The following is a 72,089-nucleotide window of genomic DNA, read 5'->3' on the forward strand; positions in this document are numbered from 1 at the left end:
GCTGCATGAACAAGCTTGATGTGTTTCCCATTCATGTGGCTATTATGGCTCCATAGGCCATGCTACCTCTTCCACTTTTGTTGTATCTTTGGTTGGGGAAATAAGCATAAAACAGTGGGCCCATAAAATAACAAGCTCTCTGAACCATTCCAATAAAAAAGAGCACACATTTTGGCATGAATCATTTGAAATATGTTCATGCTTGACACAAAGTCAGCATAGAAATTAGCCACCTGAAAAAAAACTCTGTTTGCTATCTGCATTACAGACCTCCGTTCAGCTACAGTCAACAGCTGACCTAATCATCCTAAATATTCATCCACTTTTTGTTTGTGACCTTTTAATCCAGGATGCACATCTCTGAGCAGTACAAAGAGAAATGGTTCCAGTGAAAGATGTACAACTCTTCAAAAGAGAAACACAAAACAAGTTTGAGTAAGGTCAGAAAATCACAACTGTGTGTAAAAGAATTTTGTATTTTTTTCTTACTTCCTAGTGAAAAATAATGTTTAAATCCTCTTACGTCCACCACTACTGATCTACAGGGTGGGCAATTTATATGGATACACCGTAATAACATGGGAATGGTTGGTGATATTAAAGTCCTGTTTGTAGCACATTAGTATATGTGAGGGGGCAAACTCCTCAAGATGGGTGGTGACCATGGTGGCCATTTAGAAGTCGGCCATCTTGGATACAACTTTTGTTTTTTCAATAGGAAGAGGGCCATGTGACACATCAAACCTATTGGTAATGTCACAAGAAAAACAACGGTGTGCTTGGTTTCAACGTAACTTTATTCTTTCATGAGTTATTTACAAGTTTCTGACCACTTATAAAATGTGTTCAATGTGCTGCCCATTGTGTTGGATTGTCAATGCAACCCTCTTCTCCCACTCTTCACACACTGATAGCAACACCGCAGGAGAAATGCCAGCACAGGCATCCAGTATCCGTAATTTCAGGTGCTGCACATCTCGTATCTTCACACCATAGACAATTGCCTTCAGATGACCCCAAAGATAAAAGTCTAAGGGGGTCAGATCGGGAGACCTTGGAGGCCATTCAACTGGCCCACAACGACCAATCCACTTTCCAGGAAACTGTTCATCTAGGAATGCTCGGACCTGGCACCCATAATGTGGTGGTGCACCATCTTGCTGGAAAAACTCAGGGAATGTGCCAGCTTCAATGCATAAAGAGGGAAACACATCATCATGTAGCAATTTCAAATATCCAGTGGCCTTGAGGTTTCCATTGATGAAGAATGGACCCACTATCGTTGTACCCCATATACCACACCAAACCATCACTTTTGTTGTTCCAACAGTCTTGGAGGGATCCATCCAATGTGGGTTAGTGTCAGACCAGTAGCGGTGGTTTTGTTTGTTAACTTCACCATTCACATAAAAGTTTGCCTCATCACTGAACAAAATCTTCTGCGTGAACTGAGGGTCCTGTTCCAATTTTTGTTTTGCCCATTCTGCAAATTCTGTGCGCCGATCTGGGTCATCCTCGTTGAGATGCTGCAGTAGCTGGAGTTTGTAAGGGTGCCATTTGTGAGTAGCTAATATCCGCCGAAGAGATGTTCAACTAATGCCACTCTCCAGTGACATGCGGCGAGTGCTAAGCTGTGGGCTCTTGCTGAATGAAGCTAGGACAGCCACTGATGTTTCTTCATTAGTGACAGTTTTCTTGCGTCCACATTTTGGCAAATCCAACACTGAACCAGTTTCACGAAACTTAGCAAGCAGTTTGCTAACTGTAGCATGGGAGATGGGTGGTCTCGTAGGGTGTCTTCCATTGAAATCTGCTGCAATGACCCGGTTACTGCGTTCACCAGATATCAACACAATTTCGATCCGCTCCTCACGTGTTAACCTCTTCGACATGTCAATGGCTGTGAACAAAGAGAAACTTGTAAATAACTCATGAAAGAATAAAGTTACGCTGAAACCAAGCACACCATTGTTTTTCTTGTGACATTACCAATAAGTTTGATGTGTCACATGGCCCTCTTCCTATTGAAAAAACAAAAGATGGCTGACTTCTAAATGGCCACCATGGTCACCACCCATCTTGAGGAGTTTGCCCCCTCACATATACTAATGTGCCACAAACAGGACTTTAATATCACCAACCATTCCCATGTTATTACGGTGTATCCATATAAATGGCCCACCCTGTAGATCCTCATTTTTCCTCTCTTTTTCTTGACCTTTGTTAAATTCAGGTGACAAATAGGACCCAACAGGTACTGATGACAGAGTGGAAAATTGTTGAGCTCTTATATTATCTCAGAGAAAATGTTCAGGAGCCAGTCTGGAGCTGGTCATGGATTCAGACTTCAGGTAGTTGGAATCAAACTGGATTTAGCCTCACAAATTAGCTCTTACGTTTGTTGTTTGCTAGTTGTTACCAAAGTGTCCAATAGATGTACTGGCTGAAGAGCTGATGAGCAAACTAACTATGTGCTAGCTGCTACAAGAATAAAAATGAGTGACAAGCATAGACCATACTGAGTAAAAGCTGCTAACTGTAGCAATGCATTACTGATGTAACTATGATCAGTAATCAGCTTGTAGCTTGTAACATTATGATGAGCCTTTTACTGAACCATGACGCTGTAGTTGTCCTTGTTTTCTGAATATATGTTGCCACATTTGTTACTGTAATCAATTTAAATATCCTTAAAGACTTTATGTAGACACCTCTTACACCCAACTCAATTCAACTGAGTTCTATTTATATAGCACCAAATCACAACTACAGTTGCCTCAAGGTGCTTTAATATTGTAAGGTAAAGACCCCACATTAATACAAAGAAAAGCCCAACAATCAGACATCAAACTATGAGCAAGCATTTGGTGACAGTTCGAAGGAAAAACTCCCTTTTTAACATGAAGAAACTTCAGGCAAAACCAGCCTCAGGAAGGGGTGGCCATCTCCCGTGACCAGTTAAGGCTGAGGGCACACTCAGCAATAAACTAGTTTGAAAGTAAGTAGCAGGTATGCAGGAATTTAACAGCATTTAAAGATTATCCTAATCGTAGCCGCTGCTTGATAGCAACCCCAGATATTTAAATTATTGTGTCATTGTTTCATGTAAATTTTTCATAAGGGGTCACAGTGCCATTTTAATTCCCAATTCCCAGCAGCTTGTCAGAAATGTTTTTGATTGTCTGCCATCAAGTTATTTTTAGCAGAATCCATGGAGGTGCTGTTTAATACAGCTCCGGCAACAACACAGTTTTTTGTAAAGCAGTTTTTGTCTTTGTTGAGCACGCATTAAATTGTGAATACAACTCAACAGGATTTGCACACAAATTAGATACATTTTTCTACACTGATACATAAATGTATCGAGGTAAACAAGCCTTAATAGACCCATGGGACACGCCTGTTTTTTGTCCACTGAAATGTGTAACACAGCTTATGTTATGACAATCTGAGCAGTCAAAGTAAGTAGGCCCAGATGTCATTGACTGTCACCGGATCAGGCAGGGCCAGATATAGTTTACTATACTGAACACATGTTCCAGTCATCATCCAATCATATGTGTATATACATCTAAATATAATAGTGTGAGTAATAAAAAAGTCATGGTGTCATTTTAATTCTCAGCAGTGAACCCTCTGTGCTAACGCCACCGGCTACACAGTAAACTTAACTCACTTCCCCAGCCTCCTCCTGCATTAGCATTTAGATTTAAGTGAAATCAGAATGTTTTTCCTGTATGTGTTCTTGCTCAGTCAGGTGTTGTGTACCTAGGGCTCTGCTGGGGGGTGGAGGGTTGTGAGCTTTGAGACTGTCTGTGTCACCTTATCTCACAGAGATTTGTTTCTGGGGCATTGGTGCAGAACCAAGCCACCAAATTCAAATCTTCGTTATCGTTGCAGTAAAACCACGATGTGAGAGTCCTGACTGAAAGGCAGTAATCTGATTGGCATGTGAGGCGACCCTGTCACATATAGAAAATTATATGAAAATATGCGATCAGTGATATAAGTGTGCACACACAAAGAGCACACATATTGTAGGCTTAGGTCACATGGAAATTGGTCTTTTTCTCATACAGGCAGTGTCAGACTGAACTGGAAACACTGCTGATTCTTTTAGTATCTTATTTAGCAAAACAGAGTTGAAGACTTAGTAGCTTGTAACAACCCCAGTCCTTCTACTTGATGTGTAAGCACAGACCGGTAGACATGTAACATGAACTGAGCACTTATCTTTGGATTGATGCCTTAACATTTTACTTTTGGGCAACCACCATGGATTTTTTGTTTGTTTGTTTTGTGTTGTCTGTTTTTAAGTCCAAAATGAAGATGCAGCTAACACTAGCAAACTTGATTTGCGAGCTACATCCATCAACTGTTCAAATGCTTAGTAACAGACTAATAAAAAAGTACAATTTAACTCACCAAAATATTAGCAAAGAGTTGCTGGACAGTCTGTTCCACACTAAAAGGCATATTATTTTTCAGAAAAATCCATTACAATGCTTTGAATAGGAAGAAGAGAACCCGTGCATGTAGCTGCTAGCTAAAGCTGCTAGTGCTAGCACATTTATGACCAATTTTAAGTCTTGACAAAATCCACATAGGTTAGTTTTGGTTTTTTTTGTTTTTTTTTTTAAAAAATCAGTTTGTGTTTCTTCTACTAAACTTAAAATATGTCAATAATAAAGCTAACCTTGGGTCTTTATGGAATTCTGTGTGGTGTTGATTTAGCAATAGCACTAAATGAGATTTTCTTAACTAGGCAGCCATTTATTCAAAGAAGGTATATGTTTATAAATCTGATTATTGTACTGCTGACTTACTTTTTACAACCAATTACGTAAAAGAAAAGCAGGCAACAGCCAAAACTTGATACAAGCATACTGGTGGGACACTAACAATGTGACAGTTTATTTCACTCATAAGGCTCAGTGGCATGAAGATTGACAGTGATGAAGTCTAATCAATCATGTGCAAGCTTCACACAGTTGAAGGATGCTCCATGGGGAATGATAAGAAAGAAATTATAGTTCTAAGATCAGCTGCATGTTTATTGCAGGGCCAGGACAACTTAAAGATATGCTCATGCCTAACATGAAATTCCTAGTAAATTAGTCAGTGACAAATCATTTTAAAACCAAATTTTTTTGTATGAAACTTCCTAAGTGTATGCATGTGAAGATGTTGGGCATCAAATATTGCCATTTTTTCTAGATGTAGCTGGCATCACAATATGCACAAGATGTCTTTTGGCACTGATACTATCTTTTGGTATATGGGTAGATGCTGAAAGACAGACTGCGATCTAAAGAGCTATAAAGAAAATAATAAATCCCTCAAATCACCAGTGCTAATGAAAGGGAGTAACAGTGAAAAGAAAAATGGAAAGACTATAGCTAAAATGGTCATAAAAGATCCTTGCTCATGGTAGGGTTTGTAGATTTGGACAAGAAAATATAAGGCCTTTGTTTTACAGAGTTAAATACATTAAAAACACACGTGTATCGGTTTAGGCCTTCTTCAGGGTTTCGACACACATATCCACCAGAGCAATTAGAGCTTCGCTCGTCACAGTTGTGCAACACTAAGGCTACGTTCACACTGCAGGTCTTAATGCTCAATTCCGATTTTTTGATCAAATCCGATTTTTTTGTCTGCTTGTTCACACTACAAATAAAATGTGACAGCAAAAGCGCTCTAGTGTGAACTCTCAAAGCGGCCGCATGCACAAAAGAAGACGTCACACAACGCGCTCTGTTTAGACCCAAACCAAACAGTATTGTTTGACTGATGGCCCTTAATATAAAAACTTGTTTCGGACTTTACGTTTCCTAATTTTGCTGTAAGTTATAAAGTTATTTTGTTATTTACATATGGCCTAATAATTATCCTTATTGCTGTTTTAGAGAGGAGCGGTGCTTCAAAGGATAGTTGCAGATTTCTGTCAGAATCTGCAGATTATACAGTACAAATAAAATGTTCATGTTTCTCCAACGTTGTCTTCCAAACAGTTTCACTGTAGGGCCAGGAAGCGTTCACGATGTCTTCTCTGGCGCTGATAATTGGCGTCTGTCTTGTGTCAGTGACGTAAAAGACGGATTTAATGCGACATGACCATTCAAACAGCAGTTTGAGCTGTTCATACTGTCATACCATGATCGGATATGGGTCGCACAGAGTCAAAAAATTCGGATTTCATGCGCTTTCGCCTGCAGTGTGAACGTAGCCTAAGTGCATGTGCCATTTTCTTCCTAGCCTCTAGGGGCAATGGTGTCACCCAAGAAGTAGAAAGCCCTCTCACAGGCAATTTTAAACAACTTTTCAAACCAACGAAAGCGTACATGCAGGAAATTAGTCAAATAAAATATACATACATAGATACATTTAAGCCACAGCAACATCAATTATACAGAATTTTCATGAATGAAAAACCATAGTCAAAGAATGCAAGTTCGAAGTCTTTAACAAGGTCATGTTTTCTACTTCTTGCCTGATTAGATATTAATTGAAGCCACCGATTACTGTTGGCTGATGGATGGTTGAGAAAACATTTTATTTTCAATACTTTAAAACTTTAGTTTGAGTCTCAGTTGAGCCTTGATAAGTTTAATCACTGCAACGAAGAACAATTGTTGCTGCTCATTTTTTGTCCAAACAGTTGAAAAAGAAGGCAATCAAATCTGAAGTGCAGATTGCCATGGTTGATAAAGGTGTTTTGTCCCTTGTTAGCCCTGACCCAGTTACTCTTTCTAAGGAAAAGTCTGCTTCTGAGCGCCAATGGTTGAATTGAGATGCACTGCTTACAGCGTAGGAAGAATGAACTTACACAGGAAGCTCTGCTTTACTCTAATCCCAGAGCAAGAAACCATAACTTCAGTGGACATCCAAATTGGCTACTCTACCTACTACTCTACCTTTGAGATTACACAGCCGCACTGATTTCTCCCAGCCAATCAGTATTCATATTGATTTGTGAAGATACACATGCAGGAGATCCTGCATGAATTCCTAAGCAGTCTAAGGTGCAGCTGGTGGTGCTGGTATATCAAAACATAGCTAACCTTCTGCCAATGGCACGTACTGATAAGCCATCATGGAAGATTTGAACTACCTGTGTAACCTCTGTAGAGTCCAGGTATCGCCTCGTGCTACCAGTAGCACACCAATCACACCAAAGCAACTAAAACTTATTAACCCCCTTAACTGACCACATCGATATCCCAGAAATGTAACTGACTTGATGATTTACTCAAAGAAAAAAGAGTTTCTTTACATTTTTTGATTGGTGTAGAAGAGCAGACTGAAGAACACTGATTTGATTCCTTTTTACTGTCACTTTAGTTGCTGCATGGTTACATTTAGTCAGACATCTTTGGTACGTTAGGAAGTTTAGGAAAGGGAATGTGGTTTAAATTAAACATGCACCTTACCAGTTTTGCACACTGGAAAACTGCACTTAACGCTGCACATTCTGTTTAAATTTGACATAAATAAGTCCTTTACAAGCATCCACATGTGATCATTTCGGAGTGACACTATAGCCGTGACCCAGAGGTGTGAGACACCAGCAGCTTTGACAAAACGGCAGCATTTTACGCTCTGTCTTACAGGTGGTTCTTGCCTGAGGCTCACAATGGCAGCGGCTTTTTCCAGGATTCAAAGGATTGCTCGCTATAATCTTTTAGTGAGTGAGGGCATTTCACAGAACTTCATCATCCACTGAAAACATTTCTCCTTCACGTTTTTTTCCCTGTGTTTCGACATTCATACACAGAATTCTTCAACAGGGATGACCCACTCCACACACTCCCCAATCACCCAGTGTAAACACAGATGAAGCTTTGTAGTGTAAACATCATTGAACCTTTATAAGAAATAGATTTCTAGGTTCTTCATCCTTCAGTCCATGGGAGGATTTCCACTTTGAAGAAAGTTACTTTGGGCTTTTATATTTAAAAAAAAGAAGAAGAAGAAAGCACAGTGTGACGTAAAATTATGGTCATTCTAAAGGCTGATGCTACTGCTTCTTAGATACATGATAGTAGAATAGAATAGAATAGAATAATCCTTTAATTGTCCCACAAGGGGAAATTTGGTTGTATCAGCAGCAAAAACACACATATACAAACAGAGCAGGACACAGAACAGAAGCACAATTTTTAAATATTTACATCATGGACAATAGTTACCAGAGCAGAGTACTGTACAGTTGTTTAAATTAGCGTACACATAGTGTGCAAACGGAGCAGGATACTGAAAGATGTTTAAATAGTTAAGAATATTTAGAATAATTAGAAAAGTGCAGATTGTTTATTGTACCTGTGCATTAAAAAGTAGACATGTAACTTCCAATAAGTTGTATATATAAGCTGAGAAAAGTAATGTGAAAGTTATAACAGTAGAAGTTGTTACAGCACTGATGTTGACATCTGTGTTTGTTGGGAGCAGTTCTGATTGTACAGTCTGACAGCTGCAGGGAGGAAGGACCGGCGGAAACGCTCCTTCATGCATCTAGGATGCAGCAGTCTGTCACTGAAGCAGCTCTGCAGTTCAGCAACATTTACATGCATGGGGTGGGAGACTCTGTCCATCAGAGATGTTATTTTGGCCAGAGTCCTTCTGTCTCCTACCACCTGCACTGGGTCCAGGGTGCATCCCAGAACAGAGCTGGCCTTCCTGATGAGTTTATCCAACCTCTTCCTCTCAGCTGCCGATAAACCGCTGCTCCAACATACCACACTGTAAAAAATGACAGATGCCACCACAGAGTCATAGAAGGTCTTTAAAAGCGCTCCCTGTACTCCAAATGACCTCAGCCTCCTCAGCAGGTAGAGTCTGCTCTGACCCTTCCTGTAAAGAGCATCAGTGTTGTGGCTCCAGTCCAGTTTATTATTCAGGTGAACACCCAGGTACCTATAAGAGTCCACTATCTCAATGTCCACTCCCTGGATGTTCACCGGTGTCAGTGTGGTGGGTCTGCGTCTCCGGAAGTCCACCACCAACTCCTTGGTTTTTCCGGCGTTGATCAGCAGGTGGTTCTGCTGACACCAGTCCACAAAGTCCAGAGTCCACTGTCTGTACTCCGAGTCGTCCTCACCAGTGATGAGGCCGACTATGGCAGAGTCGTCAGAGAACTTCTGTAGGTGGCAGCGTGGGGAGTTGATGGAGAAGTCTGCAGTGTAGAGGGTGAAGAGGAACGGTGCCAGCACAGTTCCCTGTGGGGGCCCCGTACTGCAGACCAGCATGTCAGAGACACAGCCCTGTGACCTCACATACTGTGGACGTTCTGTGAGGTAGTCCAGTATCCACTGGGACATGTGGTGGTCCACTCCCGATAGCTCCAGCTTGTCCCTCAGAAGTCGTGGCTGGATGGTGTTGAAAGCACTGGAGAAATCAAAGAACATGATCCTCACAGTGCTTCCAGGCTTTTCCAGGTGAGTCAGAGCTCGGTGCAGGAGGTAGATGATAGTCACCATATATATCCTGTAGGGAACTGTATTATTGTTTTCTGTTGTAATCAGTAAGAGATTTGTATCATCTTGATGAGGATGAGCAACAAAGGGGATTTATGCACACAGCCATGAGAATGCATTATTATGCCCATCATGTTGCATTCGGTGACTCAGATTTTTCCGGTGTCCGGGGTGCAGTTTTCCCTTAGTGTCAGTGTGGGTGTGATAAATGAGGGTCATTTGGACTTTAATTGAAGGTCAGCTGCGGCTGAGCCTTTAGTTGTAAAAACCACTTTGAGAGTTTTGTGTCATATTTCGAAAAGAAAAAAAAAAGTTTGTACCTTTTTCTGGCCTTGACCCAGGTTTAAACACTGACACCTGAATCCTGGTTCTAAAAGAAATGCGTTAACCTGAAGGTAACCACCGCTCCCACCGAGAGAAACTGCCACTGTGATTAGAAGCATTTACTATCCAGCCTTCTCTTGTGGTCGGGTGTGTAGGTCGCTCGTGTTAATCAGAGGATCAATCATGCTAATGAAGCCTTGTGCTCCTTCTTAGCAACCCAGTGTGTGCAGACGCATTTCCGCACGCTGTGGACCGCGTGTGAATTTTTGCGTTTTATAATAACATCTTCCTGGGTGCTTGGCTGCACTGTAGGTGGACAGCTCATTGTCAGCTCTTCAGCCTCAACATATCCCTCGCACGTGCACACACACACACGCACGCGCGCTGCATGCAACCACACATAGATTGCCCCATCATTAGAGTCTGGAGAACAGACACAGACATGAGAGGGGGGTGGAGTGGAGATGGATAGACAGAAAAAGAAAGAGGGGAAAAAAGAAGATGGATTCAGGAGGGAGGACATTCGGGTGCATCATTAGCACAGGAGATGGAGATATCCAGGAATAGGGAAATATAATGGAGATAAGACAGTTCATTTGAGATTTTAAATGTACAAAAATATGCAAAAACACAGTAATGAGACAAGGCTTTTAACTGTGCGCACCCTGTCATGCCTGCACAAAGCTGTATGCTCCCAGATCTGGCCTAATTATACTTTGCTTGAAATTGTCATACAAAGGGCAACATACATTTGGCCCAAACTAATTAATCAGAAGTTTTATATTGTGATTAAAAATAAATGTCGTAATATTTTGTGAACGTGTTGCAGATCCTTTCTGCTCACATTTCAGGTCAATTCTTTTTTTCTCAGAACAGATACAGAGATGAACAAAAATCCAAACGCAAGTTAATTATAATAAGCAGAGACAATTCGCTAGACAGACTCTCCAGATTATTCAAAAACTCCCACGTAGATGTTTTATTTACAAGTGGGTTTCAGAAAAGTTGTGAGGTTCTGTAAAACTAAAAAAAATTGAGGAATCAACAAATAATTCAACACTGTACTTAATGAAAACAAAGAAAACATGTCAAAAATTATTACGTGTATTGTTGTTGTTGTTGTTTTGTTTGTTTTAGTCAGTATGGGTTTTTTTCGCAGTGCCAATAACACATTTTCCTACTGGAGGTTTCTTCATGTCAAAAGGGAGTTTTTCCTTCACACTGTCGTCAAGCGTTTGCTCACAGCGGGATGGTCTCTGCCTTTCAATTTGAAGGGTCTTGAGATGACTGTTGCTGTGACTTGATGCTATGTAAATAAAACTGAATTTTAATTAAACCCCGGCATCCGTGATGCCATGTGCACTCTTACACATACCACAGGTAACTTGTGAATCCATGAAGGTCCCATTAATGCTGAAAGCAATATTGGAGTAAAGTATGCTGTTTTTAAATGTTCCATTTTTAAAGGAAAAAAACACAGCTCAAGGAGGCCCCTTACTTACAAGGACCTATAAGTGTTTTATTATCTATTACCAGACCCTGAATAAGCATTACCCATTTTTCCCTCCACTTAATAAATGTTTAAAGAGTCTTAAAAGAAGAGGTCCAACACACTGGTAAACTTAATCATTTTTATTTTGGAATGTGCTGCCTGCATTGATTTCCAGTCGATCTACATTCCTACATTCACCTATGGTCCTGAGCTCTGAGTGGTGAGCAAAAGAATGAGCATAAGCAGCAGAAATGAGCTTTCTCCAAAGGGTGGCCACAGGGGTTTCGCTTACAGTTGCCACTCATCTGCATCAAAAGCAGCTTGCTGAAAATGGTTTGGGCATCTGACTGGGGTACCTCCTGAGTGAGGACCTAGACATGTCCTACTGGGAGAAAGCCCGGGGACCGCTGAAGAGATTATATCTCTCAGCTGGCCTGGGAACACTAAGGTGTTCTCACGGATAAGCTGGAGGATGTGCCTGGGGAGAGGGCGGTTTGGGCTTCGCTGCTTCGCTGCTGCACCTGTGACTTGGCACAAGATAAATGGTGGGGATGGATGAATGGATGAAAACATTTGATTAGCTATAACATTTAATATGCTGTTTTGTATGATTGTGAGTGACATTTTAACGAGATTAACAAGATAGATTGGAATTTCTGTCTCCTTTAATGAGTCAATGCTCACCAAAATGTGGATCATGGAAAAGTGATACTACTTTGTAAGAGGAACTCTTAGATTTTAAAGATGTAGCAGTATCCATTTATCTTTGCTTATTCTGCCGGACCTGAAATAGCAAAAGTGCCTGGAGTTTGATTATCATTAATTTAGTTTAATTTCCTCTGCCATGACTGAAATATTCATATCCGCACATGAATTATTGGGTTTGAATACCCTACAAGAGCAAGCATCGCCAGAAAAAGCCTGTATGATTTACTTGAAATTTTAAGCAGGGCTCAATATTTCAACAGTGCATTCCAGGAAACCGCATGGAAGTTGTATTGACTTCTATCACTTGTGTTTCACTTTAGCTCTCAGAGTATATTGAGTTTATCGAAACATCAGCCAGTCTCCAAGGTACAAAATTGGTGTATGAAAAATAGACGAGGCTAAAAATATTGGCTTAGGGAGAGATTGATGAGAGGGATGAGGGGATGACAAAGCTGCACAGAAGGAACATTTGATCTTAGTCCTTTAATTCACAGTGGACAAGACTGTCCCGTTACATTTCTGTAGTACATGTCTTGCAGTAACAGTGACCCATATGAGACATTCTTAGTTCTTATGAGCCTTCTATGACCCGGGGGTTCACTAAGAGTCCACTAAACATGGGGTAACCAAGCTGGCACGATCACTAACAGGTTAATTTACTGTTGATCATTATTAGCCATGCAAGCTGTTATCCTGATTTTTTTTAAATGGTGAAATTGAGCAGTTTGAAGACAACATTAGAGAGTCAAAGCTTAAATGGTTTGGAGAGGAGGGCTAGTGGATATACTGGACTGAGGATGTTAAAAATGGAGCTGCCAGCCCAGAGGATGGATTGATGGATGACATGAAGAGAATTCTGGGATAGGGTGAGATGGAGGCAGATGATATGCTGTGGTGACCCCGAAGGGGAGCTGCCAAAAGAGGAAGAAAGACCAGATGAATATATTTCAGTATGAACTGAAAATGATTGGTTACTGAAAATTACATTCATTGTAATTTGTCAAAGTAGATTCTGTGGCTCTTTGAGCCTCCAAGGAACAGGCTTATTTTAGCTGATGCTTTGGATACATGATCTGATTGGAACCCGATGAGTTTGGAGGCTGGGTCAGCATCTTAGATTGCGTTCTTCTAGCTGTACCTGAGAAGCAGTACAGCGGAGTGCAATATATCACTAGAGAGGAGTTACCTACTGCTGCAGCGCTGTCGCAATGTTTAATTATTTAATTTATTATGTCTTTAACTTTCCCACCTGCCTCCATATGAGGAGTTTTGTTGGTTGCTGTTCTTCCCCACAGGCTGATCGTAGGAGACGTTATGAGAATGTGTCGATTTTGTGGCAAAAATACCACACAACCCAGTTCTAGGTCTTGGTCAGGGGGCTTCTGAAAACTCATCATGTGGTATCTTTAATCACCTGATTAAAGATACCACATGATCTTTGTGCACAAAGGTGCACAAAGATTTTAGCACTTAGCTGTTTCCCTAAAGAAGAAATGCCACTGTGCGCCATACTAGCTTATGTATAAACTGAAGTTTATCACCACTTGTTAAGCTGTCTTTCAGTAAGATGTCAGATGTTACACGTTTAAAATTAATTTAAGAGTTCTCCCAAAACACGCTCATCTCAGTGTGTGCAGTGAATACATAGTAGAAAAGCAGTGGGAGAAAATTTGGACAGAAAACAGACTGGGAATGGAAATATGAGTCTGAAATACAAAATAACTTCTTTTTTTTTTTAAATAATGGAAGAAAGGAGGGAGCAGAGGTAATGACAGAAGCAACGAGTAGTCTCACAGACTTTTCTTTTTAAAGTCTTTTTTTTTTAAAGAGCTGAGGTGGTTAAATATATATTTATACATGTGTGAGTGTGCATGCGTGACTGTGTGTGTGAGAGACCTCGTCTGCACATGTAGCTGTGTGTGTGTAAGAAAGCTGTCAACTACTCCAGACGAGAGAGTTCCAGCAGTGTGTCAACCTAATGGGCAGAAACTGGGGCATAGTGAATAATTCAGCAGCTTTTTAGGGGGAGAGGAGACGCTTCCAATATCTTCCCTTAGGAGAAACGGAAGGACCCTGGTCTCATAATACAGTCACACACACACACACACACACACACACACACACACACACACAACACGGTATGTGAGCAAGACAAGTATGCCATCAATTCAGTCTCTGCCAACAGGTTGTGCTAAACTATGCATCTAAGCGGCTAGCTTAAACTCACTGAGACTCTGCGTGTTACTTAAAGGAAATGAGCAAAACTGTGGAGAAATTGTCTGTTGGTCTACTCGCTTACAGAAATATCAGAATCACTGTTGTGTGCCTTGGGAGATGCAGCATTGCATCAACCACCATCCACAGTTGTCAGGAGTAAAAGTAAAGCCATGTAACAAACAACTACAACCCCACATGGAGTTAAAGTGCATTTACATGGAGATATCTTAAAAAACAACAAGAGAGCAAGTGGAAGAAAACGGATACGTGGATGGATTTCTTGAACGGCTGTTGGTGGCTTTGTGATGCCACAGACTGTGAGAGCACGGCATAACCAACTTCAAAACAAAAAGAGAAGCAAAGATGGCACATTTGCTGCTTTTCTCTTCATATCCATTTAACCGCACAACCAACTGTAGCTACTGCATGACTACTAGTGCTCGAGGCAGCTTGCTGAGTCATTTAAAAGTGGATAGCTTTTTAAATAATGTTACAGACAGGCGTGCCAAGGCCGTCAGAGAACAAGCATTGGCAACTCTACACACAAAACTTTTGGACTAAAACACACAAATTTATACAAAGCTGGGAGTTATGTAGTGCTTAATCCCCTTAAACTGTCTGTGGGAGAAAATTTTTGATCTCAGCAGTGGATTTGCTCACAAACATTTCTGCATAAAAATCAACAAAATTGAAAAACTGTTTGCAAACCTTTTGCTTTTCACTGATGCTTTTCCCAACTGCTGCAATTCACAGGAAAGTTGTCTTCGGAAATGGCCAAAATCGGTATGTTGTAATGTTGTGCGTACTCGCCTGTTATGGAAACGAATTCTCTCAGAATTGTTCTTAAGGAAATGTTTGATGTTGTAAGATTGCTGGGTGTATATTCCCACTAAGAAATCAATCCATCCATTTTCTTAACCACTTGTCCAACCTAGGGTTGCAGGGACGCCAATCCCTGTCGTCACAAGGCGAAGGGAGGCAACACCCTGGGGTCTCATGAATTACAGGCAAAGGGACCTAAACGGACAGTCGCAGGCAGGCGAGATTAAAGGAAAAGTGAACCTTCATTCATGTCCATGAAAGGAAGACTCAAACCAAATCCACAGTAGGGAAGACAGCACCATTTTTACACAAAGGGGTACACAAGGGAAGGTGGAGAGCTAAAACCAATCGAGATGACAAAGGAGGAAGTAAAATGAGACATAAAATACAGGATTACTGAAATAGAAGAGGACATTATTAACTAGAACACCAGACACAGAAGAACTTGACACGGGAGGGTAGACTAGAGAAAGTCATAACTCAAACAGACTTAAACTGAATGGACAGGTTCTACTATACCACTTCTTCCACTCTGCTTGAGCACCCACAACACTTTACACTACAAGCCTCATTCACACAAGCACTTGTTTCTTTGCCTAAGTGCTTTCTTTCCAGCATTAACACGCCAGTGAACACGCTGGGAGAAACGCTGGGAGAAACTCAGGGTTCACTGTTTTGCCAAAAGATACTTTGGTGCGCAGACTGAAATACCACCAACCCCTTCTATGCCACAGCCACCCCAAGTTGAGACTAACTCAAAACCTAACAGGAACACAGAGTAAGGATCTCTAGTGAATCAGCAGAAATAAATGCTTCAACTATAGAAAAGAAGAAGAAGAAGAAGAAAAACAGAATCTAAAAAGCCTAAAACTTAATGCCCTGGGTTCAAGATCCAGAACCATGACATGGACAACCCAAAAATCCATCAGAGCATCAGGGCTGCCACATAGAAACAGACAAACAGGCAGCTTTTCATGTGCACACCTGCAAACAATTTCAAATAACCATTAGCCAGACTGTGAGAAGAAGCTGGGAAACTCCACACAGAGTGCTCCAGCCAAACAGGTGAGACCTGGTACTAAACATTTGTGCCGTGGTGTGATAGTACAACTACTGTACCATCGTTTAAGACTTGAGAGTGACAAACTTTGATCAGATCAACTAGCCAGATGTTGCTAAACAAATGCACTTAATCAAGTGCATTTGTTTAGCAACATCTGGCTGCTCATTAGCCACTTAATTCCTATGGAAGCAGTAAGGTTGGTTTTCACACCCTGCTTTTGCACTTTGGTTTCATTTTTGTTAAATAAGGTTGTATTGATGTAATTTTAAGACCCACTAAGGTTTTTATTGATAATGTTTATTAATTCCTGATAACACTTAATTATATTTCACCCAGTAGTAAATTGTTGTACTGACCTCCTGTGAACTCAATTTTAAAATATTGTTGCTCACCTATAAATACTTACATGGGCTCGCTCGACGTTATCTAGCAGATCGTTTATGTTCCCATGCCTCATGCCACTGACTTAGGTCTGCTGATCAGAACCTTCTAGTACAGGCTGGCTAACAGTCTTCAAATCCCTTAAACTTAAAACATGCTGCTTTTCATTAGCTTTGTCATCTTCAGAATAGCTTTAGCTAACTGAGTCATTCTCCATATTGCATCTCTGTCATTAATATCTTTTTGATCATTATTTATATTACATTTTTTACTCTAATTTTATCTGTAAAATTATTATTTTTATCCTTTTTTCTTTCCTTCAATCAAGTGTATTGTTTTTTGATGATTTTACTCGTGCAGCACGAGTCCAGTTTGTTAAAAAACTGCTGTGTTGAAATGCGCTAACCTGACTTGGCAAGCAAAAGGATTTGAGCAAGTTTGACAACGGCCATAGATCAGTCAGGGTGTCCATGCTGACGTCCTACGTCACATGGACGGTGGAGTGTCCGCGTTGCTTACCTGGGGAACACCTGGCACAAGGATTATTGGAAGAAGACAGTGTTTGGGCATTGCCTTCTTGAGTTGGATACAGGACTCTAGGTTTCCCAACAGAACCCATGTGGATGTTACTTTGCCACATACCACCTGCCTAAGCATTGCTGCAGACCCTGTACACCCTTTAATGGAAACAGTACTCCCTGATGGCTGTGGTCTCTTTCAGCAGGATAATGTGCCCTGCCACAGAGAAAAATGGTTCAGGAATGGTTTTGTGAGCACAACAAAGAGTTTGAAATGTTGACTCGGCCTCCAAATCTCGATCTAGTTAATGGAGGATCTGTGGGATGTGCTGGCCAAGCAAGTCTATCCATAGAGCCGGCACCTCATAACTTAAAGGATCTTGTCAGGGGGCTGGGTCTGCGACCCAGCTTTTTTTTTATTTTGTAATTTTGATTTCTTAGATTAAATTGAAATATGTTCAGTTCTTGTGGTGTTATTCTTAGTTAGGGTTTAGTTCAAATTTAGTCTAGTTGTGTTATCTCCTTGTCTATCCTTGTTTTCCTTGTGTTTCTCTCCTCTGTGTCCCTCCCCCTCTCTCGCTCCCTCTCTCTTTGTCAAGCTTGTGTGTCCCAGTTCATGTCTCTCCATATTTCCTGTTTTATTTTGTAAGTCTTGAGTTTCCATGTTCAGTGCGTTTGGTTTTGCTTCCCCTGTGGCGTCTTATTCATTTGGGTTAGCTGTGTCTCACCAGGTGTTTCCATTACCTCATTACCCTTCTGTGTATTTAAGTCTTCCTTTGTTCAGTGTCAGGTTGTCTGTCACGTCAGGTTTCAAGTGTTTCATGATTCTGTTCAGGACATGTTCATGTTTTGTCTCGTAGCTTCTCCTGCTCAGAATCGTGTTCATGTCTCTCTTGGTCATAGTTATTATCATCTAGTTTTTTCCAGTTTAGGTTTTAGTTTTCACCACTGTTCGTTTTGCCTTGTGTTTGGATTCATGTTATCAGCTTTAATAAAAGCTCGCCTTTTCTTTAAACAGCAAGTTCATTTCTCCTGTGTCTACTTTTGGGTGCGTTTCATAAACACACCGGCCATCCCGGCCGTGACAGATCTGCTGTTAACATCTTGGTCCATATACCACAGCACACCTTCAGGGGTCTGTAGGAGTCCATGCCTCCATGGGTCAGTGCTGTTTTGGCAGCAAAATGCAATATTAGGCAGATGGTCATAATGTCTCTCATTATTTTAAAGATGCTCCGTTATGACACCTCAAACTCAACATTTTCACCATCGTCATCTCGGTGATCTAAAGTTGGACATGAAAAGCGATGGATCTAACTCAGACGTCAACCCTAAAATCAGAGCCTGTTTTGTCTTTTTTGACTCCAGTATTAACCATCATTTACAAAAGGAACATCATGTTATATTGAATAATACTGAAAACTTACAATTCAGAACAAATGATCTACTAAGATAATAATTATCACAGACTTCTATACAACTCTACAACAATCCCCTGCCATTACAAAGAACATAGGAGGAAAGAAGCTCACTTTCCTGAGCCAGAAGATGCAGCCATCTTTTATATAAAGTCTGTATGTAATGAGTACACAGAGCTAACATGGTGACAGAAATAAAAATAAAACTAGTCATTTTGCAGCTCGCCACTCGAAAAATCTCCAACATTCAGAAACCATCTGTCCAAAAGTGTTTCTCTTTTTCTTTTTTAAGTCCTAAACTCTCTGCTGCCAAAGAGCCCAGCCTTATGTAACATGTGACATTTACAACGAGGTCCGTTCCCTGTCTACCTATCTGCCACTCTCTCCTGTGTTTTCCTCCCAAACCCCACTCTGCCCCCATCCTCCTCCCCCCTCCAGCTTCTCTTCTCTATCCAGTCTGAAGCACTGACATTTAATTAGTCAGTGAGTGGAGGGTGCCTCGCCACATCAGCCCTGTAGTGTTGCTGACCTTTTCTGACTGGGTCACTCATCTGCCATTAGAGTACCACCCCAACCACCACAATGTGCACACACAAAGACACACACACACACCCTCATTACTCTCTCAGATCTAACATAGAATACTTGAGATGAGCCAGCTGGTGATCTGGCAATTGACAGTAAGGTGGAGTGTTCTTTTCCAAAATTGCATGACGTCAAAGGATATGTTTCATGATTTGAGATGCGGACAGTTGCTATGTGTGTGCGTGTGTGCTCGTGTCCTCTGATCTTCACATCTGTATAGCGATGCAGGTTTGATCATATGTTGTTGTGGGTCTTTCTTGCAGACGATTGCATCACTCTAATCAGCCATCACAAGAGAAGACTAACGACAGTTATCCTTTCATCTTCGGTCAGCGCAAAATGCCCTTTTGCAACACACATGCGCACAGAAGGCTACACGCACGCATACACCTGTGCACCCGGTCAAAGCCAATCAGCAGTTTCCTGTTCTGTCTCCCCCCACATCTCCTCTCCACTCCTGAGTGCTGTGACATATCAGCCAGCAACATCGGCTGCCAGACACCTCCTATCAGAATCGCTTTGGAGGCCTTTTAATCCGCCCTCTAAAGAAGTCTTTCCTGTCAATGAAGGGAAACGTGACCCCAATACCAAAGATGGAGGAGGGAGGGGAGGTCGTGATGGAGAGATCCGGCGTGAGGATCTGGCAGAGTGAGCTACCCAACTGGCCCTGTTTGCAAGTGTTGGGTTGCAGCCCAGACAGATTTTTTTTTTTAATGGCTGGAGATGCTGGAAAGCATCCTCCGCGCACACATAGAAAAGAGGCAAAATACACCTTTATTGTCAAGGGTGAGAGGGTTGTGGTTCACTGGACAGAGGAGTGAAAGTTACAGAAGAAGACATGCAGAAAATCTTCCGAATATAGTGTCAAGAACTGCAAAATTTATCTTAAAAAAAATCACAATATGCATTTAAGATTAAGTTTTAGGAAAGATTTTGTTTATTTCACTGCAGATCGCAAAGGTACACTATACATTAGAATTTCATATATTTACTAGAATTTAATAAACAAAAGCTGCAAAAAAAACAACACAACAACTAACACTTCCAAATCATATAATTATTGTAGAAGAAGAAGCATTATGGAAAAACAAAAAATGAATTTTTGATAGCATGTGGTATAGTTATGTCAAAACAAAGAATGCACAACAAACAGAGCAAAGATTTAAAAATACACGAAAAGCACAGACAGTGGCTGCAGTGGACACTTTCCTCTGGTTTTAATACATAGTTTCACTTCAGTTGTTTGTATCTAATAACTTCCGTCTTCTCTGTGGCTGATGGACAAACAACAGCACAAGCAAAAGTAGCCCACAGACCACTCATACCACGTTTTTGACACTGCCCACATCTGACAACGGATGACAAACATGCAACCAGTGGAGGGTTCACCTGTGCTCTGAGGGCGAGAAAGATTCAGGTAGCGTGTGTTTTAATTGCATTTAAAATGTATTATATATTTTTTGTCTGTTTTTGCGTATTTCTATTGTTTCATTAAACTTCGATGGTATTTGGTGAATTTTGCAATATTTCTCTATTTGCTGATGTTTTATTAAGTTGCAGTGTGTTTGACCTCTTATGGCCACAGTACATCCCTTAGTTCCTTGTCAGATGCACCCATTGCTTAACATTCAGTAGTGATGAGGACACAAAGTGCTTAATTGGAGGCTTGAAAACAGCAGTTCACAAAAACTGGGTACAATTCATGGTTTCTATGTCCATCTTTTATATACAGACTTTGGTCCACAAAAAAGTGAAAGATGAGCTTTTTTTTTCCCAAGGTGAAAATTAAAACCCAGCCAAAAGGTTTATCTGAGTATTTCAGAAACTGCAGATTTACTGGGATTTTCACCATCTCAATGGTTTCCATAGGATGGTGTGAAAAAGAGAAAATAGCCAGTGAGTGATAGTTCTCTTTGAGAAATGATGTCAGAGGTCAGAAAAGAATGGCCAAGCTGGTTCGAGCTGATAGGAGGGCAACAGTAACTCAAATAACCACTCATTACAACCAAAGGTATGCACTGGGTGTCACTCAAATGGGGTCCAGCCCAGAGCTAGTAAGATGTAGCTACTGAAGTGGTTGGCGAGCAAATACATTTTTTCCAAATACAAATTTAGATGCTAATTTTCTGGAAGTCAGTCAACATTTTGCTGTCAAAATATTGATAAAAGCAGAGTTTAATTGAACAAATAAGGAAAAGGGGACTTTTTCTGATTGGACTGATTACCCGTTTTCAGTCATGAAAAACAATATCACCGGTTTTCCTGTTAGAGTTGTTTGTGGAAACATTGCCAGACATATGACCCTTTGTGACGTGACAGCCCTGAAGAGAATGAGGTGCTAAGAACTATCATTAAGGCCCCATCATGTCATCATGTCGCTGGCATGGTGTTTGTCCATGTGTCATCTCTGTGGCCTGTGGAGCTCCAGCCAGAGCATCACATCTCCTCCTCTGATCCCAGAGTCACTCCATTGTCTAATAACTGGGATCATGGATGGTCCACAGATTTTGTTGTTCTTTTTTTTCCACTCAGTGATTTCAGCAGCTGTCCTAGACAGAGAAGGAGAATTAATCAGATAAATAACCTGGTGCGGTCTATGGAATGAAAAGCTGCGAGCTTGTAGACCTTAGAGGCATGTGTTTGCCCACTACTCTTCATGGTTTCCACACTCTGTAATCAAAGCCATTAAAAACGTTTTTCAAGCCTCGATTTGGAGACAAGAAACCTCGACAACTTGGTCAAGCTGCCAAATAATGAATGTAAACTACTACTGCAAAAAGAATGTCACCGATCCCATAGATATCAGACAGTCTGGAATCCCTGCAGAGTCCAAATCAGATAAATGCAACCAGGCCAAAGCAGCCCTGGACTGCACCACACTCTCTTTCACAACAGATGATACCATTAGGTCAGAGTAGATTGTCTTTCCATCACTCCTCCATTCCTCTCGGTTCAGTCAGTTTTACACCAGGCTGTTAGACATTCGTGCTGGGTCCCTCAGTGCCTCACTTAGCACCTTAGTTCAGGAGAGAGCTTGGCCAGTGAGCAATCTGTCACCACTGTAAATACTCGGTCATCTTGGAAGGATCACTGCTAACTGAGAGAAGAGAGCTACAACATTTATGTCAGTTAAAAAAAAAGGAAAAATATGACCCACAAAAAGAAAAAACAGAGAACACGATGTGCACACCCAGAACTCATTAATGACTAGCATGGTAGAATAAATGAACCCATAATAATTTTCAAGTCAAGAGCAGAGGAGGCACAGATCCATATAGAAAGCATGGAAATAAAATAATAATAACAATAATAATTTTAAACCGTGCAATCCTCACCTTCAGGTGGGAAATTGAAACCAATACTGAAATGCCGTAAACCTGGTGGGGCTGTGGGAAGTAACAAATTTAAAAAAACATTTCCTGGTTTGATGAGTCCTGATTTTCACCTCAACATGTGGATGGTGGGATAAGAATTCGACGTAAACAGCATGAAAGCATGGATCCATCCTTCTATCAACAGCTCAGGCTGCTGTTGGTGGAGTAATTGGTGTGGGAGTTATTTTCTTGGCACACTTTGAGCCCATTAGCACCAGCTGAACATCATTTAAATGCTAAAGCTTACACAAGTATTGTTGCTGACCATGTCCATCCCTTTATGACCACAATGTTCCCATTAGGACTGAGCAATTAATCAAAAATGAATCAAAACTGACATTCAGACTCTCTAATTGACATAATCATGCCCATTTTGGTTATTTTGGTGTTAGTACTCCCCCTACCCTGGTGTGCACTGTCCTCTTTAAAAGAAACTAGCCAGTTTGTGGTCACGTGACTTTGCTCTTTTCAGTTTGTGACATGCAAGCATCATGGAGGAAAGCTCAAACACCAAAGCCGGCCACAGAACTCAAACAGCTTGTGACGAATATAAAATGACGTGTTCGTTGTTTCGACATATTTTGGGGTTCAGTAAAGCCCATATAAAAAAGGGGAGGAAAGCAGAAAACTGCAGGGAAAATAGTTCAGGTAATATCAGAGTATAACATCAAGTCAATTAAACTTATGCACGAGATAAACAGAAAGTTGTTGGAAGCGTCTTCGGGTTTGAATGTGCCATGTTTTGTTGTTTCCACCATTCCACATTAAAGTGAGTGGATCTCTTGTAACTAATATAACATGACAAAATTTAAGAGCTCGACACGTGGTGACAACTGTACTATTTTCATGTCAAGCGAAAAATATATATCATGTGAGTAAATTGTGGGGAAATCTAATCCTTTTTGCCTCATGTAATAACACCGGAGAACACCCTTAAGCTGGAAAATGTTTCCAAACCACATAATTTTACTCCTCAATTCAAAGAATCCCTGTGCGCCCCAGGGATGATCTTCCATTACAGCCCCTGACCTCTAATCTCCAAGAGGTGAGAGGAAAGGGAATTTCCCCCGGGATCAACAAAGTATTACTTAATCATTATTAATCTGGGCCAAAAAAACAGAAAAATAAATGAAACAATTTGGTTGATGGAATTTTAGATCAAAAGAGATTTAGCAAATCTCCCTGTTTACCTTTAGCCATAGATAAAGTGCTTACATTGCCAAAGGCGCCACACTAAGATGTTAAGGTTTTAAAACTCTTCTCAACTGAACCCTGGGAAAGAATGATAAATGAAGGAATTTATTATAATCTGCTGCTGGTTATTTCATTCTTAAGCGTTGTATAGCTCGCTCTCTCTGCTGGCTAGTTTGACACAGTTTTTGCTTCAGACAGAAGGGACCAATGAGTGGAAGTACAGATACTAGACATACATTTAGAATGTTTACTCCCCTTCCATGAAATGTAGATCCTTCTTTGAGAATCTTTATTTAAATGTAATATTCTTTTTTTTTTGCATTCAGAGTGAGATAACATTCCCTCATGTTGCACACATGAAGGGCAGAAACCAAAGCTCAAGTCTCTTATAACTTAAGAAGTAGCCAAGTGACATTGTGCTTTAATCGGACTGCACAAGTTCAGATCTAATGTGACAGCAAACAACAGCCTCACTTGAGAGTCTTTGACAAGACACAGACTGCTTATGAGCTCTATGGCTCCTTAAAGACTCTGGTTAGTAGTAGCATAAATTGTCTACCCAAAGTACAAAGCCATAAAATAGCTAAATCGGTAAATCTAGTGACAAAGTACCTCTGAGAAGCCGAAGTGCTTAAATCAACCCGCTTTTGCTGGTAGTTATTACACCGCATTGATTGTCCACAGTATTTCTGCAGCTCTGTGCTTTTTGGACAGAATCTTTGGCGCAGCTCTTCAGTGCATTAATTTCTGCTTGTTTAGCTCATGTCTGCATACCTTTGCTTTTGCTTTTGTTGCATTTGCAATGGAGCTACCGCGACAAAAGACAATTAATCACCCATTCTGCTATTGCAATTTGGATCTTACACCACAAACCCACTCTGTATGCTGCTACTATAAAACTTTTCCTGAGATAGAAACTTTATGTAACTGTATCGCCCAAAGTGGGAAGAACTGGTATTATAGTCTATTTTAAAAGAATAATTCTATATTTAGATGCATCTCCAGGCATAAAAATGATGCAGTTGTTGCATGCCAGTGTTGGCAGCTCCAATAAATTTCCATGTCCAACTTATTTGTTTGAATCCAGTAAACAAATATAGGATTGACGGCTAAAAGAAAAGAAAATTTAAGATGGAAAAAGAACACAGGATAAGGTTGCATTTGTTGAACCTGATTGGATGAATCTGACTTTTTCCTAAAAAAGGTTGCAACATAATGTCTTCTGATTCATTTATTGTGACATAACATGATTGGTTTAAACTGACCCAACTATAGAGTACTGTGGCAAAGTCTGAAAATGAGAAATGGATGCAGTGGTTTAATAAAACATACATGACTCATACAAACACAGATTGAAATACAATATATATATATATATATATATATATTTATATATATGGCAAAAATAGAGTTTGTACAATTATAATGATCAATAATAATTCTTCTATACAAGCCCGAGCTCTCTAAGGTCCTATTTCTTTAAGCAGTCTTCAGGAACAGTTCTCCAGGCTTCTTGAAAGACATTCAAAGTTCTTCTTCTTTTGTTCTGTTCTTGTCAAGATGATCCCACACTGCTTCAATAGTCTTGAGTTCGGGCTCTGGGGAGGTCAATCCATGCAACACATTCTCATCCCAACGCGCAACATACCAACGACTGTGACAAATCATCGGTATGTTACGCATTCGGAGGCATGAGAGCGGGTTGGAATGAATCTATAAATGTGTTTTCATGTGTCACATGAAAATCAACCTAACAAAGCATTATGTATGTTAAATCTCTTCACTTTCTGTTCCTAAATCACTTTGGAAAACACTACGTCATAGGGTTAAGGTTATGGTTAAGGTTAGGATTAGGGCTGGAATGGACAGCTGGAGCCTCTGCTCTAAGCGTGTCCTACTGCTGCGAGCGGCTTTCTATTGGATTCAACTGACCCGGAGTGTCTTATTAGGATGTGGAAGAGTACCTTTTGCGCTACTATGCAACGCCTAGGGGCATGACAAATCGTCTGTATGTTATGTATTGGGAATAATAATGCTCTGGTCCATGACTGATAGTGTTCCATATTGTGTTTTTCTATTCAGGTTTGCTTTCACTGCATGGGCAGTGCGTTTAGGATCATTGTCATGGTTAAAAATGAAGTTGTTGCTAATCGCATGCTTTTGAGACGACACTCAATGGTGGATCAAAATCTGATGGTACTTTTCTCTGTTTATAAGTGCCTAAAGACACAATTTAAAACTGGTTGTTTGCTAAGTTGTCTGTTATTTGTATATGAAACACTGGTTCATCCTTTGAGTTAGGTGTCTTTTTTATGCTTGAATCATCCATAGATCAGGCTTAAAAAACCAAACATTCCACTGAAAATTTGAATGTTTAAGAAATGAGGAGAATTTCAGTGGAAAAATTTGGCAATATCCAAAACAAAATCTTTGAAACATCTTAAGTAGGCCTGGAAAAATATTGCTCAAAATCACTTTTAAAATTTTACAATGTCTGGCTCCTTGGATGCAAATGATAATTTAATCCAAATTATTTGCTTTTTGCTATTTTACATTGTACTTTTCCCAATAATACCGGAACATTCTGGACGTATTTAATCAAATGTGTATTTTGTTACAGCTGCATTGTTGTTTCATTGATAAACAGGCCTTGAAGGGACATCGATCCTAGTTTTGTAATATCATCCCAGCTTTTATGTAAAAATATTAATAATCTAAAGTGTTATCTTCTCAGGGGCATTACTGGAATATTTTGGACTAGGCCATCTGTCTCGTCAGCTGACATGACCGCTGCTAAGTGAGACTTTAGGGGCATTTACTCCCTCCTCTGATATGACAGCAGCTACAGAGGTCACGACTAAGCCACAGTCTTTCTGTTGTTCATTTGTCTGTTATGTGCGAGTTTGTTGCTCTCATACTTTGCAGTTACTGTTAGCTAACTGCTCTTTTGGCAGTTTGTATTTGTTTGCGTTCATTCAATAATGAGTAGCACTGGTTGCCTTTTAGGAACACCAAAATCCACTGTTGGCATTGTCTGTTGGACATGTAGCATAGCCAACTTCTCCCTCAGTATCAGCACTGGCCTCCATAGCTTTATAGCCACTCTGTTTTCAACTAGGCCTACACATACCAATACATTTTTCATCCATTTCTCAATTATTTTGTTGCATTGGTAATAAATTAAACAAATTTTAGTAAACTAAAATTTAAAGTAAACTTTTTTTAGTTATATAATTTTAATAATTGCATTTTGGAGATCAGTATCTTGCTTGAGGACACTTAGGCATGCACACATAAAACCACCATCCTTCCGATTAGATGACCTGCTGTAACTCCTGAGCTATAGCCACCCTGTGGCATCTATATCATAAGCCTCAAATGTGCTTTCCATACAGATTTGTTTTTTTCCTGCTCAAAAATGGCTGAAAATGGCTCCAGCAAGTGACACCGTGGGTAGCTGGCAAATTTGTGAATTCATTAAAGTTTTCCTGTTTGTAGAAACGCTAAGCCAAAGTTAGTTAAAAGATTACCTTAATGATGAGAGAAAATAATTCTCCTATCCCAATTTTTGCTGTCACACATGCAAAACCAGTGCAGAATTATAAGATTTTTAATCTATCCTAGACTTGTCAACACTCCAGCAGTTTTTCTAACAACAAACCCTGGATCACCAGTTACCTGAAAGCAGTACTGAATGAAAAGAAGAGGATACAGCACGAACTGAATGCAGGATTGAGATGGTGTAAAGATGCATACAGGAAGAAGCTGGAGGCCAAATTCCAAGAATTTGAAGGATGTTATAGCAGTGTACTTATTGCTCTTTTGCCTGTATGTGATGGTGCTTCTGGTGAAAATAAGGTGTGTTTACATATCATTTTAAAGAGCTTGAGTTTTTTAGCACTGATCTGTTACACATAAAGTGATTGTCCAAAGGAGGATGTCCTCCAGAATAAAATATTGACATTGCATTGGTTCATTCAATCGTCTGTTCTCTACCTCTGTGTGATTGTGATGAAGTTGTGGTAAAGTGAGTGGGAACAGATGGAGAGCTCTGCCCTACTAGCACAGCCGAGGGCCCTCAGTGGTCCAGACTTGACCCACGACTCCACTCACCTGGCACTGGATCCCGGCATGGATAACAGACTGTTCCAGGGGATACAGCATGGAGGAGAATTTTGTTTGTGTTTATATGTTACTAACTGGATTTCTTTTGGCATTACAAGAGCAAAAGAAGACAAATGGCCTTTACTTGTGTCTTGGTTTTAGACTCACAGCAGCTATGAAGACAGTCCCTGAACAGTGAGTATAGCACTCAGAGAACTTATAGCACACTTTGCTTCCACTTTGTTTTTAAGTATTTCAAGGGTAACATACTCAGGTTTGCAGACTCTGAGCTCCATCTATGTTGTCAGGAAATCTTTTTTTAAATGTTTTGTCTGTTTATCTAAGTCAAAATATTTTGAGAACTGTGTGGAATTTGCAGGTTCTCCTGCAAGTGTCTTCAGTCCAGCTGAGTCAGGTTGGTTGGCATCAGGGGTCTAGCCTAAGACCCGTACTGGATACAGACACCTGGGGAGTCAAACCTATGAGTCCTGTTCCAAATGGATGTAGTCTTACCACTATGCTATCCAGCTGCACCCAGCTTGGTGCCCTCGGTGCAGTGACTCCCAAGCTTGGCCATTGGCTCCAGCAGATCCCAGGAGCAACACCTGAGATCTCTGTCCAGAAGAGGGCAGTGCTAGGAACAGCTAAGGTACTGCGCAGGACCCTTAAGCTCCCCAGCCACTGGTGGAGGACCCGAGCTTGAAGGAGAGACCGCACGCAGGGTGAGAGGGGACTATATATATGTATATAGCTTACTGCATTTTTCTTTTGAAAATATCATGTTTATTTCATCAACCACATATTATAAATGTTAAAGGAAACGAAGAGCTCATCAAAAATAGCTCAAGGAAGCGTATCATCATCCTCGTTTTTGTGATTCTGCAACAGTCTTCGGTCTCATATAAAACCCAACTCAGCTCGGCAACGCAGTACCTCTCAGGCAAGCTAAAATGGGCGAGGTTATGACACTGTCTGAGTCGTGTGTGGTGGTGCCGTATTGTCGGCTGCTGCTCCCTAGCCTAGGAGAGATAAACAAAGCCCCGATGTGAAAGTTGAGGATTTCTGCAGCTTGCATCCCATTACTAAATCCCTCACCTCTCTGCAACTCCTCCAGTTACAGAACCCGGCGAGAGCAAACAGGAGAGCTTCATTAGGCTTTTCCAGATGTAAAAAGTTAACTAACCTCATGCGGGTACACACCAGCATTTGCCTTATTTTTCCCTCTCCCTTCCTGCTGCTCTCTCCCCTTCGCCCCCTAAGGAGTTCTCTCCGGTGACTCGCTGTTCCACAGGATGCTTCCAAAATGGCGGCTCGGGGAGCGCTGCAATTCCCCAGGCTGCCCAGATGAGATGCAAGGTTCTCTCTTGTGGGCACAAAAAGAAGAAGAAGAAGAGATACACAGGAAGATGTATGTGTGTGTGTGTTCCCCCCCCCCCTCCCCCTTTTATTTCCTTAGCTTTCTCTGATCTGATCTGATGTGAAATCACAAATTGGCCCCTAGCCGCTGCCCCCTGTGTACATAACAGAACTCATTAAAGCGAGGAGGGTTATTAAAAAGTGATGGAGCGAGGGAGGACTCTGACAAGAAAAACTGATTCAGTTTAATAAAAGAAACGGAAACAGAAGAAGAAGGTGAAGCTCCACAAAGAAAAAGGAGGCTAAGCAATGAGGGAGCCGCAACGACAGGTTTACTGTTCACTTTCACACAAGACTTATGCAAATACCCCAGATTCTTCCGAGGCTTCGGACATGCTCAGTTCTTTATTTTCCGACAGATGATAACATGGAATGGGACATCTTTCCCAAAGGTTCAGTTCGTGTGCCCTACATATGGACAGACAATACAGCGTGAAGGCAGCGACTCGGCCGGCAGCAGAGCAAACTGTATGTTGCTTCTTAAATCCCGGCAATCGGCGAAGCCCCTTGAGGTCTAAGCTAAAAATACAGCATGTATTACTGTTCACTTAAGATAAAAGCATCTGTTAAATGACCGTATCATAATGCCTCCACTCCTCTGGGCAGTATTTTTGTGTGTAACAGCAACAGGAGACCTCTGGCATTCTGCTTCATGGACGTTCATTTATAATTCATCAGTTTTGACTGGGAACACACGTGTAATGGGAGCAAAGTATATCTTGGAGGATTACGGGGCAAGGACAAGAGGGGAAGATGAGCGGATGGCGAAAACATAACAAAGAAAGAAAGACTGAAAGAGGTCTGGTGGGGGGAGATTGTTCCAGACTGTTTGCTCTCCAGAGGCTAATGTAGATCCACAAAGAGCGAGGCTGAGAAGGGAACCAAACTTACTTCTTTTCACTTTTTTTCCACCTGGAATGAGTGGCAGGGGTAGAACTATATGTTCAAAAGCAAGAAACTAAATGTAAATGCTTGGGCATACATGTCTCTGCGCATCACCGTGCTGAGAGAGAGGGCCGTCTGCCCCCTTTGTGGATGAAATGGAATGGGAAAAAAAGTGAGAGAGTGTGAGGGAGATAGGAAGGGTGAGTCACTGATTTCTGTTGGCTTTGCTGCTCTCCAGCGAGTTGCCGTGCAGAGCAACCAGCAATAACTGGAGTGACTATAACCTGTGGCCCGCAGCATCCCACCTGTATGCCTCTGCAGAAACTAAACCACCTGCCCCATCCAGCAGCCTCCTGAGGACTCATTTATAAACATAACATCCGCTCAGAAAGAGTGGAAAGTTGTGTGCAGCGTTGCCCAGACAAATGTCAAGCTTTAGAAAAAGTAAGCAGACAAACTGTAGCGTTGCTTTATGCAAACTCTGGTGCACTGAGCTCAAGGCTAGATTTAACTGCTATGGTAAAACCTACAATAATCCATCATTCTTCCTCTGCTCTGTCCAATTTGTACAGCAAAAAAACAGGCCTGAATATTGTTGTGTTGTTCGTTGATTATACCCATCCATTCATGTTTTTAACGTCTCATCCGTCGAGGGCTGCAGGGAGGTTGAAGCTATTCCAGTTGACACTGACCACGGGTCATCAGTCCATCAGTCCAAGGTCTCCATCAATTCAATTCAATTTTATTTATAAAGTGCCAAATCACAACAACGGTCGCCTTGAGCTTTATTCTCTAAGGCAGGGGTGCCCAATCCCAGTCCTCGAGGGCCGGTGTCCTGCAGGTTTTAGATCTCACCCTGGGTCAACACACCTGAATGAAATGATTAGTTCATTACCAGGCCTCTGGAGAACTTCAAGACATGTTGGGCGTTTATCAATATGCGTACTTGTGCGTACTTGCGTTCTCGTGTACTCGTGATACGTCATCAGTCGGAGACCAAGTACTGTTCCAATTCAAAGTACGCATCACACCGAGAACGCGAAAAAGTCCCGGATGTGTTCTCGATCCGCCCGTTTTATCGAGCATGCATCGGTGTAGACTTGGGACAGCTAAATATCCCAGAATGCATTTCGTCCAAAACTCAACAGCAGACTCCCGGCACATCGTTTCCAACCCCCCCCCCACACACACACACACACACACACAAACCGCTCGCGGACTTCTCACTACTCAGGTTAAAGAAACCCCAGCAGCTGTCTATAGTATTGAGTGTCCACTAGAATAGAAATAAAAGCGTTCCAACATCTCACCTGCATGTTTTTATTAAGGTATGTACACGTATGTACATGTACACTATTTTTATTAATAGAGGTTTCACTACTGAGGTTAACAATGATATATAAGTCACTTAGATCACTTCTAAATGTTAATGTTTGGTTTATTTCAGTGTTTTATTTGTTCCTGAGTAAACCGGTTTGGCTGTGATTGAAGTTAAGCTTCATAACATGTTACTTACAGTTAAATTAAGAGGGGACGGCAGTAAAAACTCCGGACCTGTGACATCATCACGTACGCTGGTGTTCCGACTGTACAAATCACGAGTCCGTGCTCGCGTACTTGAGAATTGAGAAACGGCCCACGAGTCCGTGCCCGCGTTCTCGGCGGGTACGTACTCCCGTGCGTTCTCGGCGGGTACGTACTCACCGAGCACGCGAGTACGTACTCGCGTACTTGGGCATTGATAAACGGCCGTTGAGTAGGTCATTTAGCCATTTAAATCAGCTGTGTTGAATCAAGGACACATCTAAAATCTGCAGGACAGCGGCACTCGAGGCCTGGAGTTCGACACCTGTGCTCTAAGGTAACGACCCTAATAGAGAGAAAACTCCAGCAATCAGACGACCCCTATGAGCAAGCACTTGGTGACAGTGGGAAGGAAAAACTCCCTATCTAACAGGAAGAAACTATTAGCAGCCCTAAATAGAAACTTTGTCAAAAAGGAAAATTGTATGCATAACTGGAATGTTCAAATCCAGAACCTTCTTGCTGTGAAACAACAGTGCAATCCACTGCATCGCCATCCCACTCTCTTACACTTACCACTTTATTTTTGTGATTGAAAATACAGATATTCTGGTCACAATATCTGTAGATGTCTTCTTATTTTACTGCTAATATTTTCCTGAGTGCAAAACATATAGTATCAGTAGAAAAGCTGAATATGCTGATGTGTGAGGTGCATTCAAGTTCTGCTTTGGCAAACACCAACTTCATCTTTAAACTGACCCAGCCTTCACACTGAGGCTCGCTGATATTCTCAGGCTGCAGCCCAGTGATGAAACAGCAGTTGAAGGTGGTGCTCAGGTCAGGAGCAAAAGGAGAAGCCTGCTTGTTGCTTCTCTCTACATTCAAAGGGGTTGCGGTCGGGCGTTAAAGTAGGATTCAGGAGGTGGGGAAACCCTAAGATTGGGTGCAGCAGTGCAGCTTGGGGAAAAGGATGTCTTAGACACAAGTCACACAATAATGTGTTTTGTGAACTCCAAGAGATCTTTCTTTGTGCGCAGGCTGTGATCAGCTGACCTGTGCTTTTACTCTAGTATTCACTGCTATCTGTGGATTCAGACGACGGAGTTCAAGTCACAAAAACATTGGATTCCATCAGGTAACGATCCAATATCTGATTTTAAAACTCTCCCACTACATGTCAGATTTAAGTTTCCACTTTATAAAATTTCATTTGGCTAAAGTACTTAGCTTTTTGTAGCAGTCATTTCCTAATCTCTCATTGCACATTAAGAGTTGTTTTTTCTTTACATTTCACATTAACTGGACACATTTTCTGACAAACTGTGCAGAAACAGCTTGTATGTTTGATATTTATCAAGCTGTTTTGAATGCTGCATTTCAAATTACATGCCACTTAAAAATAAAAATAAAAAAGTTACTCTGGTCATATTAAATCCTCTTCTGTAGTGCTAGTGGGACTGCAACTTTATTTACATCTGCACCATGAACTCCCCGAAGGGATGAGGAGAAAGGGATGTGTTTAAGGTGTAAACGTACCGCGGGACATCATTGTTTTCTTATTACTGAGAAAGTGTCTCCATGCCCCCACTGGAAGCAACACCTGGCTGTGGCACATGACATGTTCACTCCTTCACTGTTATGCATTAACCTGCCTATCAGATTAAAGTGCTCATTAAATGAAAATGCCAGAATGCCATTCCACTTGTTCCACTTTCCACTTTATTCCCTGGTTATAGTGCTTGAATTCCTCCTCAGCATCAGACCCGAGGATGAAAACAACCTCTGAGGTAAAACTTACTTGATGCACTCGATCACTTGCACTTAACTTCATCCTTGTCCCGAGAAATCAAAGTCATGATAGACGGTTACCATTTTCAGACAGTGGAAAGAATCCAGCGTGGATATACAAATGACCAGAGCAGGGCTTTAAAGAAACAAGTGGATGTGCACTTGAAGCACTGCACAAGGAAAAACCACAAAATCACTTCTTATGAACTGAAACACATCAGAAGCATGTTTTTTCCTAAAAACAGGGCAAGGCCAAATGTAATATAATAATATTTCAGACAGTTTTAGAGACTTCTACATCATCAGTCTGGCTTTTTTCCCCTGAAAAAACCTAAATGTATTTCACAATACACTTTTAAGTACTGAAATGCATGAAAAATGTCAGATGTAGCAATAGGCTGAATAAACCCTTATAGTTTATAAACATAAGAATTTTCTGGCAATTATTTCATGGTTTAGGCTTTACTGGGTTAAAGTTGGGGTCAGGGTTGGGGTCATCAGCAATGATAGCTCAAATCTCAGAAAGTTAAGAGAGTACATACTGCAATAGTGTCGCTTTTGGTATCGATCTGATACAAATGAATATGGGGGGAAGTCTGCAGATACCAATATCGATACCGATACTTTTATCATATAAAGGCAGCTTAGGGGAGAGAAGTTTGTCATGACTTATGAGATAAATTTCTCATCAATTTGCAAATTCTGAACCCCTTTAATGACATTTTAATTACTTTCTACAATAATTAGTTAGAATAACAAAACACAACTTTCACCTTTTCATGTATTTTGAAACTTCTTGGGGACCTGGAATGTAAATGTGCCTGTCTTTAAAGCACTTTGGGTCAACATCTGCTGTTTAAATGTGCAATAGGCTATACAGTGGGAGTTGCGTTCTAAAAATAACCCGCGATAAGTGAAATCCGCAAAGTAGCCAACTTTATTTTTTACAATTATTATAGATGTTTTAAGGCTGTAAAACCCCTCACTACATGCTTTATACACTTTTCTCAGACAGACATGAACATTTTCGCACTTTTCTCTCTTGTTTAAACACTCTAAAAGTTCGAACTTTGTAGAAAAATAAGTGCAGTATTATAGAATGAAACCAAAGGCACCCGCAGGTGACGATGTTTCATCGACATTGTTGTGTTTGTTGGGGAGAAAAATTACAAACATACAGTACAGCACTTCAGAGTCACACTGCTAGCGATCGAAGATTTATGTAAATTTGACAAGCTCGACGCAACACGAGATTGATTGACAATGGTCTATAGCCAATCAGGACGCAGAACACAATGCGCTGTGAAAAAAAAAAAAAAGCATGCAAAACTGCACAAAAAAATCCGCGAAACAGCGAGGCCGCGAGAGGTGAACCGCAATATAGCGAGGGACCGCTGTAAATAAAACAAGGTGACAGTCAACACAAAAAGCTTCAGACATTTTCATACTGTATATTTTTTTCATGTATTTAACACAATTCAGTGGGCTGCATACTGAACTTAGTGGCTAGAAACAAATCTAAGTATTGATCCTATTGCGCTATAATTAGACCAATCTGCCCACGTATAGGCTACTGCATTATTCTCATATATTATACATAACACATCCTACAAATTTGCCCATGTGAGCTTCGTGACGTCCCACCCAATCCTGTCACATGTCCGTACCAACCCTGCATCACTGCTCCTCAGCAGCCGCCTTGACAAATCACTCCCCATTTTATAAAGAACATATTCTGTAGAGTATGATGAGCTCAGAGCCTAGATTGCAAACTCTAACTATACTCTGCTGGTATAATGAATGTTTTCTAACTTGAGTTCTCTGATTGAAGTTCATTAGTGTGCCCCCACCACCACCAGCACCACCATTCCCTGTCATCCCTGTTTTGCTGAGCTTGGCGTCTCTTTGTTAGGAGTGACAAGCTCACAGCCTAGAACCACATATCAACACTGAACTAATTAGGGAGCTGGCTGACTGGACTGAAATAATTAAGATTTTAACATAGATACTTGTCTTTAACCTGTAAAGTTAGAGTTAGGGTTACTCCTCTTTAACCTTCAGCCTGAACCCTAGGCTATTAGAATATCCAGTGTTTTTTACAAGGCTCAGACTTCTCAGAGGCAGGTAGATGGAGCACCAATGTATTTTTTCTTTAGTTTATCTTTTGTCTAATGTGTGTAGATTGATGTGCACTGCATGCAACAGACACGAATCTCATGCTTAGCTAGCAAGACCTTTATCCAGACCTCTCCCTTTCTGCATAGTTGTGCGTAAGTCTCCACTCAGCATGCATATCTGCTGACAAGTGTAAGCACAATTTATTTTTATAGAATAAACACTCCCTACAGGGAAGCAGGAAAGCCAGAATAATGTTCAAATCATTTTATTTGTAAGCTAATGCATTCTGCACATCCCACATGAATGAACTGTAATGAGATAATTTGAGTATTATTGTGGATTACCGTGTATGCTTTCCCGTCGGGGGTGTTTTACTGGGAGTGTTACTTTGAGATTGTCCTACGTATCCTAATTAAGCCAGACAGTTTGTGCATTTAGAAGACAAAGTGTAGCATCTTGACTGCCATTCTTCCTAATTGTCGCACTTTTTTTTGCATGCAAAAAAGCATGTAAGCACTTTGTTCTTCGCTAACAATGAGTGCATTTTTTTGCGATTTATCCATTTTCTCCACAGTGAACCCTGTTAATATATTTAGGACAATGAAAAATACAATTGAATTATTTATTGCTTTTTTTAAGGCATAAATACAGACGAGCCCCATGAGCAAGCATTTGGCGACAGTGGGAAGGAAAAACTCCCTTTTAACAGGAAGAAACCTCCTACAGAAAAGGCTCTGGCAGGGGCGGCCATCTGCTGCGACTGGCTGTGGGTTGTCCAAAGGAAGATTGACAGTAACTAACGATTACATAGACCGTCCTGTCAAGTAACAGTGGTGAGTGGTTCTAACTGTATGATCCCTTTTTAGTACTTTTTAACAGTGCTACTCACTCTGGTGTCCCTTAGACAGACACTGACAAGGGAGACCCCAAAAACCTGGAAGTGGAAGCCAGCTCTGACCAACAACTGAACCCGATCGCAACTGCTGCTGAACCGTAACGCCGGCAGTCGATGAGCCACGGTCAGGCAGCAGGCAAATAAATACAATTAGTGTAAATTAGCTGTGACAATTAGCAGAAGCTACCTCAGCTCACCTTTGTGTCCTCGCGGAGCCACACAAGTCCCTCGCCGATGATGCTGTACATTCATCTTCAAAGCTCCTAATGACTTTCTCTGCGAGATACATAATACAAAGCCAAGGTCAAGCTGTGTTGCTGACAGGAGTGCGATGAATAGGAATAAACAGGGACAGGTTGGGTTACCTTGCAGCCACAGGAGACACTCGCACGCCCGCTCGTGTCTTTACAGCCACCGTGTCCATCTTTGTCTCGTCTGCTCCAGTTCCTTTGGCTTTGAAGGGCACGCCTGCTTGCGTGTGAGAGATTAGAAGTGTGTGTGTGTGTGCGTTGATGTCTTTGTCCTGGAGGCGTGAGGAGACAGAGGGCAGCGGAGTCATGCGGACTTCAACTCTGGGAGTGTGTGCGTGTGCGTGTGGAGACAGTGAGAGAATAGAGGCACTCGTCTGTATAATGGAGCGAGAGCTCAGCCAGCTTCTAGGAGCTTTCATCTGTCTGCTGCAGCACCAAGACACGCACGCACGCACTATTTCTCTTGGCCCACAGACCTAACCAGACCAGCTGTAATTTGTCATTTGGCTGCGATCTGGCCCGTCAGCGCTGGGTTACTTTCAGCTCGCGGCTCTATGGTAATCCCTCCCTTTGAAGGCCGGCCAATCCAATCCCATGGCTGACATTGCCAAAACGGACTTCACTATTGTGACCTTTATAGCGCACCAGCTAATCTTTCTTCAACGAGCACGGGGGAGAAAGTGAAAAAGGGAGGGAAGCTGGCAATGAGTTCAACAAGCTTACTTGTCCTCCTTAACGCTGCTCTCCCTCCATCCTATAGTCTCAATTTTTTTTTCCTCACAAGAAAATCATCCCCCACAACATACGCTGCCTAGTCAGTTGGTGTTTTGTTTTTTTAAAAATGAAGGAAAAAAGTCATGGTTGACATTTAGCGAAGCCTCATGTTTCTGCCTCTGGCGTGGCGCAGAGGTGGCGTGCGCTGTGTTCTCGTTCCCGCCACCACCTGGCACATTTACAAACAGACTCGTCGGTTAAAGGTTTTTCACACCTAGTTGGTTCAAAGCGCATACCTCTTCAGTTTTGCTGTTAATGTGGCATCTCGGGCGAAATGAGAAGTCAAGAATCAAACAGAGAACTTGCTGAGAGGTAGGATTTGCACTTCTTCTGCAATTCACCTGGAGCAAAACACCCCGGATGTAGACTATGATTAGAAACTTCGTTCAAAGCAAAATCCCGTGAGAAGGTGATTTCTGGCACAATGTACCGAAACAGATGCATGGAGTTTCTTCAAAAAAAAGGCTCGAAAACAGAGGTAAATGTCAAATAAAGTTCTTATAAATCATATCAAGAACAAAATCAATATGTCCCTCTGATCAGTATTGCTGTACGAGCAACAAGGTTTCTGGGATTACTTCCCCGTGGAATTTTTGAGCATCACACACATTTCCTGCACTTTGGTGAATTGGTATCCACTAATTTTCTTTTCTTTTTCTATTCCTTTTCTGTCCTACATTCATAATATAAATTCCTTTATCTATGTAAAGGAAGTCAGGAGGATTAAATGTGAGTGTGTTACATTTTGATAAATTAATTTGTAACATTTTTAAAAGTTCTGGTGTGTTTCGCGAAGAACATCTTAATATCAGTCCTATTTTTCCAACTGTGTAGACTGACTTTTAGACAGTGTACTTCGAACTGAAACACATTAGTTTCTACATTGTGGTGTTTTAATGGGGCACTCGAGTCGATGTACATGTACAAACAGACTGCTTTTATGCAGTAAATACAGTAAATGCTGCTCTAGATCTCAGTTCCTGGTTTCCATGATGTAACTCTTTCTGTCATCTGCCCACCTTCAGTCTGTGTTTGACCTTCTCTTTCATCCCCCCTTGTGCTCTAGTTCTTTCATCTTTCCTCCCTCCTTACCTGTTATTGCAGTAAATTATCTAGAACCATTGGCCAGTTAAAAAACTTGAAACAAATTTGACTTGGGACTCTAGGCTATAAAATTAATCTAACTTGTATTCATAAATGTGATGCTAAAAATTCAGATGAGCTAGTTAATCATTGGATGTAACGTGAACCTCAGGTAATCAGTGACTCTACAGTGAAGCCTCATGAAACAGATTATGAAATGAAATGATTGATTATTATCATTATTATTATGAAAACAGTCAAAAATAGCACACGGTTTCAAAATTGAGGGTTATGAGTGGTTTGAATATTGGCTAACAACTTCTCAACCACAACTCTGTAGAGGTTTCACCATTCCTCGTCACATCTGGGATTTTCCAACCAAGATGGCGACAGCAGAAACCCCTGATTTTTAGCCTTCAAAAGAGGACTTCAGAAACTAGGTATAACCAGTTGCTGTTTATGCCTCTTTCAAACATCATTGGCTACTAATCTCAGCTGATTCTTCTTTAACTCAGCTGTTTTAAATGTGCAAACGTTTGCAATTGATAAGATTACTTACTGGCCAAACCAACTCTCTAACCATGTCTGAACTCGATAAAAAGATGTCTCCACAAGATGTTCACCCATTGGATGCTTTCTGGTGTATGTGTTTTTGCATGTTTTTGAAGCACTGTGGGACTCAAACTAGTCAGTCATAACTCATCACTGCTGAAGCATCCCCAAATACGAGACTAAGGTACCTGGAGGAAATCAAAAAGGGAAAAAAAACCTCTAAATGCAATCCAGTGCATCAGCCAAAAGTAACAAAATAACAACTGGCAACAAAATAACAGCCTATAGTCTTGGGAAAGCACTGACATGTAAAGTCATGCCTATTTGTAGCTGTAGCATCAATAAAGAAGCGCTGAAAGTGCCTCTCTCACTCAGTGCTATTTCATTTTGTTTTTATTTTGGTCCGCCAGCCCCCTGCCATCGCTTCATCTCTTTTTTTTTCCTGCCAGACCAGGCCGAAAGGGGGTGTGGGCTCAACATGAGCTCGCATCAGCGGGCTACCTCCAATCTCCCGCCATTTGCCAGCATGGTACCAATCAACACTTTACTCCCACCCCGCTGAGAAGCAACCGACTCTGAAGGAGACAGAAGGGGACCTGGTGTGATGGAGATATGAAGTGCGTGAAAGAGAAGAAGAAAGAAGAGGGAGGAAAAAAGACAGAAATAGAAGCAGAGAATAAGAGAAAGCAGGAAGGCAGCTTCTTGTTGAGCATCCTAAATTTACCCTAAGTGCTGAGACCCCCCTCCCCGTCATCATCTTCAGCTCTTGCTCTGTCAAAAGATTTGTGCCCTGACACACATGCACTGGGACCTACAGTTAAAACTTCCTGAACATCCACTGAAATAACACTCAAATTTAAACGTTAAGTGCAAATTTCGAGGATGTACCCAGAATGAAATGTTCTCAGGCTATCAATAAGTTTTAAAAAATAACACCTTTGAATATAACAAAACCGGTTAAATTACACCCCTTCAGATATTAATCTTTTTTTCCAATAAGAGTTTCTGTGATTTCATATATTTCTACAGTTTATCATACTGAAGTCTTGCTGGCTAACCCCTCACTTCACAAGAGTACTATTGATCCAAGCTCTGTCGTGATGAAAGCAATCTTTTACACCCTGACCAGCTTTTGTAATTAAGATTCTAATGGCCCTTGCACATCTTTCATTCATATACATCTGAGGTATATCTAGATGTTCTGAGAGGGGTGGCTTCTCATTCTGCAAATAATAAAATTAACTATTGTGAAGATTACATTTAAAGTCATTCAACTACAAATCTGGCCTTTCTGTTTTTGAGGCTGATTATAGACTTCGGTTTTCCTTGTAAAGGATCCTGTGATTATTCCACCCCTTTTTTCTTCTGTGGATGTCCAGCTGGTGATTGCATTTTTTTCTCAGACTGTACCAAACTGTTTGTTTGACCACTTCTAATGTCCCTCCAGTCTCTCTGATGGATTTATTTTAAACATTTTTTGCAGCCTAAGGAAGACCGTTTTCAATGCTTTTAACATTTTTAATGCCCCACTTGTTAAAATACTGTATCTACCTGAACTATGAGGAAATAACAAAACCCCAGACTGGTCCATGAAACAGCTTTTGAGTGTACGTTCAAAATACATTTGAGGTCTTGAAAATAAGGTACCGGTACTGTTAATCCAATAATTTCGTTTGGCCACTCCAATTCCAGTTTAAATTCTGTAATCTAAGACAATATTCATAATATCACTTAAACTTTGATGTGTTTTCTTTTTTCACAAACTGAAAATTACAAAAATTGCGCCAGTTTCCAGAAGTCGTGCATTTGTCTTGGTTGTATGGTGTATAACATCATTGTGAGATCATGAGTGGCCTTTATCTCTTGATGATAACACCAAGATTCTGATTAATAGATAAGCTGCTCTACCTTCATAGCCACAGCCACCTGCACATATCGCCTGGTATTCCCAGGCAGTCTCCTATCCAAGTATTAATCAGGCCCGACCTTGCTTAGCTACCAAGATCAGATGAGATTGGGTGTGATCAGGGTGATAGGGCTTATGGTGGTAAGGCAATAAAAATAGGCTGAATAGTGTCGGTCACCTCTGGAACACTTGAAAATTATTGTCAGTGACCACAGTTCATGATATTTGTAAGAACTTGATTGCTAAAGCCACAGTTACACAGGCTTAGAAAAGTCAGTCTTTACTCATTTACTTAGAAAATGTGTATTTCCCAACCACTTAATGTGCTGTTGTAAGTATGTGCTTATTGTTGCTAGGTGAAATTATTTGCAAAGAGGAATACAGTACTAAAAACAGTGGGGAAAAGAAAACAATAATGCAAACCACTAATGGATGATGTTTCCCTTTTTGCACCTTTTAAAATGTTTTATTACCACTAAAACACAACTTTTACTTTGAAAGTGAATATTTTCTGGATCCAGTTTGAGTCACACCCTTTCATGTTTAACTACTGCTCAGTGGTTAGGTATCAAGTGTCTGCAGATAACCATTGTCCAACCAATCAACGGGCAACTGCAGCAATCAGCTAGGAAACAAAGCAATCACAAGGAGGTTTTTAGCGCAGTACCCCCTTTGTGACCAATTTCACCTAGTAACAAATAGCAACCACCTGCCAACTGGTCGGGGAAACACATTTTTCTCTAACAAGCGGAAGTCTCTAGGCCTGTGTGACTGAGGTTTCACTTGCACATCTGCAAAGGCACCATTAATGTTAAATGATAATTACAAGTTTTGAAGCAACATATAAATCAGTCTCCTGCATTTGGTTCATTCTAAGACAGACAATATCGGAACAGCGAAATCCACCGTTGGGGAAGAATGAAAAAGACCCTTCCCTTCCAATTACACCAATTGGTTTTCTCTTTTCCAAGTACCTGCATAATGTTATTAAAAGAAGAGGTGATGCAACACAGCAGCAATCATGCTTTTGTCCATGTGGCTTAAACTGTGAGTTGCAATTCTAGGTTTCTGTTTTTGGTCAGCAAAATATTTCAACATGCAAAGGATCAAATATCAATCCAAAACAGTTTATAGATGTTAGACAGTAGGCCGTGATAGATTGTACACAATCTGTTGTCATTTGACAGTCTGCAAATGTGCTCTAACAAGGTCTGATCTGTGTTGACAGCCTTCTGCTCTGTGACAGCGTGCAAATGTAGCTGATGACAACAAAACCTTTCTGCGAGAGCATTTACCTGTGCATCAGTTATAAAGATAGTAATGTTGCCATCAGGCTAGAAGAGGAGAGAACATTTATATGAATTAAATAAAATTTATTGATCAGGATTTATATTATGTATTATGTTACATACAGTATCATCTGCAGTCCTTTTTGATTTAAATCACTTTAGCAAATTCTTAGCCAGTGCTTTCCAAAATGTCAGAATATTGCTTCTGTCTCATGTGGGCAGCAATACACCGGACACATGTTTGGCTAGACACTAGCATCACTCTGCTGAAAAAAAATTGCTCTTCTGAGATGTGCTTACCTGTTTCTCAATGTCATCTTTCTGAGTTTTCAAATACAGAGAGTGCCGGCACGTGTCCCTGAAAACATCAGCACAGTTTAGCAAAAAAATAAAAATAAACAGAAAACACAATGTTTTCTAAATTATCCATCCAAAAATTGAACTTCTATCAGGCAGTGCTGCACAACATTCAAATACTATTCATAAAACATTGTATATAGCTTGAAGTAGACCTAGCTATTTAGCAAGTAGCAACCCTTAATTTGAGAATGAAGCTAACGCACAAATGCAGTTTCTGGACTAGCCACTTGAGAAAGTGTGTAACGTTCCACAGGTTGCTATGTTAAAATGCCCATCATTTTTTAAACAACTGCATGGTGTGTGAAATTATTTATAAAGCTTCCATTTGGAGACAGTCGACAGGCGCAGCTGTAACCAACAGCTGTATGCTAGCGCTAACCTCAGCTAATTCAAGACGCGTAGCTGGCCCTGTTGTTTGTGCCTTTTGGAATTTTAATGCAATCACAGGACACAATATGAAGCTATATGTGTAGCTCAGACCATCCAGTAATTTTTTACTTCATTTTTAGTGTTGAAATGCTACTATCTTAGGAGTCTGTTACTTAGCACTTATTAGCATGTACATGTGTCACACCCATAAACTTCGCAGTAACCAAAATGCTAATGCTAATGTCAGTGTTTCAAATTGCAGTTAAGAAATGCGTGGGCCAACCAAAACAGGACCAAAAGGCAAGGTATTCAGTTCTAACAATGCCTTTATTCAAAACAAACGAGTTACTAATAAAGAAGCAATCATGGAAAAGGTTTAAAAGAAAAGAAATTAAGGAGGATTCATGAGAAAGGCTGTGTGTCAGGGACGTAACGAGGAAGTGAAATAGGTAGTGGTGGGAAAATAGACTCGCTGAAGTGGAGTTAAGTGAAAAAGTAGACACATTGGGAAGCGAAAAAGAGAGGCAGCGATATTGGATCAGGCAAATATTGAGCAAGAGCAACAGCAGAGGCAGAGCCGAGGTAGAGATCAACAAAGTGATCCGAGGAAAAGCACAATGACAACAGCAGACATTTTCGGTGTCTGGCCGGCTGCTCCGGCTGCAGCTGTGTGGTTGAGAGCAGCAGCAGCGGCAGTGGAAGGGCCAGAGCAGGAGAGAAGGCCCACAATGCAACATTTGGCCATTTCACAGTGTGCTGCAGCCCACCAAAACAATGTTGAAGCAATCATAGTTAACTGCTCACTAATGGCTCCCTTTCCACTCTCCTTTTTCTAATTGCCTGCAGCGCCATCTGCGCGCACACGTGCACGCCTGAATGCATCCCGCATACGCAACCAGCTGACGAATGACGCGCAGGTCAAGGAGTCGAGGAAATAACATGTTACATTTCATCTGAGCAGAGCACGAGAAATATTCTCAAAATGTGCCCACTGAGCCAAAGAGGGCATTTATACTGGCGGTGAACCTCAAACATGTTTGCATTGATTTTTTTTTTTCCTTCAGAGCCTGGCAGTTAAAGTAACCATATAATCATTTGTTGCGATAAATGGATGCGGCTTAACAGGGAAGAGGAGGGGGAGAGGGGCGGTTTGTGACTTGAACACGATCGCTGACGAGCCCGTTATTGAGGCTGCTGATGGATCTGCCTGTCACGCGCACCATTTTTTTTTGCCTCTCCCCCTCCACCTCTCTCTTTCTCCCGCCTGGCTCGTGGATCCATGAAGGGGGCTTTGCTGACAGGAATAGCTTGTCACCGCTGTCATCTCCGCGGCTCCTGCGCCGTGCATCAGGTTTCTTCCCTGCAGTTCTTTGTTACCACTTAGCAGGAAATCTTTTTTGGCTGCGCAGTGTGGAAACCATCACCGCAGGCAAAAAAAAAAAGGTGAAACGGGTACGGCAGGGGGTGGGGGAAGTGTTTTAAAGTGCAGCAGTTGCCACGGAAACCACCTTTACCCAGGTTCTCCTCATTTGCTCACCTTGCAGGTTTTCGAACATCTCGCTCGCTTAATTGACAGATGCGGAAAGATACACACACACACACACACACACACGCAAAGATGGTCCTGGAAGTGATTAAATCCGCTGCCCACCTGCTTGTTTCCACTCTGGCGACTGATCCGTCTCTGTTTCCTGTTTACTGAGACATCATCTACGCTGCCATCTGTACCATTCCTGTTTGCAGTGAAAACATAATTTTTTTTATCAGAACAGGTAGAGTTCCCCTTTGCATTCCTCAACAAAAAAAAAAAAACCACTGCTATGTTTCTGGTCAGCGACACACACTCTCAGAAACAGGGGTACAATAAAAGTCCAGGTCTCTGCCTATAGGGATTAACTATACCGATTTACCATCTAGGGCTCATTAGCATACCTCAAAGTAACGATGCGTACTTTTCCCAACACTAACAAGTACATAAACGCACCATTTCGTTAAGACTTTTCTGCAGGCAGGCTGTGTTCAACAAATACAAAAGTATTAGGTGAGAAGAAATATTCATGTTACCCTCAGATTTTTGGGGTTTTACTGTTTAAATGTTTAAAAAGCACTTGATGCATTCTTTTTTCTTTCTTTTTTTTTTGCTTTCAGTTATTGGTAGTACACGGGTTAGTGCTGAGACCTGAGGAAATGTGTTCTGGGTTTGTGGTTATTAAGACTAGACAAATGAGAGGCTGTTTCCAAGCAGGCACGTGCAGAGGGGGGGGGGGGGGGGGGGGGGGGGGGGGCGGAAGGGGCTTGAGCACCCGCCCCTTTCCTGATGGGTGCCCAAAGTGCCCTTTTGTTGAGGCAATTTTTTTTTTAATTTTTAATTATAATTTTTTTTAAATATGTGTGTGTGTGCGGTGTCCTGTCTGTGCCCCTCAAAAATCATATTTAACTATTAATCACAGTTTTGCTAAATAAAAGGATCTGGCTTGCATCAGTCACATGATCACCATTAACCAATGATCGCCCTTGACGGCAGAACGCGCTGGTTACGAGCCGGGAACGAGCTCACAAAGAGCACGCGCATTTTTTGCGGTCCGGAACTGTGCAAATATGCTTCCGAATTTTCAATCGCGTGTCGTCGCGTTCTTTCCATTGACTTTACATGTAAACCTGACGCTCTGGCCGCCTCTATCACGTTCGGTGTGAACACACCGTAAGGCTTTGTGAACTACGGGGGTTAAGAAAGATATAGATTCATTAAAAATGTGGCTTTTAGTTATTATAATGTTAAATTATTATATTTTAATTTATAAACATTATTGTACTTTATTCAGAATTAACCTGGTGGTTAACTTTCTTTTCTAGATTTTGGGGGGTAAAATTAAGCATACCAGTGATCCACCTCCACTCTAATGTTCAAGAAATGGTTCAATCCTCTTTAGGCGGGAAAGCGTCATCCGCTTCATTATTTCCTCTTACGTCGACAATTAACGGTTGGTTTGTAGGACTGAGATTTTTCTGCGGTTTTTTTTTAGCTTAAAAGGGCAAAATGGTAAGAAACCTTGTAAAAGCAAACTTTTAGTAGTCAGTTACGGGCGATATGTTTTGTTTTGTTCACTATCACTTGAATATTCGGTTTCGTTAAAACGTTTTTTTTTTTCTACACTCAAACATTAACCACTTAAGCCCCACGCCCCCGGTATCGGGGGCAAAAAGGAGGAGATCACGTTTAATCGGTTATAACGCGGGTTGAGAAATATAAGTCCAGACATGTGTGGTATCCACAGAAACCTCAGAATCTCAGCTAAAATGTCATATAAACCATTTCTACAACCACCAAACACACCGAAAACAAGCCGCGATTAAACGAGCAGTTACGTAAATGCGCAGAAGTCCGCTAAACAAACAAAACCGAACCAGAAATTCTTCAGACTTCATGTAACCGGTTAAAGATAGGCTGGTTAGCTTCCAGAGCTATCACTGACTCCACACACCAAGTTTCACCACGATCAGACCAAAATTCACTGAATTAGCCGCAAAAGAAGACCACAAAAACACACAGCGGCGCAAATGCGCTAAGACAAAAATCGGCTTACCGTCCCGATTTCCTCCGTTATTTTCGCCGGTAGCCGGTAACCACGTGATTGCCGGTAGTTACCATGCCTACCTAGCCACATCAGAGCCGTTTTCCGTCAACAACCTCCATTTTAGACCCACCTACACACACGTGACTGGGCAGACGCCACATGCAATAAATTTGGACACACGTGGGTTTTGGCATTACAATGTCTGATTGGTTGAAGCGACGTGAACGTGGCATCGTTACTTTGAAAACGATTAAAAAGAGGTGTCAATCACGCAAATTGACCAAAAGAAACCAAAGTTACAGCCCCTCGGAGTTTAAAGGGCCAGAGGCCAATGAAGCGCTCTATGCGCACGGCAGTAAAGGGCCATTACCATGTAAATGTGTGGTTAATTCTTCCAAAAATATATTTTTAAAAAAAGCATGTTTAGGCCTGTTAATAAAATTTATTACTTTCTGATCTTTAATACCTATAAAAATCAACTGGCATGGTGTCCAATTGTGTGCCAAAATTGGACATTTTTGTACAACGTCTGGACATTCATGTATTGACAGGGCTGTAGTTTTTCACTGTTTTACTTTAGAAACATAAATCTTTGCACAGATGATGTTTATATGTTGGTTACTGGATTTCTGGAACCAAATGTGAGCTGAGGCATATTTTTAAATGGGTTATATGCTAAAAATTACAAAAAAAAATTAGGCGAGAATAAAATCTACTTACTTTTTCTGTGTTCCAGTCTCAGTAACTTTGACACAGTAATATCTGCTTTAATATTTACACCTCTGATTAAATTTCCCAAGTGTTAGCTTTATTTTGATACCAAGATTGTAAGGACAGAGTTTGTAATTGCAGAGAAATAATCAATTTAATTTGGGCATTACATTTTCGAGCAGGAAGCTCAGCGTGAATGCATCTCCATCATGGCATTCAGCCAGACGGACAAATGCCCAGTGACAAGACCATCGGCGGAGGAGATGATTCCTACACTTTTTTCAGTGAGACTGGAGCTGGAAAGCATATACCTAGAGCTGTTTTTGTGGACCTGGAACCCACTGTGATTGGTAAGCGTTGTTACCATTGGCTAAATATAGCAGTGCAATATGTGAGTCAGTTTGAATAATAAAATGTCTGTTTGTTTCCTTAGATGAGGTGCGGACTGGGATGTATCGCCAGCTGTTCCACCCTGAGCAGTTGATCACTGGCAAGGAGGATGCAGCTAACAATTATGCCCATGGACACTATACTGTGGTTCCTGGTGGAGATCTGGCCAAGGTCCAGAGGGCTGTGTGTATGCTGAGTAACACCACCGCCATCGCTGAGGCCTGGGCACGACTCGACCACAAGTTTGACTTGATGTACGCCAAGCGTGCATTTGTTCACTGGTATGTGGGTGAGGGAATGGAGGAGGGCGAGTTTGCTGAGGCTAGAGAGGACATGGCAGCTCTAGAGAAGGATTATGAAGAGGTTGGAGTTGACTCTGTTGATGGAGAGGGAGATGAGGAAAGTGAGGAGTAGGTTCATTGCAATAAAATCAAAGTTATGCAAGTTCGCTCAGAAGCACTGTTACGTTCTACCAAATCTTGTTACACACTGCTCCAGAGGAATATTGTATATTTTTCAACTTTAAATAAATGTGTTTGAAAATGTGGTGTTTTAATGCTATGTGAGTGTAACATGGAGACATGACCACTTTGTTTTGTAGTTTTGTTCTTTCAATATCAGCACTTTCTTTTATTAAGGTGCTGCTGATCTTTAATAAAGAGTACATGAGCAATTTAAAGACAAGGTGTGAGTGCCTTAATTTTTTTTTTAAAACACTGATACTCAAACTCTAAGAACAGTTTTAAAGCTTTACACCTTAAATATTTAAATATATAAAACAGCAGTTGTTTGGGGCTGTAAAATTTAATCTGGTTTCATCTATGTGTTTGGGGCCTATTGAGGAAAGTATAATATTCCACCCAAACACAGAAATCACATTTGTGAGGAACAGATTTTCTTTTTTTCTAACATCTACATTAACCCTTAGAGGGTCCTGGAGCCATTTTTCATCCACAGCGTTTTTTAACTTCAAGCCATTTTCACTGTGTTAAACAGAATATAGCCAAACTTTCCAAACATTTTTTTTTTAACTTTAGAATTGCAGTCTGAGTTCATTAGATTAGCTTAAAGTGGCTAAGCTACAAACTGCCATCCACTTAAGGTCCTAGAGCCAAAAGACGCCCCATTGAAACCCATTATAAACGCTATATTTTTAAAAAATATAAAGGTCTTTATGCCTAAAAAAAGAAAAAAAGACACAAACACACTTTTTTTTTCAAAAGTATTTTCTCTCAGACGGCCACACTTCAATACAAACAAATGAAATATAAAAGCAAGGACCACAACCAAATTATATTTTATCGTTACATTATCATTGAGTTTGAGTGTTACAACAAAAATGTATATTTTTAAATCTGAAGGCGGGACGTTGACGTCACGACGACTTCCTTCCAGTGTGTCTTGTTTACGTCCTTTCGCTAAATTCTCCCTCACCAAATCCTCTAGTTTTATAGTAAACGACAGCAAATCACTTCTAAACATCGGTGATAAGGTTGCACATGTAATCTTGGACACTTTTAAACCCGACCAGCCTGTCCGTCTAGAAGGCTAGACCGTCCCATTTCACAGCCTCGCACTTCCGGCCTTCTCGGTCTTCGAAGGACCCGGCCCACATAGACCGCTAAGGCCGGGTCCTTCGAAGGATGCAGCCGACGTTTTGGGACACAGCTACAAATTACCTTGTGACAACTGACGAACTGAAACAAATGAGCGTGCTGTGTGTGTAACAGCGTGACAAACATTACCTGTCCTTTTATTAACTGCACAAGTAGTGCTGGTCATAGCTGCTGGCTAACTGGGTAAGGCTGTCATGGGTCTGTAGCTCTGTCCACCGTTTTAGTGAACATATTTAGTTTTAAAGTAAGTTACAGGGCTTTTCCTGCCTTTCTGGAGGGATTATATTTCACTTAAAACGATCTAATATGCATGTCCACATAATTATGGGTTATTATAATTATAATATTAAAAAAACACGCTGTATTTTAAAGAACATACATTAAGAAACAGATTATATTAGATTTATATTTTAAATAAGACAAAATGCTGATTTTACAGCAGCAAAATTATTGTATCTCTACAGTTTAAAAATGTAATAAGCTTTCTGCCTGCACAGAGTGGATAGTGAAACAAATGGAATCATCATAAATACATTATTTCATATTTATTACTTTTTTTCCCTCATTGCTTTATTATTGTAGCTCTAGTAATAAATAATAAGGGAAGGATTCTGGATCAGCACCATGATGGAAACTTGTGCCCACAGTATATACAGTATTCTGAAGAAGGTCTAAAATGTCACTGTGTGTGCATGCATGTATGTGTTTTATGTATATGGATTTTTTAAATTATTACTCATGATATAACATTGTCCAGACATGGCTGGTAAGGACATGAGGAGGAAACAGTAGGAGCTATGTGAGGCTACTAAAGGCAGTGGATCCCTCAGCAGCTGGATTACAAAGAGCACAGGTAACATTAACACATGTACCAGTTGTTGGAGAGGTATTCCAGTATAAAATAATAATAAGCACAACTGAAATGTTTTGCTTCTATAACATTTTTCTGTCATCATTTTATTATAGATTAAGTGCAGGAGTTGTTAAGTGTGGATAAATAATCGTTTATTGCAATAGCAAGTTGTGCCTTGTTCTCAGATGGACAGCAAGTGGAGAGTGATAGATGAGATGAGGAAATAGGAGGAAGAGAGGCAAAGAGTGATTCACAGGCAGAGCCTTGTTTATTTCTCAGTTTTTTGTTGCCTTGTGGTTCCAAGCGCTGTCACCAATCTTTGCATTTTGTTATTATCTCATGACACTTGTTTAGTCAGCTACCATCTCTCCTATGGACTTTTTAATGTCTACAGTCTCAGATCAACACAGCCCTGCCCTCCAGCACTATCAGCAGCAGGAGCAGCAGCAACCCCTCAACAGCAACATTGTACCCATCAGGTAAAACATAGGCTACGTTTGCTTTGCCTCACAACAGTGATATAGTATGATGCAATCCCATATTAGATTCTTGATGAATGTGTGTTGTTGTTATTCAGCCTGGTTCAATGTGCCCCTTTTTAGCTTTGAGCACCCGCCCCTTTAAACGTCTCTGCACGCCCCGTTTCCAAGTGTATAAATTCTATTAATTAATGGACTGACATAACGACACTGAAAATCTTCTGGAGGAGAACCCCCACATCTCCTATCAATGTATTCTGCCCGGTGACCGATTAAAACCCACAAAAGGAGGTTGTGACGACTTTTCCACTGCCTCCAATGAAGTCCTGTCCTGTTGCTACTACCAACATGGTACTCATACAGCGCCTTTCTATTCTGAATACTCAAAGCCCGTTTTATTACAAGCCTCAATCATGCAATCACACACATTCCCACAAGGGCTTTTATTCAGTACTTAAGCACGTTGTCTAACATCCATGATGAATACATCAGAGGTAACTCAGGGTTATAGACTCCCAGACTATAAAAGTTGACCCAGGTGAACTACTCAGCCTTGTTCCTGCTCTTGCAGCTCAACTCAGCCACATTAAACACAGCACAACTACTTACTGACACTTTCAGTTGTGCCAAAATAATATTCACCTGCACAACGTCTGTTTCGACTGACTACTCTGAGCTTCACTTCAGGTGCTGCAGAACTCTTCTGTTGATTCCTCGATCGCTCGACTGATAAAACACACTTGTGCCACCGTCTTGTCGCCCTCTCTCTCGTTTACCTGTGTTGTTCTGCATCAGCTAACTGTGCTCTTATGAGTGTTGCTTTCATGTGTTGTTGTTGTCTGCTGTTAACTGAGGCTTAGATAACAAAATACCAATTTATCTAGTGGTCATGGGAATTTTGCGGCGCAGCATTTGGATTTCTTAAAGTGGAGTCAGTGCCTTTGAGACGTGCTGCTGAGATCAAATTGAAAATGAGCTCATATTTATCTTTAAATATTTGATTTCTGTTTTCTATTGTGCATAAAAATTTCATGAGATTTGCAAATCATCACACTCTGTTTTATTTTACGTTTTACATAACGTCCCAGCGTTTTTGGAATGAAGGTTATTGGTAGGGCATACAAGAATTTTTGAGTGTTAGCACTGTGCTTTGTGTTAGTATTAAAGATTGTGATTAAAAGAGGTTAGCACGTTGCAGTTACAGGTGCTTATATATGGAATCAGAACGATGCCACCTTGAAACGAAACCAAAAAATGGATTGAAACCGAAAAAAAATATTGTAACTGAAATAAATGTACTGAAAAATCTTGTATTGAAACCGAAAAAAAATTTTGATAGTGAAAAACAATTAATTGAAACTGTAATTTTTTTGTTTTCGCTTACAATTTTTTTTTTTCAGTTTCAATCCATTTTTTTTCGGTTTCAATCCATTTTTTTTCAGTTTTAGTCCACTTTTCGGTTTCAAACCATTTTTCAGTTTCACTCTGCTGGCACTGTTTTGGCGTCCGGGGGCGCGCTGAGGGGGCGGGGATTCCGACACGCATGTATTTGCATATATTATAATGCTGACCAATGACTGGAGAAAACACTGACGACGCGGCTGCAGTCACGGACAAACTTGTATGTGTCTGTTCGGGAATGGCAGATGCTGAGAGGTCCAGCGTTTACATTACCGACTATTTCAAAGTGACAGCCTGAGGTGTTCTTCAGTAAATTGGACTACCGGACAGGAGGACCTGAGGCCCCACCGCATTATTTTTGGTAAGTTAAATGTGTTTGTAAGCTAATCCGTAATTTAGGTCCTTAGCTAGCTACCTAGCTAGCTAAGATGAGCACTCGGCTGTAGGGGAAACTTGTTTTGTAAAGTTCGTTTAGCTAACCTGTGCAGGTGAATGAATTTACCCTGACTAAAGAAATCAAGAGAAACGCACCGGGCTGCTTAGTGACTAACCACGGTTACTGTACTTTTATTATGAGTATTATACTGTAAGAGCAACAGGCTGGACTCTGCTTCTGCTCCTGTGCAGAGCTGATTATTAAATATGCGCAAACAGCAGCATGTTTTCTGTCGCTTTCCACATGTGGAAGGACATTAACGCCAACTTTTAAAAACCTGGCACTTCAGTAACCCCTCATTAGTCAATAGCTACGGATTAAATAGCAAAGCCCGATACTTATGTACTAAAACCAACTACTTCCGCTTGTCAGCTTAAGTTAAAATGTTACATTTTTCCTCTGATTATTTTTTTAGCTTTTTTTTTTTTTACTGAGTTTGTTACAAATATTCAGGTTAAAAAACTGTCCGAATTATTTTTAATGAGTTATGTTCACAAAGTCACATGTGCAGTACTCTGTACAGCTTGCATCCTTTAGGACAAATAATTTGAAGCATTAATATTTCTTGTTCAATACTGAGCTGATAACACCTCCGTATGTTGTGACCAGGATGCAGCAGCAGACTGAACCTCAACTGAAACCTGCTCCATCATCTCATCTTTGCAGATGTCCATTTATAAAGCATCAACAACTCAAAAGTAAACATGATATTAGAAAATGTGTTAGTATATAAGGCCTTTAAAACAAATAAAAAATAAACAGCTCATATGTCAGCTGTCGGCAGAACTGTAGGACTGAACAACTTCAGATCCCGAGTGTGTGAGGACAGAGAAGGAATCAGCTCTATTTCAGATTTGAGAGATAAACTTTATATTTCAGTTTGTGATGATTCTGTTCTGTTTGCGATTACAGGGGCTGCCCTCAGATTCAGACCTCAGCACCACCCAGTGACAGCAGACAGATCATCCTGAAGAAAACAGTACAAAGGTTAAAGTACCACATGTGCTGTCAGTGAAAGCTGCAGCTGTTTTATTGATAAATTTAAAGACAAAAAGTCAAAAGGATTAATCACCCCTGTAACTGTGTCACTATATATCAGCATTAACAGGACCTCAGTTTGGTGTTTCAGGAAACTGCTGATCTCAGACCTGCACAGCTTCTGTTTTAAACACTGAATGTACTCAGCTACATGAAGAGCACATGATGTTTTCTCTGACACAATTAAATAAAACCTGATTAAAGTCAAAGGTTGTTACTTGTATTTGAACTAAAAACTTGTGATCTGGAATTCTTTCACTGTTTTTTGACAATAGTGTTATTTATCATAAAGTAATTCAGAGTCATTCATACCAGAGTAACCAGAGAGCACAACATATATTTAACTTTCTACAGGACTTAAAGATATTATATTATGTAAAGGTCCAGACCCTCTGAGGATTATCTGAGTACTTCTAACATTACACAAAGCAAAGGTCTCCATCAGTGTTCATGAAATGCTGGGTTTATCCTTCTTGTGAGGGAGCTGCTGGTGAAGATCACAAGTCCTGCTTGATCCCTGCGATGAGTTTCAGTCTTCCTGGTGTTTCTGAAATGATGCCTCTCACTGTGGGTCAACAGAACATCTGGCACAGGACCGCTGTAATGAAAGAAATTGAAGAAGTTTTGAAAAAATAATCTTGGAAATGCCCTATATGTGAGAAGCAGATTTTGTATTTACTTTTCTTTTGCCAATCAAGATAACTAAAAGTATAATTTTCACCATACAATTACTAACCTTGTCACTCCTGCACTGTCTGTTTTGGGCTCTGGGCTTGTCCTTCCCAGCGCTCATGAGACTGCTTTTGGTGCACTGTGGTATGAGGTGCTAACTAGGGCTGGGCCATATCATACCGTTCACGGTAATACCGGTATAATGTCGGGCAACGATAAGAAAATGAAATATCGCGATAGAATATGGGTAAAACGCGCATGCGCAGTGCCTTTGTTTTCATACGCACATGGTGGAAAAAGCGTGCCGGCGACGGAGAATGAGAAGGGTGAAAGCGGATCGTTGAGTGAAACGGATGAACCAGAATTGGTTTGTAAAAATGCTGCAACTTAAGTGGTGTGGCACTGGTTTAGCTTTCGTCCCTCAGATACACAACAAAGCACTATTTTTGGTAGAGCATGCTCGCGGGCCGTCGTTATTACCGTGTTTTTTTTTTTTGGAAAATACGGCACACTTAAAATCAATCATTTGATTTTTCTGAAAATCGACAGTGCCCCTCATAATCCCGTGTGCCTTATGTATGAATTCTGGTTGTGTTTACTGACCTCGAAACGATTTTATGTGGTACACGGCGCTCGAAAATCTGTCAAATGTTTCAGTACGACTTTGCTAAGCTACGAACCCGCACTGCTTGACGGGCATTACAGCTATCGTAGGCAGGAGCCTCGCGGAGTGATACGTACTGTGCTTCAACATAATATTACCGTATTGCGTGTGTATAACCTCTTTTTAAGTTTTGTGGATATTATACATGGTTATGCTGAGGATATGTCGGCCAGTTTCCACTGGAAATGCCTTTTGGTTAAACTGTCAGCAAGGATTTTGCATTTGAACTGTTAAATTTTTATATAACTTTAATGCACAAACAGCTGCTTGTTTAAGTGAAAATACGTTGATTTTTTTTTTTTTTTTTGCACGAATAAAGTTGTGGAGTTGTAAAGTATTTTGTCTCGTGTCAATTATATCGTCAGTTATATCGTTATCGCAAATTTTCGAATGTATATCGTGATAAATAATTTTGGTCATATCGCCCTACTCTAGTGCTAACCTGCTGACAGTGTTGGGAAGGTTAATTTTAAAATGTATTACACCAAAGATTATAGAAGTAATGTATTCTGAATACTTTACAACTACATGAATGTCCTATTGCTGTGTGATTTATTACTATTACTGAAGGCTACTCGCCATACCAATACCAACTAGATGTTTAAATCTTAATATAAAATGAGTAACAGTAGGTGGACATTAGGTAAGGCTGCACTTTTTGCAGCGATCTCAATTAGAAAACTATTCCGCGCATATATAAAACAGGTCAGCGGCTCCGAACCGTAGTAAAGGGACCTCGGGCTAATACGTCGGGTTCATGTAGCAGAAAACTAGCTTTACTTTGTTGTCTGGGTCAACTTTGCTAGCAAGAGACAGAGAGAGGCGTTGAAAGGCTGCTCCAGCGGAACTTATTGTTTCAGAGGAAAACACGAACACAGCGTACAGTCGAGTCTTAATAGCTTACTTACAACTGGGCTCGTCAGGCACTCTTTTTGGCTGCAGTGGTTATTATTATATTTACATGCTTCCAGCTCCCGTTTCTGCTCCGTGACAGCTCGTACTTTTCCTTTTTCTCCCTCCCTCGCTCACAGACACATAACGGGCAGTCCATTCTCCCTGCAGCACGGACTACACTGCCCATGAGGCTACATTGTTTAGGGCGATGCCTGTAACACTCTGCTATTGCCTTCATATTAAATCATTTTTGTATAATAATTTTTAGAGCCTCTTATTGCGTGTTTTGTTTGGGTTTCCACCGGCGTGGAATTACCAAAAATAGAGAGACCATAGCCTAACATATGAAACAGGAAAATGTCGCCATGTAATCCATTTATTTCAACAAAGTAACTGTATTCTCAATATCACCTATTGAACGGTAACTGTAACGGATACATTTACTCATATTTTGTATTTTAAAAACGTAACGCCGGTGCATGTATTACATTACTCCCCAACACTGCCTATTGATGAGATCTTGTGCCGCTCCTAAAACAACGGCCTCCAACTCCTAAAGAGACACGGGTATCCCTAAATTTAGCAAATATTAGCTTCAGGCTAGCTTGCTACGAAGAATAGGCTAATACCAGCATTTTACCACAACTTCACCAGATGTAGCTAAAAAAACTAAACTAATGTCCAGTCCAGTGGGACAGCAAGGAAAGATGACAAAAAATGATTACTTACTTGCGGTTTAGAGGGTCAAGCTGAAATTGAAGCAGCCATTGAAAGACGGGAAGAGAGAAAGATGGCAGCTTGGTCAGCACTAGTGGTCTCTATAATGTATGCAAATACATGTGGGCCGGAATCCCCCCCCAGCGCGCCCCTGGACGCCAAAACAGTGCCAGCAGATTGAAACTGAAAAATGGTTTGAAACCGAAAAATGGAATGAAACCGAAAACTGGATTGAAACTGAAAAATGGTTTGAAACTGAAAAAAAATGGATTGAAACTGGATTGAAACTGGATTGAAAAAAAATTGTAAGCGAAAACAAAAAAATTACAGTTTCAATTAAGTGTTTTTCACTATCAAAAATTTTTTTCGGTTTCAATCCATTTTTCGGTTTCGTTTCAAGGTGGCATCGTTCTGATTCCATACTTATACAGCTTCAATGTCACATTCATGGGATTGGGTTGTTGTTCCTGGATTTAGCCACTAGGATACACAGCCACATCCATTTATATGTTTACATTGAATACTGCAGCGGCAAAAAGCCGCTGCAGTATTCTCCTGAGCAACAGGTGTCACCACTCAGACAAAACCTCTGGATCAGTGCCGATACAGGACGATAAGAAGTCCAGATTTGTTGGGGGGGTTTTAGGTTGTTTTTTTTTTTAACAAAGTTGAATGTTTTCAAACTGTTGCAACATCTTTCTCTATATAATGTGTCACTCTCTGAGCTTCTGCACTGATGTGTCATTAAAATGTCAGTTAAAAACCAACACAGTCAAACGCTTGTATGTTTGCAGGAGGTGCATGACTGGTAGAAATGGCGGCTCGCGACATTAGACGTGACGACAATTTTGTTGTATGCACGGTGGGTATAACGGGGCCTTTTGTTAATGAATTAGAAGTAATCGACGCTCCTCAAAAGTTGGACATTGCTCTTCCAGTTTAATCCTATTTCGTGATCCATTGTCAAAGGATTGTAGTGCAAATGTGCGTCACACTGCCTGACAGAGAGATATGCTTGGTCAGGTGAGCATGGGCATGGGTAATCTGTGGTTAAAGTCCTTTTTTAAGAACTGAAGTAAAGTTCATAGAGTTCATGTGGAGATAATGTGGAGGCCGGCATGCTCCTGTCCTCATACGTCATAGATTGTGAAGTGATTCACGCTCTGTATTACAGGAACTGAACCGAATGTAGGTCTTTCCGTTTAAACACCCACATTATTATTTTTTTCTGAACACAAAAGCTCGAGTCCAGCTCCACAAAACATTCAGCATTTGTCTGAGCTGACGCAAAGACATGCAAGATAACTGAATTTATAACACTTCACACTTGTCACCTTGGTAAAACAAAGTGTCCAGATGCGAGGTCGGAGTAATGGCGTTCTGTCTGAGAAAAGATACGCAGCTTTGAAGCATGATCGCATCACGTGTGGTAAAGAAGAAGATAGCCTTTCAGGTTTTTGTCTTTCCTAACACCCTTTGAACCTCTCGTCATACTGTTTTCACTGCATTTTCGAGGTAATCAAACCTGTGCAAGAGTTCCAGTTTGTAGTCTTTTAAAGCTGTTCTTGCTCTTAGTCAAACTGATAGCAGGTGAGGTGTTTAACCACACTTTTATTTACACTCTGCATCACTAGTTAAAGTAGATTACTCTCAGCTACCAGGGTTAGACAAATATTTCATAGGAAGTAATGAGTGCGTGTGTTTCAGCAAAATAAAGGCTGACTACAACTTTATTTTTATATTCACGCTTATTTACTGTGAGTACTGGGACCAGGCCTTCACATGACCATAAAGACTATATGTGTGTTTGTGTGTGTGCGCGCACTGGGCTGTACTTTAATGTGCCACAGTGTTCTGCACCTCGTCCCCGAGTGTGACAGAAGCAGATGTTAAACTGAGCTCCGGCCGCGGGGCTTAGAACAAAACTCCCATCACACAAAGCTATTTTCCCCTCTGGACAGTAGCTCTGCAGGCCAGTTCAGCGCTTTTATCCAGTGTTCACTCCCTTTGTTCATCATAAATCCTCTGCTGATGCCAGAAGGGGGAGGAAAAAATAAAAAAACAGGAAAATGTCAACGCCCAAACTGGGACAAAAAGTTCTACTTGCACTGCTGCAGCTCAGGGATTTCAAAAAGGCTGTTTTATTTTTATTTTTTTATTTTCCCCATCTTCTCTTGATACTGATGTCATTGCCTCCTGAATGGGCTGTCAGCACATTTAGGTCACTGTATAGTTTTTGATGGACAGGTGACAGGGATGATGGGCAAACACCAGGAAGCCAGGATTAGCAAAGGGAGGACAGGTGTGCCATTTAAGCGCTTCACCGAGTGCTGTGAGTTTGCGTGCCATCGTTAAGTGACACAAACTCTACTATTCCCTAACCTCGCTGACATACAGCCGCTGTAACCCCTGCACGCCGGTTTCAGGCCAGGGTTTTGAACTAGCAACCCGGCAGACACTTTGAGAGCATATTTCCCTCAGAGGCATTCGGGTCCAGACCTCTTGGCAGAGCGTTCTGACGGAGAGCAAACACATGTAACCAGTGGGAGTCAGCCCATCTGTCTCTGTCTCGGCTGTAGCAGCACGCACGGCCGCGCGCACACTCGCAAACACAATTCTTCATGAAAGTGAGACATGAGCCTGTGCCGGCAGTGACAAACGAACTGCACAGCGTAGGAAAACCGGTTAGAAGATGAAGTGACCAATAGATCAGACAACCGAGACTCTCCCTTTCTCACTTGCTCTGCTTTCACTCTCTTGAGTCTCTTGCTAACAGGATCTTAGTTCAAATCTGCAGGACTTTCTGTAACACACAGAACCCATTTTCATGCATTCTTGCCTAGCAATATCTAATCATGCGCTTTGTTTTTAAAGATTTCTAGCTTTACTGCAGTTTACAGTTACCAAGTTGAAGAGCTAATGCTCCCCAGTACACAAAAATGATATGTCTTTTTTAAAGAAGATTTAATTTTGTAGTATTGCACTATGCACAGTTATGTGAAAAATAATCATATTGATCTCTATGATTCAATAACATGTAGAACCAACTTGAAGTAATTGATTTCTGTCTGACTTTGTCAGTCTCCCAAATGATTGTGGTGGAATTTTAGGCCACTACATTCATTGAGGTTTGCAGGCATTTGTTTCCACATGCTCATTGAGATCTTTGTCCTGTTGCATGATTAAGTTTAGCCGAGCTTTAGCTGCCGGACAGATGGCCTCATACTTAACTGATGTTTTGCAGTCATCGAGCTGACCATGAACTCATCTGTATGTCAAAGTCATGTGGCTGCAAAACAAACCCAAATCATTATCCATCCACCACCGTGCTTGACAGTTGGTATGGGGTGTTGGTGCTATTCCTTTTTGATTTTTACAAGTATCATTATGCATCATAGCCCAATATCTCCACTTTGGTCTTTTCGGTCCAAAGGACATTATGCAAGTCTTGTGGTAGGTTCTGATACAACTCTGCAAACCTAACCTGTGTTTCATGTTCTTTTTAGAGAGGAGAGGCTTTCTGATAGCCACCCTTCCAAATAAGCCTTCCTTCTTCGGTTTTCCTCTAATTGTATGGTTACAGATTTTAGCATGCAAGTCTCAATGATCATAGATTTCCATGTTAAATTGCCCTGTTAAACACCATTACAACCTGGTATAACAACAGTTTGGACTTCTATCAATGATTCTATTCATAACAGCTGCACAGGGGATGTTTTAACTCATCTATTGGTAAAGTTTAAAGGATCTTTGCTGCTTTGATTGATGGACGTCCCAAATCTGGGAGTTGTCAATTTTCTTTGACACAAAAAAGTGATGTCAGAGTGATACATCCACTCTTTCAATCCGGTCTTTAAGTCTGACGTCATTAGCCATGTCTGGGCCCAAACTCCGCTGCAGGTCCCTAAGTCAAATGATCACTGCAGCATTACTGAGAGTTGAAAAACTGTCTAAATTCTTTCATCTGTAATAAAATGATCACTGTGGCTGCTCTACCAGGTGTAACAATTAAGTTTAACGTCCAGGCATCCATGAAAACAGAATTTATGATATTTAATGGAGTTAGAATTTAGCAGGGAGTTAGCTCGCTAGCTTCCATCTAAATATAATATAGCATGTTCTGACTGAGAGATTTATGAAACAAATTAAAACATACAGCTATCACTTCCAACATAAATGAAGATAAAGTAAACAGCAGTGACATTTGTAGGGTTACTGAAGTTTGGCTAGCTTGTATATAATGATGTGCTACATGATCGCTAGCACGACAAAGCTATGTTAGCATAACATAAACAGTGAAGCTGGAGGACGAACGCTAACGAACAGAGGACTTTTTTCCACTCGATAAAAGTTAATGTGAGGGTTCCCAATGGTTAGGGGCAAATGCAATCGCATGGCAGGATGCTGTAAACGGACCAAACTTCAGTCAGGAGAACCACCGAGATAATCCATCCACAATACGAGGTTAGTCATTAATATACTGCTGCATGGGCTGGGCTGTAGTTACATCGGAAGGGTTTAAAAACTGAGCTTTAAAATGATTAGCGGTAATAAAAACTGAGAGAAGCCGACATTGATCACTGACTGTTTTTAGAGGCTTGTTGAGATTAAATAGAACAAGATACAAAGCATTAAAATGTGTTAAAAATACAACAGCCTTATTAAATGCAGACTACTTTGGGCCCAGAAGCAGAATTCGTCACGTCATCACTTAAAGACCGGATTAATCCTTGATATCCAAAAGGATAGCTGCTACATGGACTAAATCATTCTTTATCAGAGGAACTTAGTTTGCTCTTAGCAATGAGGCTAAGCTAACGTGCTTGCTAAGTAAGTCATGCATTGTTAGGTTTCTTTCTTTCTTTCTTTCTGTCTTTTTTATTCATGGAAAATAGTTCATCTGTCATGTGCTGTGAACACCACAAATAAAGTTACGCTTTCCTTTCAGCACCATTGTATTAGTGACATCTCAAAACCTGGGGGCAAAAATGAAACCATCTGCATGGGTTGATACCAGCAGAGGTACGTGAGAAAATGTCTGCGTCTGTGAATAGTGTGAACCCTTTAATTCAAGTCTGGTGGCGATAAGGGTGGAAAGATAGGTGTGTGCATGTGTGTGACAGAAAGAGAAGGGGAAAAGAAAGCGAGAAAAAGGAGAGAGGGACAGATTGTGAGCGTGTGAGGAAAAGGCGGCGACGGGTTTCACCTAAAGCCGGATTCATTACCATGCATCTGTCAGAGCGTCGACGGAGGTCTTGTTGCCAATGGCAATGTGGAAAGGAGTTAAAGAGCATCAGCATCTTTTCCTCTCTCCTCACTCCCCCCCCCAATCCTCGCTGTCTGCTGCCACTGTCTCTCCTCCTTTCTCACTTTCCAAGCCAGAGCAGTTAAACACATCAGCATGTCTGTCATTGCTCTTGCTTCACCATCTGCAGACGCCAACACAGTGCAGACAAGAAAAGTCCATTATCGCTTCCCTCAGTGTGACTATTTATCTCCCTTACCATCTCGGCCTGTCACTTGCAAACCCACCCACCTACCCCACCCTGCCTGCAATAGCGCACACACACACACACACACAGACAGCAGTCAACTAGGACTGTGACGAGCAAAACATTGCATCACTTGTCTTTCTTTCAGAGAGAGCTGCCGAGCACCCTGCTTTTCCAGAAACGTGTATGTAAACATAGTGTGTGTGTGTGTGTGTGTGTGTGTGTGTGTGTGTGTGTGTGTGTGTGTGTGTGTGTTTGCAAATGTCTGCATGTTGACACAGACTGGATAATGCCCCCAGCAACTATCATCCATGTGTTCTTTCCACAAGACATTTAACCCCAAACTGCTCCAGCAGTGATGCTCAGAGACTAACAGCTGAATCACAAGTTTTCCTGTGTTTCCCCGAGCTGAGAAAATATGCAGGGCTGATTAACAGTACAATATTTTTGCATGAAACGCCTGCTTTCTTTCCTAGAGCAAGGTAGCAAAACAAATCGATATTTAACTTGTTTGTGTGCCAAGTATGAAGCTAGGCTAGGGTACAGACTGGATCCCTGAACAAAAAGATCTATAATGAGTATCTTTCACCAACTTTGACACTTGACCCTTTAAATGCTTTTAATCCCCAAACATAAGAGACATAGATACTTTGGGAGCACAGCTGAAGTTATATATAAACCAGGGTAGGTCTGCTTTTTTAATAATGGCAGGCTAGTTTCTTCTGGTTTATATGCTAATCTAGGCTAACAATGCTTTTATGCTAGCTCTAAGAATGGATTTCAAGTTTTCTTGTGTTTTCTGGGGATGAGTATATGTGCAAAGCTGTTTAACAGCACATCTGGGAAAAAAAGTAAAGAAAAGAAAATTCTGCAACTTAGGAAATTTATATTTATTTATTTTCTGTTTGTGTACTAAAGAAGCAATTACAGCACACACACAATTAGCTAAGCTAGCTCACAACGTGGAGGGTTGAGTGTTGTTATCTGATCTATACCAGAAACCCAGTTTATTTTCACAAAAATGTCATATTAGAAACTTGAGGTCTCAAAACATGGAAAGCACAGGAAAGGTCTTCATAATAGAAGACTTTTTTTTCTTACTAAAAATGAAAAAGTCATGTTTTTCTTGTTTTGGTTCAGAATAACTGAACTCTATTAGTGTGTATATTTCAACATGGAAATCATGTCAGTTAAAACTCAAGTTTTCCTTCATAAATTAAAAAGGTTTCCAGTATATACATGAAAACACTTACACAAAGAGAGAGGAAAGTTGTTCACCAACTGAACAAATCAGCTTTAACAACAGAGTACACTTTACAACATTGATGTAGCAGCAGTACCATCATTTTAATAAAACACCAAGAAAACAGTTCCTTTTAATCGATAACACAGTACAGTTAGCAGTGGCAGGAAGTATGAGTTTTTCCCACATTCAAACAATTCATTTTGTAGTACAAATCAAGTAGCAACACTTTTTCATAGTAGCACAATGATTGATTGAATCATACCTTTGTTGTTTTTCACTGCAATTCATGTACAGTTTCTATATATTTGTTTTAATTTGAAATGTAAAAATAAGCCAACACACATTACAACAATGCATTTCAATTGTCAGTTTTCCCAGAGGGCAAGTACTTTTTCTTCTAAACTTGTGAACTATTAAACATTATCCAAGTGTGTTAAAGAAAGAAAAATTTGATTACAGTGCCAGTATAGTATAAAAAGGTATATTCATTCATATCAGCAGTCATTGATGGCGCTAATCATTTGGGTGCTTTGGGCAAGTGAGGTTTCTCTGAGTTTTTTGTAGGTGTGCCTATATGTTATTTTGTAATATTAGATTTTTCTTTTAGTATTCCGACAGTATTTTTTAATGAAAACAAAAGTTAAAGTGGCAAAGTGATATTCTTCATATGTTTAAACTCACCCACCTCACCTCATGAACTGCGTTAGCTAAGCTGTGCATGCCTTGGGCCTTATACTTCCCATTTCTTGCCATGTAGATATTGATTTCCAGTTTTTAGATACTGTGAAACAAATTCACAACTTTTAAGACAGAATACCTTTGAAAATAGTTCTTCAGGTCCATTTGAGTATGCCAAAGTTTCTCCTTGGACTTTTGGCTATCTGTCAAGTTGCATTGGAGCAAAGCAGTCACCTGCTGTGACCCTCATTTTAACTACAAAAACGCTCTGTAGTGGCAAAGCCAACCCTATTTTAGCTGCTGTCATCTCTTCAAACACGTTTGCCCGCCTACCTCCAACTGCTTTGTAGTGTTGAGGTGGAAGCGGCGTGTCTGAGTGGAATGGTTGACTGGCCAGGTACGATGAAATGTCGGGAAAAAGGAATATCCCATCAGGAAGAATCTCCGTCAGTGCTGCAGAGACCTCTTAGCTTTAAAGCTTCCAGCACACTGACAGGAAGCTTGAAAGGAGCTCTTTTAAAGCAAAGGCTATCTTTTGAAGCCAGAACACCCACATACACATATACATCTTTGGTCAAAAGTTTCCTTACGCTCATCACCAGCATGAATGTCAAGGTATTTTGGGGCTTTTAGTCATTTCTTTGAACTCTTCTTTTTCCAGGTTGTAATGATTGTACAGTATATGTCTTGAGTGACTTTAAGTATTCGGTTCGTTAGTTTGAATTTACTTTGGATTCTGCACAGGTGAAAGGTATAAATACACCTCCACTAACATTTGATTAAATATCCCTTAGAAAATTGCACCTCAAGCGGATATTTTTAGTATCCATGACCAAGCTTCTGCCATAATTCTGACTGGACATGTGACCACTCCTCTTGGCAGAATTGGTAGAGTTTATTTAAATTGGTTGGGTTTCTTTGACAGACCCAGCTTTTAAGTATAGCAATAGGGTTGAGGTCAGACCTTTGGTAAGTTTAATGTTACCTTGCTTTATACATTACAAAACTAGTTTTGATGCATGTTTGGGATCATTTTCCTGTTTGAACACCCAACTGTGTCCAAGTTTGAACTGTTGAGCTGTTGATTTGTGGTGAAATTACAGAATATTGAGGTAGTCCTCCTTCTTTATTATTCTAACCACTTTTTATGATGTATCAGTACCACTGGCAGTAAAACAGACCCAGAGGATGATGCTAACACCGCCATGCTTGACAGCTGGTAGAGTGTTTTCAGATTTGAAAGCCTTTTTTTTTTTTACCACCAAACATGCTTCTTGCCCTCATGGCCAGATAGCTCGTTCTTAGTCTCCTCTGACCATTACATTTTTCACCAGAAGGCATTTGGCTTCTAACTCCTAACTACTGTCCTGAAGATGTCAGTTTGGGTATTCTTCTAGACCTTGGCAAAGTGGTAACACAGAAGAATAGCTTGTACTTATGCACAATTGTTTTAATTGATGATCCTAGAATCTGCAGTTGTTTAGAAATAGCTCCATTAGGCTTCTGGAATGGGCTTTCCAAAGCCCTGACATCAAACCTATTGAAATAGGGTTAAAAAGTTTAAAAGCTTGGATCATACCAGGAACCCACCCAATTTAAATGAACCCTGCCAATCCAAAATTGTGCCCAATTTTTGGTCTTTAAAGACTTTAAAGATTGAAGACTTCAGCAATAAACCGACAGAAGGAAAAATCCAGTCGAAGAACATCACATGTTCCTCCCCCACTAGTGGCAAAAAGAATATTTCTGAAAAAATTATGTTGATCTGATGCATAAGTGTAGATATTCAAAGCCAAGCTGAGGTCAGGTTAAAATGTCAAAACACTTGTTTGCATGGCGTTCGCTCAATACTGACAAGAGGCGTGGGACCAGTCTAAAATTAAACCACCAAGACTTCTCTGGTGGTTTCCGTGCTGAAACATACCCCCAAAAGGAAGCACCGCCATGTTGTCTCTGCAATCAAGGTGCACCCCATGTCGTGTTCCTCAACCAAAATTTACTCCCATATTTATCTACATCTCACCAGACCCAGCTGCAGACCGCTGATTGGTTTTGGCTGAGTAATGAGCACAATCGACAGAAAGTACAATTTAATTAGGAGCCTCGAACGGCAACACTGAGATGGAAGATACTGGAAGAGGGACGGGGATGGCGATTAATGAAACAACGCCTACCCAGTGTTCCATCATTTCAATCTGATTTATTAATTACCCATGGCGGTGGGGTTTTTATCTCGCTCGTCACGCAAATTGGCAAGAAGAGACACACACACATAGAGTGGAAGGCAACGTATCATGGAAAGGCTTTTCTATCTTCCTTCTGCGTAATGTTGATGGTGTGACTCACTGTAGGTTTATTTCAATATGTGCTTGAACAAACTTACCCGATCCACACAAGCATGCAACCGCACCGCCTCACATACGTGTTTTGTTTTGGGCTCTTTTTCTATTTTTTCTTAGGTGGCGAGGTCAAGGTTGGTGGTTGCAATGTATTTTCAGCCGCTGTTGTTGTTGTCAGCCTGACATCGCAGCCATGAGGCAGTCAGAGGGAAATAAAAAACTAAAATCCCACTTTTAATATCCAACTGCTGGATGCCGCTAGCAGGGATTAGGACCAGATTACGCTTGAGTGCACCGCACGTCCTCTGTGATGTACTGTATATCCACAAACACAATTACTCAGAGAGATGGGAATACGGAAAGTACAGAATTGCAGACAGACAGATGTAGCACAAGTGTTAACACAGAGAAAGGGTTAATTTCTCTTCTGTCTTTTATGCAAAAATCAAAGCTGCATGATGTCAAAAAGAGGCAGACTTACAGAAGAGGCATACATTTGGCCTTGTACGATTCATTCATAATAGTCCACGTGGCTATTTCAACCTTTTCTAGTGCTTCTACCCAAAACCCCATCACATTGTTTCCCCAAGTCCCCTCTGTTGCTTCCTATATTATCTGCGTTTAGTGAGTTTGATGGAAATTTGGATGTTTTGTTTTACTCACAAGAAAAATGACTCATTGAAGAGTCAGTGTTCGGGGCAACAAATTGCTTAGATTTTGTTTTGCTTAATTTTGCTCATGGATCTCTGGTCGTGCAGACCGCATTGTTTGCAGTTTCAAAAGACAAGAATTGATCTCGTGTGCATTCATTTCTGCTGCAATTATATCACTGTGGATGAGTGAGCTGCCACATGCTCACACTATAGCGAACAGCTCCAGTGTAGTATAAGCCAGCCTGTAAGCTTTGTGTGCAAGGAAAGGAAATCTACCCACTGATAGTGGAGTGACAAACCACAGAAACAAAATGTTGGAGAGCCAGTAAAACCAAGGGATAAACATCTGCAAGAGAAAATCAAATGTGTGGGAAAAAAAGAAACTCCAAAAGGCTTATAAACAAGGGGCCTAAAAAATTCACGAATGCAGTATGGATTTTAAAAAGTACATAAATAATGAATGAAAAGACAATGATAGACAATGACCCACAGAGAAATGTTGTTAAAATATTGAATTCATTTTACATCAAAGTCCATTTTTTATACACTAGTGTTCTCCAGAGGAGGGGAACTTGTACTTCCAGCCAGCACTGTTTGTAATTTGACTGGTGTCTGTTTGGATGGCCAACAACACCACATTAGGCGTTTTTCTCACTGGCTGATCTGTATTAGATATCCATAAATTATATTTAAGGCCTCAGTGACACAGACTTAGAGACCAATGTCAACTGCCAGGAGTGAGAATTCCCCAACTGGTTGCAAGTTGTCGCTGGCAGTCACTGTGAAATAATTTGTTAAAGCCCCATTCAAGGAGGCCTAAAGATTGGTTAATGACATCTCTGGCAACCCTGTGACCCTTTGACTTGTCTCCAAACACTCACAAACTACTCACCAAGTGGTAGTGAAATTGAGAAAAGGGTGATTCAAACTGGAAATGAAGAATGTTCGCCTTGAAAGTAAAACAAGTTTCTGATCGTTGCAACCAACACAATTCAAAAGGTGGAAATACTACACTAAAGGTGAATGTTGTTTCCATCTTCTTTGAGTTTCTCTACAGCTTATGGTGATTCCTTACAGACAAGCCTCAGAGACAGCATCTTTTATGCAACCAAAGCAATCGAAAGGAGGTTTTGGTTGCCAGCAAAGTTGCCAACCAGTCTCAAGGTCTTTGTTGAAGGAGGCCTAAAAGATGTCTGTAGCCAATGTGATGTCACCCATAGGTTTCTGTACTCACATTTTGAAGTGTTCTGGCATTTGGGGGGGTTTGGGAGTTAGAAGTGCTAAATGAGAGTGCTGAGCTATCAGGGAACACATATATGCTTGGTTATATGATATATCAGTGTAACACACAGGCATACGTACGTGCTAAAAGATCCAGTATACTAAAATTTAACTCAACAAAACTGAAACATAAACTTGTCTACACTATAGAAAAAGCAGAGTTTTTGTTGTTTTTCTATTCTATGTAAAATGGAAACGTGGTCAAGACCCCCAGTTCAGTGACTGAATTAGCAGAGGTGAGGTCTAGTGGAAAATTCTTAAACTCAGCATTTTAACATGGGTCTGACCATGGGGACTGATTTACTTTTGGAGCCAAAGGGTCTAAAGGAAACTCCTAAACGTCTATGTTGGCTTTGCCCCTGTAGCTTGTCTTTTTGTCACCAATAAAATGGAAAGACGAAGTAATGTAGTGACTTGCTAGGTATCTTTTACCACAGTGGTGTTACACTTCTCTGCAAAATCATTTCATAGAAGATGACAGACAAGAGTGACAATTTACGCTCACAAGTATGGGAGAGTAAAAATGGATTTGAAGGAAAGTATTTCTTTCAGATTTCTTTCAGATTTTATATAAAATCAAACATTGTTATGATTCTTTTGGTCACAATAATCATGTTGTGAAAATCTGATACTGTGACAGCCTCTGCCATTGCAGGAAATGTTCAAAATAAACACAAACACTACGTGAGTTTACATATTCAAATCAAAAAGGGAGGGGAGACCTGTCATATATAAGTGTCCATAGACGATTCAAGGCTATGAAACTCTCAATGTATGAATGCGTCAACGAGTCTAAAAGCCTAGACCCTGTGTTCCCCAAACATATTCAGAAAAAAGGTGTATCCTATCCAAAGAGGTACAATTGATGACATAAAATGAATTACATCAAGGGTGATGTCCATGCACGACCACAGCTTATGCTGTAACACACATCCTCCTTCCCCAAAACCACCCCCCACTTCTTCCATCTCTCTGCCTCCACGCGGAAGCAAAAGACCTTGATGTTTCTTTGAGGGTTTGCCACGGCACATTTCCATGGCAAATCTAGCGTGTTATGCCTGTGCCAGTGTTGCCAAGTCCTCATCACTCATTGTGATGACTCACAAAGCAAGGCCGAAACAGAAATGTCTCTCTGCCATCGAACCCTCCCCACCGCCCCCTGGTAAAGAGAGAGAAACACGTCTTTATATGCGGAGAAGAAAAGAAAAAGACTCGTACTCGTTGGCTACTGTTGCCTCCCCACTTTGAAACCATGCTCATGAGTGAGCCTGAGTATCTCTATCTAAAGAGATAAGAAGTGTCCTCATGGCTCATTTTACAGATTGTGGAAAATTAATTGTTCTTAATTACTCCTTATCTTAACCTTCGTGTCGTTCTTTGTATTAAATCACACACATACACACACAAAAACAACTCAAGAGTCAAACCACACTGATACGCAATGTGACATGTGGCGCTCACCAACTTTCTTATAAACTAGAATCCCACACCTCGTTCAATACTCCCTCGTATTCCCCGGAGGTGATGAGAATTCACATCCAGCTAGCGCAAAATCAATGATCACTTGAGTTCACGGTACAAAAAGAGGCGGAACTCATGTTTGCAGTGATCAAACAGGGTGGCAAAACCGGTCCCCGAGGCATGCCATCTTTCCGCCCACTCGTAACAAACTAGCACACGCGCGCACTCACGTATACAAACACAGTCACACATACATACACTGCCTCTGAACCTGCGCAAGGCGGCTAAAGCAACATTTGATTTGAGGTGATGGAAACATGCAGGAACGCGAGCTTGTAATCCTGTAACGGTGACTCCAGCGCATTTGAAATGGGTCCCAGTGGCAGTGCGGTACTGGCCCGGGGGCATTGGTAAATGAATCTGTCTGCAGTCACGCAGCCAAATGAACACGGGGAGCTAAGTAAGAGAGCGGCGGGTGCGGCAGTTCATTTATGAAATGTATTAGGATTTATGAGGCAATGAAGTGTAAAGGTGCTTTATTACTCTCCCACCGCCGTCAGTCCACCAAGACGGGAAGCAGAAATGACACTCTTAATGTTTCAACTCCTGTTTTCTTTCCTCCTGTCTAATGGCAGGAAACCAGGATAATGAAGAAAATTGATAAATCAATTTTGAAAACTTCACATATCACGCACACAGTACGCCCAGTATTTTCTCATGTTTTTCTGGGAATATCTCTGTATTTATATATTTTCTCTTGAAGGAAATGGCCCTTGCGTGGTCCCACTATCACCCAGTCTAACAATATACAACCTGAAGCCACATGTGACTTATTTTCCGAGACATACTCCATGTCTATAAACCACCATTAATATGCTACAGTGTGACCCTTGGTTGAACCAATGCTGAAAGCTGACCAGGTGTGGAAAGAGTGAAAATGGTGCTGATCTCCAAAAGTCATCTAATGCAGAATGAATAGGATGAGGTTGTGTGTGTGTGTGTGTGTGTGTGTGTGTGTGTGTGTGTGTGTAGGTGCCATGGGGCTGAAATGTGAAAGAGTGGTTTTGCTGGTTCACTGCATCCTTGTCAAGATCAAAATCATCTGAAAGTTGTGTGAATGGGGTCTCCAAAGAGGGTAATGGAGAAAAAGGCCAACTTGGTGGTTTGTGGTACATTGCATGTGTCTGTGTGTGCATGTACACTCAGGAGACTGTCTTCCCGCAAAACATGACCTAGTAGGTTGTTCTTATAAGCAGCTTATTAGGATCTCTAGTTGCATTGTAAAACTGACCGACCTTTAGCAACTGTGTGAGCAAGTGCCTATAACATTTACTCTAGCATCATAACGTTTGGATTGGGAACCCTACTAATGTGGAACACTGGTTTTCCAGCTTGTTGTGCTCAACACACACCAAAAAACATGCCAAAATTTTAAAGCTTGAGTTTATTCAAATCTGTGCCAAAACAAACTTCTAGTTCTTTTATGAAATTTAAAGTTTCTTGGATTTGGAATGTAACTAATATGAAACAGTAGAAAAACTGGCAGCATTCACAACTACAGTCATAGTTTTCACTCACAGACTGTATATAAAAGACATGCATGGCCTCTCTTTAAAAAATGAAGCCAAAGTGCCTGAAACCTGCGTTCTTCTAAATGTCAGGTCTGCCTGCTCTGGCTGCAAAACGTCCAAATTAATAGAAGTCTATTCCGTAATTCAATTCGATTTTATTTATGTAGCGTCAAATCACAGCAACAGTCGCCTTAAGGCACTTTGTATTGTAAGGTAAAGACTCTGCAATAATACAAAGAAAACAGAAAAAACAAATAATGGTTACAAGTAATTTTTTCTCTAATGGTTCAAATGTTATTTGCTGAAGAGAAACTTAGAGTTGTTCTTATTTCCTTCAATCAGCAGTGAATAGTAAGATGTTCTAGCTTTACGGAGGGCTTTGAGGAAATACTTAGATGTTTAGTTTCTATGCCATATGTCAGAACAAGATCTAGAGTGTGATTAATGTGGTGAGTGGGTTCTTTTACATTTTGAGAGAAGCCAGTTGAGTCTAATAATAGATTAAATGCTGTGTTGAGGCTGTCATTTTTAGCATCTACAAAGATGTTAAAATCACCCACAACAATTATTTTATATGAGCTGTGCACTAAATCAGATATAAAGTCAGGTGGTCAATAGATACCAACAAATACAACTGTTTTTAAGTTTTCCAGCTAGGGTGGACAAGGCTAAGTATCAGGTTTTTAAATGAATTAAAACTCTGTCTAGGCCTTTGGTTGATTGACAAGCTGGAGTGGGAGATCGATGTCCCCCTAAAGTTGGATTTAGTGAAACAATAGTAAGGAGACCAATTGATGCCCTCATGATAGGTATACATCCATCTTTTTAATACAGTCTATTGCAGATTTCACTTCTCAGTCTTTCCCCAAAACTTATTTTTCCCAGTTATATCTGTGAGGAGACAGCATGTGAATTTTGAAGCAATCTACCAGCAAAGGGCAGGGGAGACTGCAAGCAAGTACATCTGAACCAGGACACTAAAGAAAACTTGACTTTGCAAATGTTTTTAAGGAATGAGATTCATTCAGCGCTG

The 72,089-nt window shown here is 40.8% G+C and overlaps 1 long non-coding RNA gene and 1 pseudogene across 1 annotated transcript; both read right to left on the reverse strand.

Moving 5' to 3' along the window:
- Window positions 1-21,181: 21,181 nt before the first annotated feature.
- LOC135932422 (uncharacterized) lies at window positions 21,182-36,777 on the reverse strand. Its single transcript, XR_010573520.1, has 3 exons — window positions 36,671-36,777; window positions 36,503-36,581; window positions 21,182-21,553 (listed from the first exon to the last, which is right to left on the reverse strand). It is a non-coding gene; the product is annotated as an uncharacterized LOC135932422 (long non-coding RNA).
- Window positions 36,778-40,892: 4,115 nt separating this feature from the next.
- On the reverse strand, window positions 40,893-41,010 carry LOC135933360 (5S ribosomal RNA; annotated as a pseudogene).
- Window positions 41,011-72,089: the final 31,079 nt, after the last annotated feature.

The sequence above is a fragment of the Pelmatolapia mariae genome, linkage group LG22 (assembly GCF_036321145.2).
Source record: "Pelmatolapia mariae isolate MD_Pm_ZW linkage group LG22, Pm_UMD_F_2, whole genome shotgun sequence".
In the NCBI taxonomy this organism is placed as follows: Eukaryota; Metazoa; Chordata; class Actinopteri; order Cichliformes; family Cichlidae; genus Pelmatolapia; species Pelmatolapia mariae.